This window comes from Lathyrus oleraceus, chromosome 7 (genome assembly GCF_024323335.1).
Source record: "Lathyrus oleraceus cultivar Zhongwan6 chromosome 7, CAAS_Psat_ZW6_1.0, whole genome shotgun sequence".
Classification (NCBI taxonomy): domain Eukaryota; kingdom Viridiplantae; phylum Streptophyta; class Magnoliopsida; order Fabales; family Fabaceae; genus Lathyrus; species Lathyrus oleraceus.
The window spans coordinates 419,347,880-419,419,968 of record NC_066585.1 but is presented as its reverse complement, the minus strand read 5'-3'; the positions used below and the strand labels follow the sequence as shown (position 1 = coordinate 419,419,968).

The window sequence follows — 72,089 nt, the reverse complement described above, 5'->3', positions numbered from 1 at the left end:
TTTCGTCGTGTCTTGAGATGTTTCCAGCGCACTGGCACCGGTCACATTGGACAATATAAGTATGGATATCACGCCATAGTGTTGGACAATAAAGACCAACTTGAAGGATCTTAACTTATGTCTTGGATGTGCTTGAATGTCCACCATAGGGTGAAGAGTGACAATGCTCTATGATATTTCTAACTTCTTCTTCCGGGACGCAACGTCAAAAGATGTTATATGTTCCTCTTTTAAAAAGGAGGGGTTTGACCCAACAGAAATGTCTTACATCTTTAAAGAACTTCTTCTTTTGTTGATAATTGAGGTCAGGTGGTATGATATCAGCGGCTAGATAATTCACAAAATCAGCGTAATGGTACTCTGCTAATCTTTGAAACTGTTACAAAGTTGTCTCTATCAGGTTCAAGGGGAACGGTATCTAACTTAGCTATCAATCTGTCATAGGTGAAATCATCATTTATAGGTAAATGGTCTGGATTCAAATGCTCTAGTCTGGAAAGATGGTCAGCAACTATGTTTTCTGTTCCTTTTTTCTCTCGGATATCTAAGTCGAACTCTTGTAGCAAAAAGATCCATCTGAGTAACCTAGGTTTCACATCCTTTTTGCTTAGAAGGTAATAGATAGCTACATGGTCTGTATAGACTGTAATCTTAGATCCGACAAGATAAGACCTAAATTTATCAATTGCAAAAACTACAACTAGGAGTTCCTTCTCTTTTGTCATATAATTGAATTGAGCGGCATCTAGGGTTCTACTAGCGTACTATATCACATGTAATTTCTTATTTTTTCTTTGTCCTAAAACAGCTCCTACAGGAAAATCGCTAGCATCACACATTATTTCAAAAGGTTGAGTCCAATACGAAGTTTGTAAAATGGGTGCTGAAATTAGCGCTTCTTTTAAATGATTAAAGGCTTCAAAAGGTTGAGTCCAATACGAAGGTCGGTAAATATTTGATAAAGCGTCGGTAAAAACCGGCGTGTCCAAGAAAACTTCAGACTTCTCTAACAGTCTTAGGAGGGTTAAGGTTTTCTATCACTTATATCTTTGCTTTATCGACCTCATTGCCTCTTTCAGATATTATATGTCCTAACACTATGCCTTCTTTAACCATAAAATGGCACTTCTCCCAGTTTAATACAAGGTTAACTTCTATGCATCTTTCTAGGATTTTCTAAAGATTAATGAGGCAATTCTCAAAATCAAACCCACATACCAAGAAATCATTCATGAACACTTCCATAATTCCGTCGAGATAATCTGCGAAGATTGACATCATATAACTTTGGAAAGTAGTTGGCGCATTGCAGAGTCCAAACGGCATTCGTCTGTAAGCAAATGTTCCATAAGGACAGGTGAAGGTTGTTTTCTCTTGATCCTCGGGGTGTATGGGTATTTGGAAAAATCCAGAATATCCATCCAGATAACAAAAGTAAGAGTGTCTGGCAAGACGCTCAAGCATTTGATCTATGAAAGGAAGGGGGAAATGGTCTTTCCTAGTTGCCTTATTGAGTTTCCTATAGTCTATGCACATACGCCATCCGCCTTATATATGTTTAGCCACATGCTTGCCCTTCACGTTCTGCACGATTGTGATGCCTCCTTTCATGGGTACCACATGTACAAGACTTACCCATTTACTATCGGAGATCTGATAGATTATACCAGCTTCTAGCAGTTTAAGGACTTCCTTCTTTACCACCTCACTCATTACAGGGTTGATTCTTCTCTGATGTTCTCTGGAAGGTTTTTAATCCTCCTCTAGCGAGATCCTGTGCATACACACGGATGGGCTTATACCTTTTAAATCAGAGATGTTGTATCCTAAGGCAGAGGGGTATCTTCGTAAAACATTCAAGAGTTGGTTTGTCTCGTCTTGGTTTAAAGTGGCACTAACTATTACTGGGCGGTTCATTTCTTTATCCAAAAACTCCTATCTTAGGTTCTTGGGAAATTCCTTAAGTTCTTGAGCTGGTTTTTGAAAGTTTGGTGAAAGGTCTGGAGTAAGGGCCAAACATTCGTTAGTGTGAGGTTCCGTTTCCTTTAGCTCGTCATCCTTTTCATTCGGGTTTGAAAATGGTTCGATCATAGGTTCTTCTTGATCAAATTCCCTTATGCATTCATCTATGATACCAATCGCATAACATGCGTCTCCTATGATTGGTGCCATCAGGAACTTTGAAAGAATAAACTCTATCTTTTCATCTCCTACTTCAAAAGTTAATTTTCCTCTTTTAACATCTATTATAGCTCTGGCTATTGATAAAAATGGTTTACCTAAAAGGATGGGGATATCGTCGTCTTCCTTGATATCCATGACCACAAAGTCTGTCGAGATATAAAGTTGACCGATCCTAACGGGGATGTCTTCTAATATGCCTACAGGATACTTAACAGATCTATCGGCTAATTGGAGGGACATGTTAGTTGATTGTAATTCTCCTAAGTTTAACCTTTTACACACAAATAAGGGCATTAAACTCACACTAGTGCCTAAGTCTAGGAAAGCTTTGTCGATCTCATGACTCCCTAGAATGCAAGGTATAGAAAAACTCCCAAGGTCTTTCTCCTTCTTAGCAAGTTTATTCTCGGAAATAAAGTTGCATTCCAAGGGTTTGGGATCGTCAAGCCTATGCTTGTTGGTTAAGATGTCTTTGAGAAATTTGGCGTAAGATGGAATTTGGGTGATGGCTTCGGTGAAAGGAATCTCTACATGAAGCTTATCTATTACTTTTATAAACTTTTGGTATTGGTTATCGATTTTGGTTTGTTTAAGTCTTTGCGGATATGGGATTGGTGGTTTGTACAGGGGTGGTGGTTTGTAAGTTTTATCCTTGGCTTCTCCTTCTTGGTTGGTTTGTTTTTCGGGTTCCACTAATTCCCCTCCTTGGTTGGTAGGTATATTTTCTTTAAAATCTTATGACTCGCTCATTGCTGGGTTATAAGGCCCTTCGTAAGCGGTCCCACTTTATAATATGATAGCGTTAGCTTGCCCTTGAGGGTTGAGTTGAGGTTGTCCAGGGAATTGTCCTAAAGGTGTAGTTTGCGGGGCTTGGTTTTGTGCTACCTATGAGATATGGGTTTCAAGCATCTTATTGTCAGTAATTATCTGATCAACCTTAGTCCCTAATTACGTTATCAGTTTGTTTACGTGAATGTTCTGGTTTAGGAATTCTTTATTTTGCTGAGTCTGGCCTGATATAAAGTTCTCCATGATCTTCTCAAGGTTAGGCTTCTGGGGCACAACTTGCATAGGTTGATTTGGTTTTTGGGCTTGAAAACCTTGTGGTCTTTGAGGTGCAAAATTTTGGATAGGATTCTGGTTTTTATAGGAAAAATTCGGGTGATTCTTCCATCCAGGGTTGTAAGTGTTTGAAAATGGGTTACCTTGGGCGTAATTCACTTGGTCGATGTTCAGGTCGTTCAAAAGGTTACATTCCTCCAATTCATGTCCTTTAGATCCACAAAGTTCACACTCTATGTGGGCTACCGCTGTAGTGTTAGAGTTTGTAGAAATATGTTCGACCTTAAGGGCTAAAGCATCCATTTTCGCTTGCATCATGTCCATAGAACTTATCTCATGTATTCCACCTTGGGTCTCCTTTTTCTCTACTGATGCTCGTTCAGTTCCCCATTGGTAATGGTTTTGGGCCATATCCTCAATTAGGTCACAAGCTTTAGGGTAAGGTTTGTTCATCAGCGCGCCACCAGCGGCAGCATCGATGCTCATCTTTGTGTTATAATGGAGTTCATTGTAGAAGGTACGAACGATCAGCCATTGTTCTAGGCCATGGTGAGGACAGACTCTTAACAACTCCTTGTATCTCTCCCAAGCTTCAAAAAGTGGTTCTCCTTGGTTTTGAGTAAATCTAGTTATTTGGTTTCGAAGAACAGCAGTCTTACTAGGGGGAAAATATCTAGCAAGGAATACTCTCCTAGGGTCTTCCCAGGTAGTTATTGAGTTAGCTGGAAGTGAATATAACCACGAACATGCTCTACCTCTGCGGGAGAAAGGAAATAATCTTAAACGAATCGCATCAGGTGAAGCACCGTTGGATTTAAAGGTGTCGGCCAGTTGGATAAATACTTTTAGATGTTGATTTGGGTTCTCAGTAGCGAGATCCGCGAATTGGTTTTGTTGCACTAATTGTAGTAAAGATGGTTTTAGTTCGAAATTGTTGGCAGGAACGAAGGGGTTTACTATACTAGAACTAGGTTCCTCGTCAGAGGGTTGGGCAAATTCCTTAAGAGGTCTCCGGTCGCGATTCTCGGCCATAGCTTTCTTAATTCGGATGAGTAAGAGGCGTGTACGAGTGTAACATTCGGGTTCCGCTAAAGGATCTACTAAATTTCCGGTACTACGGGTTCTTCGTATTTACCGGCTAATAATTCCTTAGTCTAGATGGTGTAATTTCAGGGTACGAAATTCGACGAAGTTGGTCCCCAGCAACGGCGCCAAAAACTTGATCGCTATATTCGCAAGTGCACGAATCGCGTCAGAGTAATATAAAAGATTATCGATCCCACAGAGACCAAATCTTCAATCTATCGATTACTATTGTTACCATGTTTATCTAAGGCGGTAAAAATGAGATATTGATGTCGCAAAATAACAATAAATAAAGAAAATGATAAATACAGTGCAGATAAAGATAGGCTTGAATGTATTTCACGTCAGTTAAACGATGCTTCGATTGTCTAAATAGAACTACTTATGGGGCAATATTCTTTACTCTTGAAAAGAATCCATTTAACAGGAACTGTCGCTTTCGCGTATTCGGAACCGAGTTTACCCTTAAATTAAGGCCTTTTATTGTCACTTATAAAAGGTGCGCAGAACGCTATAGTAGTAAACCTATTTTTAAGAAATAAGACTCGTAAGCTTAGTTGAAAAGTGATTTTGATTCGGAAAGTTTACCCAAGCAGTTTCCTGATTTTAAATCTATCAACGCGTCCGAAAGCAGTTTCAAAAATCGTTTTTCTTTAAGGTGATAAAAATTCCTAGTTAACTAAGCCAGGGTGCTTTCGCACTCCTTGAGTAGTTAAAATTAACCAAGTTTGTTTCAGAAAACTCGAATTAAAAATCAAAACAGCCCCTAAAGCATTTCTACAGATGCAATATGTGAAACATCTCTTTAACCACGATTCTTACATTCTAACCTTTGAAAGATTTGACAGACATGGTAATACAAACAAATACAATGATATTGAACATGATGAAAAGAAGTTTAGAATGTAAGGCGTGAAGAACAAGTAAAGTGTGTAAAACAATTAAAACGAGTAATAAAGATAATGGCGAGAAAATTAAATAAAGTAAAGACAATGGCAGGAATTAAATAAAGTAAAGCATGACAAGGAATTAAATAAAGTAAGGCATGGCGAGTAAAATAAAAAGGCGATTAAATTAGAACGTGCTCCAAACAGAGGCTTTAAATCTGGTACAAGGAAGTAAATGAACCTTTGACTTTGAAAATAAAGATGACGGCAAAATCAAAGTGCTCCAACTCAATTACACTAAGGTGCGATAACCCCTCGATGTGACGGATTACCGCTTTTACAAATGATATTATAGTCTTAGTGTTATAAACTTAGTTGGATGATTTGGAAGTGAACTAGAACGACCTATTTATAGAGGAACTCAACAGCATGCAAAGACTAGGATGCCCTTCAACTGCTCTTTAGTGGGAATGTGGAATTCAAAGGTGGCGCCCGCCACCCCCCCATGGCATCCGCCATGTGAGTAAATGTGGAAGTTCATGGAATCGTGGCAGTTTCCTCCTGGTTGAGGGCTGGTGTGTCATGGCTTCTCCTATAGCGGCCGCTATGCAGAATGCCATGAGTACAATATTTGTCGAAAACCCTAATTTTTTGGTCTTTTTGCTTCGTTTCTTCTACAAAGGTCCTGAGAGAGCTAAATACCTGAAAACAACACAAAAGAAAGCATAACACAAGAAAAATGATAATAAAGACCTAATAAACATGTGCAATCTGAGTCAAATACGCGGTGTGATTCAGTGTTATCAATCTTTGCACTTATCCAAGCGATAGGTTAACATTCACCACCAAGTTTCCTTCTTGAAAGGATATGTATCTGTTGTCAATCAATTATTGTTCTTTGGCTTTGAAAGTGTTGCAGTCTTTAGTTGAATGCTCTTCTGATCTGGCATGATATCCACATTGCACATTTGGGTCATACCCAGGTGGGTAAGGTTGTGGAACCGGCTTAAGAGACTTGGGAACCACCAACGAGTTTTGAATTAGAGGCTATAGAAGTTGGGAATATGTCATGAGGATTGGATGACGAGGAACATTTCTTCTTTCCAAGTTATTTCGAGGCCTGGGTTGATTTTGATATCTCGGGCCTTGGGCTCGTTGATTTGGATGAGAACCGAACCAGGATGGTTGGTAATGAAGATCAAAAGGTAGTGGTTGTTCGTACGACACTTTTGGCATTGCTAACTGCTCATTTTCAGCCACTTGAAGGATGGGATCAACAAGCTTTTTAATATTGGCACGACGATCTTCAAATTCTTTTCCTTCAATCTCATCGTTGGATGCAACCCTCTTGGATCCACTACTCACTTCTCCTTTACTTCCGTTGGCATGGGTCGTGACATTGGAAATCCAAGGCGATATCTAAATGCTCTTACTGGGAAACAATGATATCCCATTAGCCACATCCATGACCTCTTTCTTGTGGTACAAATCCTTGAGGGGCTTCAGGGGTCCTTTTCCTTTCTCATTACCTGGCCCAGAAATCAAGATATATGTACCTGAGCCTTCCTCCTTGAGTGTTGGTGACCTTATGTCAATCAATCTTTGCAGCTTGAACTTAAAATTCTTGCATTCCTTGATGGAGTGCCCCATTGTTCCAGTATGGTATCCACACTTGACCTTCAGGTGATCTTCTTCAAAGATTATGCTCTTTTTGTTAATCAGTTATCGTACCAAGGCTTTCAGCGCTAAGCAAGAATCCAGGTCATGTCCTACTGCCCCTTTATGGAATTCATATGTTGCATTTAGATTGTACCATGGAAGGTATGGTGACGTAGGTGTGAGAGCTCGAGGGTTCATCAAAGCATTCTGGATCAGCTGGGAGTAGAGGTTGCTATATGGCACCGGAATCAGGTTATTGTGATCTTTATTCCCCTTGTTCTGATTCTTATTTTTGTTCTGAATCTGACTTCGGTGATTTTGAGGAGGAATAGCCAGAGGATGTTGATGATGACATCCTGAGGTAGGGTCATGTGTCGGTAGATGAGGAGTTTCCACATAGAATTTCCCTTGACTTGGGGTAACACCAAATGGATTTGGAGTAGTAGCTCCTCCCGTTTCAGCAATAGGTATGGGATGATCCTTTTTTCTCAATATAGCTTGCAGGGTTTCCAAGACCCATTCCATCTGGATTTTCAAAAGATTGAGTTCCTCTTTTAATTCTTGTTGACTTTTCCTTAGCTCGTCCATCATCTCCTGAGACATGGTTCTTTGTTCTAAACGTGTGTCGGGAATCACTTTGCTGATCATGGACAAAGGATGGATGAGTTTTTTTATATTTTGTCTAGAAAATGACATGCATTCTGATGAGATGCAGATGCATTAGAATGTGAATGAATGCAATGCAAGCCATGCATATTTGTTTTTTTTTCAATACACAGGTTCAAAAGTCTTAGGTACTGTTGAGTGTAGTTTTAAGTGTCGGGTTTTTGTTATCGTCTCCATAGGGATTGTGAGATATCACCGCCGTTCGACAGTTGTTTTAATTCTTAACTCAAAGTAACAAGGGGTTTTTGGTTTAGTAACGGTAGCTTGCATAAAAGTGTAAGAAAATACGGTAAAAGTTTTGGTTTTTCTATTTGAGAAAAATTGTCAAAGTTAGGGTTCGACGATCACTTTGCATGTATATGTTCGATCAACAAACTCATAAACTCCTTTAGATGATAAACTATTTCACAGAGTCCTCCCAATGTGTTTATCTCTAACACACATTGTGGGTTTTCCCATTTTGATCCATTGTTTATCTCTAACACAATCTATCAAAATGACAACTTTTTGGTTCAACTTTATGGTGAACAAAATCATTCATTACTATCTCTAGCTAACAAACAAGATTGGATGAAAACCTAGGTAAAGAGTTGGTAAACATCTCTCGATCATAAACCAACACAAAGAGTTATCGATAAAACAAAGTTTTCACCATATATTCATCATTAAAGAGTTTACAAATGAAGATCATCCCATTTACACACAAAGCTAATGATCATCTACATCTAACCTTGACAAAATGAAGAACTTAGCCACTCATTTTCATGGTGGCTTGCACAACAAGTCTCGGTTGAAGGTTGATCAACATCCACGTCGAAGAATCGAGATTGGATGGGAATCCACCTTCTTTTTGTAGAATAATGTTAAGAGATGAAGAAAAATGGGTTTCTAGGTTACAAAATATCTCTAGAGCAATGCTGGAAAATATCTAAAAAAAGTACAAAGTATGGAAGTGTAAAAGTATGGCTCCAAAAAGTAGCCCCTGCTACTTATAGTGCTGCTACTGAGCTGTCATGCTCGCTAGGCGAGCAGAATGGTTCGCCTAGCGAGCCCCTAAAATAGGCACCAGAGGCACCTGCGCCCAGAGAAATATCCTTTTCCAGATTTGCATGTTCGCTACGCGAACAAAACCTTCGCTAGGCGAAGCCTACACTTCAACCTTCGCTCCAGCGAGTTTAGGAGGTTTTTCTACTGGAATTGCTCGCTGAGAGCTCGCTAATGGCTCGCCTAGCGAGTGAGTGCTGGCTGCGCTTTTGACCAAGTCTGGACGTGTTCGCTACCACCTTCGTTGGCTGCTCGCCTAGCGAGTTTGTTGATGTTTGCTACTGTAAAATACTGGAGATGTTCGCTGGAAGCTCGCTGGTTGCTCGCCTAGCGAGCACTTCGCCACAACACTCGCCTAGCGAGCAAGCTGATGAATGCATTCTTTTTCTTGGTCCCTTGCCGTTTTCTTGTGCCTTCATTTTTTATTATTTCATGCCTAATTCCTGCACAATAATGCACAAATCAAAGGTACCAAGATCGTTTAACATTGTATTGCAATTCATCTAAAACAAAGGCGGTTTCGAACACTTTAGCAACAAAAAGGAGTGAAAGATGCCCACATTTGATAGCTCAAATAAGCACTTTTGGGCATCTAACAACTCTCCCCAACTAGATTCTTGCTTGTCCTCAAGCAAAGTATGCCTCTTGAAGGACAAGAGGATTTGCTTTAAGAAAAAGGTTTCTCCGAAGACGGATAAAACGGCTCAAACACAAGCGAATCAACCAAATACAAGTTTCCCAATGGTTAGAATAACATAATGCACAAGAACTAAAACTTAATAGCAATGTAAAACATGTAACAATCTACAACAATATTATCTTGAATGAATCACCCTATCTCTCCTCTTCGAATAAGGATTGAAGAAATTACGCGTTTGCAACCGCGGGGACAATCTCTCTCTCCAACAAACAATGAAGAAATCAATTCAATTCATACAATGTCTAACAATTATAAATGGTAATGCGGAAGCACGAATGTCACTAAGGACTTTTCGGTTGTAGCTTGGTTAGGTTAACAAACAAGGGTCATTTCTAAGGCCATTGAAAACGAAATTGCTGATGCAAAAGAGACATTCACTGTACACTATTCACACATCTCAACTTTGTTCCATTTGTTTCTCATTTGAAACCTTCACAACTCTTATTTCACAACTCAATTTTTGTTTTTCACTATTTTTCTTCCAAGCAAGCATTCATTTTCATTTTCTCTATTTTTTTTATTTTCTTTCACATCATATTTAAAAAAACAAATGTTTCTCTTTTCTATTTTTTATTTTATTTTCAATGCTTGCTCGGTTTTTCAAGAGTTGTGGCACTTACCGATTCTCTTTTTCGTTCTCCCCAACTTATTTCTTACTCACCCTAAGTGAATGCTCTTGACTTTTTACGGCAAAAGAACAATTATCAAAATTTTCCGGGTTTCAAGAAAAAAGATTTTTGACATCTCGCTTTATTTCAAGCTGAGATTCAACTGTTTAAGCTCAAAGGGGTTAACGAATACTCTCTCTGCTCACGGGTAAGTTGTATTTAGAACTGGCTGTGCTCAATAGAAAACAAGTGCCTTGATCATTTCTAATTGCTTCCACAAATTCACAATAATAAAAGACCAAGCATGAATCAAATGAATCAACAAAGTTTATTAGAATCCAGCATTTAAGTGTACAATGGAGGTTTCCTCACAATTTGTGGTCCTAAGTCCTAGATGAAACATTCATTCAATTATGTTGCAAAAAGAACAATATTCAATTACAAAAAGAGTAAAGTTCTTAATGCATTCTAAAACTCTAACCGAAGGTAACCATGTACCTTAGCATTATTCACTTGTTTATTTTTATCATTGCCATCCAAGCTCGGATGCACCTTCATTGGATACTTCTTTTGAGGAGCAACCAACCTAGAAGGTTTGACACTCAATCAACCAAAAATTTATTAAAACAAAAGAAATTTAAACCAAACACATAAATTAAAAACATAAACAATACTATTACTTAAAAATTTTAAAAATGTGCATGGGGGACAAAACACCCCAAAAGTACATAACCAATACCCAAATACAATAAATCTGAAAATACAATAAAATTAAAACATAACATAAAAAATAAAACAAACTTAGCCCTCAAAGGACTCAGAACCCTCATCACTACCGGCTTCAGAACCGGTAGCATCATCATCATCATCGTCATCGTCATCACCATCATCCTCAGCAGCACCACCAGAAGCACCAGCACCAGATGCACCGGCACCCGTCCCCTCTCCAAAAATAGGCCTGTCCACAGGCCAGCTAGCGTGCTGCAGAAACTGCTCACGCGTCATCATCGAGTGTTCACCGGAGGGGTCACGCACCTGCAACTGTAATAGCTACATAGAATCATGCATATCTACCATGGCGCGCTGAGTTGCCGCCATCCAATCCCAATTATAGTTGCAGACAGCCGGCTGGAAAGGATCGGATCCAAGAGCAAAAGTACCAGGACCATTAGAAGTCCCGGTAGCATCAGCAGCTGAACTGGCTCTGAAATTCTTCGGTTTGCAATACTTGGCCACGTATCTGTCATCAATAGCTGGCGGGATCCTTACTTGACTCCGGGAGGGTAGCTTTACCCTCGCATGTTGGCACAAAGCCATGATTAGACACGGGAAAGCAAGGGGACAGTTAACTCGTGCCCCCGACTTTAGCCCGCTCTCGATCAAGGACTTCAACTCTAGAGCAATTATCCTCGCCACATCAATCTGGATGTTCGTCAGAATGCAGTGAACCAAGTGTGCCACTGGGATCAGCACGGTAGAAGTGTGAGACTTGGGTTTTATGTTTGTCAGAACCAACAAAAGGATCAGTTGAGCTAAGGGAATCATGTCTTCCCTATGGTATCTCATCGGAACCCCAGATGGGTTCAGCTCAACTGATTTCCCTTCCAAAAGCAGGGCAGCAGAAATTGAATCGGTATCCCGGTGAAGCCTTAAATCCCGGTGGTATGCGTCTCTATCATTGGCTCCCAGATGGAGCGGTTCTCCCAGCACCCGGTTGATTGTATCCCGATCGAACCCAACTGTACGGCCGGACACTCTAGTCGTCCATGTGAACGGCTCGTCGTCGTTTGGTAGTGCGTTCGCGTAGAACTCACGCACTGTTTCGATGTCATAATGCTCCAGGGGAGATATCAATCGGTCCCACCTTTTACTGTGAATCAACCCGGGAAATGTACGGTAGGTGCCTTCTGGGTTGATTATAAACCTTTTTTCAGGCAGAATCTTTCTCTTTTCCAAAGCCACATATCTCGCCGCTTGTTTTGGCCCGAAAAATTTGTCGGTGTCGAACTATATAGGCACGGGACGGGAAGTGCTCCTGCCCTTTCTCTTTTTAGAAGCGCCGGAACTGGATCCCATCTGCAAAGACATAGAGAAGAAACAACACAAACACAAAACGGATTAGAAAGCAAAACAGAAAATCCAACTACTGTCATGGTCGTTGCTGCTTCGCCTAGCGAGGACCTAGCGAAGCTTCGCTACAGGTTCGCCTAGCGAAGTGGCAGCGAATGCTCGCCACTGATTCGCCTAGCGAGATGCTAGCGAATCTCACGGGTTTTTGGGTTCTTCCTAGTTAACACTGAAATTTCATAAAAACCCAAGGTGTCATGGTATCTATTTCAGAACAAAATGATTTATCATGCAAAGGATAGTTCTAAGGTACATGCAAATCTACACCCACATGCAAAACCTAATATTCCCCCAAATTCACCCTAAATGTCTCATATTCAGAAATTTCAAGCAATTGGAAACAGAAAGTAATGAGAAAGGGCAAACCTGATTTGAGATCTGTTGAATTTGAAATGCATAGGTGGTTAGGGATGCAATGCAATGCTAGGGTTTAGAGTGAGAATGAATGTGAGAGCGTGTGTGTGAGTTCTGGAGTTCAGAGTACAATACTAAAAAGAAAAATGGTATTTGGGCCCAAATGAGTGGCCCTGTGAAACAGAAATAAAGTGCTGCCACGCAGCGCTCGCTGCTGCTTCGCCTAGCGAGCAGATAGCGAATCAGCTCGCTACTGCCTTCGCCTAGCGAGCAGCTAGCGAGCATGACAGCAATTTGATTTTCATAACAGCAGGAAAAGCACATTCAGCAAGGTTTTTCAAAATGAACACCAACACCACTCAACAGAAAGCTTTTAAATACTTACAATGTTGGGGTGCCTCCCAACAAGCACTTGTTTAACGTCGGATAAGCTCGACGGTTCGATGCTCACAGAGGAGCATCCAAGGAAATAGCACAGCTCTCGCGATCCACATGACCGCCGAGATAAACCTTCAAACGTTGGCCATTCACCGTCCAACTCTCTTTCTTTTCCATGTCCTCAATGACAATGGCTTCATATTCCTTAACTTCTTTGACCCGAAATGGCCCAGACCATTTTGATTTCAACTTTTCGGGGAATAGCTTCAACCTAGAATTGAACAGTAGGACCAACTGTTCGGGCACAAATTCCTTCTTGCGAAGCTTTTTGTCATGATATTTTTTTACCTTTTCTTTGTACAACCAACTCGAGTGATATGCGGCATTGCGCATCTCTTCCAACTCGAGCAGTTGCACCTTCCTTTTCTCACCGGCCAAATCCTTATCAAAATTTAATAATTTCAGGGCCCACAATGCTTTGTGCTCCAATTCAACCGGCAAATGGCAAGTTTTACCAAACACCAATTGAAAAGGAGTTAGCCCAATTGGAGCTTTGAAAGCGGTACGGTATGCCCATAACGCTTCATCCAATTTTTGTGACCACTCTTTTTTCGAATTTGACACAGTTTTCTCAAGAATTCTCTTAATCTCACGATTAGAGACTTCGGCTTGACCATTAGCTTGCGGGTGATACGGAGTCGTCACTCTATGTGATACACCGTAATGTTTTAAAACGTTTTCTAACGGTGCTTTACAAAAGTGTGACCCTCCGTCACTAATCAACACTCGGGGGGTTCCGAAACGGGAAAATATGTTTTTCTTCAAAAAATTTATTACTGTTTTCGCATCCGCCCGAGGTGAGGCAATCGCCTCAACCCACTTAGAAACGTAATCAACAACCACAAGCATATACTCGTTACCATAAGAGGGTGGGAATGGTCCTACAAAATCGATACCCCAACAATCAAAGACTTCAACCTCTTGGATGTTTTGGAGAGGCATCTCGTCTCTCTTACCAATCCCACTGCTTCTTTGGCAACTATCACAACCTTGTGCATGGGCATGTGCGTCTTTGAAAATAGTGGGCCAATAAAATCCCGACTGAAGGACTTTAGTGGCCGTTCTTACCCCATTATAGTGTCCGCCGTAAGGCGAGTTGTGACAATGCCAAAGGATGCTCTGCGCCTCATCGTCGGTAATACACCTTCTCAAAAGGTTGTCACAACCCAACTTAAACAAATATGGGTCATCCCATACGTAGTACTTGGCATCCGAGAGAAATTTCCTCTTTTGGTTCGAAGTTAGGTCGGGAGGCACCAAACCACTAGCCTTGTGGTTCGCAAAGTCTGCAAACCACGGCCTAACTTGAATTTTGAAAAGTTTTTCATCAGGAAACTCTTCCCGGATTTCCTTCTCTGAAGCGGTAACCTCCACTTTAACTAAGCGAGATAAATGATTCGCCACCAAATTTTCCGATCCTTTCTTGTCTTTGATTTCAACATCAAATTCTTGCAACAAGAGGATCCAACGGATGAGCCTTTGCTTCGAGTCCGGTTTGGTGAGCAAATATTTAATCGCCGAGTGGTCGGTATACACTACGACTTTGGACCCTATAAGATAAGACCTAAACTTTTCAAGCGCATACGCTATCGCAAGTAATTCTTTTTCAGTGGTGGCATAGTTAATTTGAGCCTCATTAAGAACTTTACTTGCGTAATGTATCGCATGAAAATTTTTCTCTTTTCTTTGGCCTAATACCGCTCCGATTACATAGTCGCTCGCATCACACATGAGCTCGAAATTTAGATTCCAATTTGGAGCGACTATAATTGGAGCGGTAACCAATTTTTCCTTTAAAATCTCAAAAGCTTGTAAACACTCATCAGTTAAAAGAAATACTTGGTCCTTAGCTAGCAAATTACTCAAAGGCTTAGCTACCTTTGAGAAGTCTTTGATAAAGCGCCGATAGAAACCGGCATGCCCCAAAAAGCTTCGGATTCCCTTCACATTCACCGGAGGAGGTAACTTTTCAATCACTTCAATTTTAGCACGATCAACTTCAAGCCCTCTTGAAGAGACTTTATGCCCAAGCACGATCCCCTCGGTCACCATGAAGTGGCACTTCTCCCAATTAAGCACAAGGTTGGTCTTCACACATCTTTCAAGAACCGTTTCCATGTTTGCCAAGCATAGACTAAAGGAACCACCAAATATTGAGAAGTCATCCATAAAGACTTCCATTGTCTTCTCGATAAGGTCGGCAAAAATAGCTTGCACACATCTTTGGAAAGTCGGCGGTGCATTGCACAACCCAAAGGGCATTTTACGGTATGCGAAAATTCCAAAGGGACATGTGAAAGCCGTCTTTTCATGATCGGCCGGGTCAACTGCGATTTGGTTATACCCGGAATAGCCATCTAAGAAACAATAGTATTGTTGCCCCGAGAGTCTTTCTAGCATTGATCCATGAACGGGAGTGGAAAGTGGTCTTTTCGAGTTGCGGTATTCAACCGCCTATAATCAATGCACATACGCCACCCCGTTGCAACTTTGGTCGGGATCAATTCATCCTTTTCATTTCGAATCATGGTAAAGCCACCTTTCTTCGGAACCACATGCGCAGGACTAACCCATGGGCTATCCAAAATCGGGTAGAGAATTCCTGCATCCAACAACTTAACAACTTCCTTCCTAACAACTTCCTTCATAGTAAGATTTAAGCGGCGTTGTGGTTGAGCTATCGGCTTAAAGTCCTCTTCCATTAAGATCTTGTGCATGCAATAGGAAGGACTAATTCCTTTGAGATCGGAAAGAGTCCAACCCATGGCTTCTTGATTCTTTTTCAACACATTGATCAAACGGGCTTCTGCATCTTTTGACAAAAGGTTGCTTATGATGACCGGCTTTGCTTCGGTCTCGTCGAGGAATGCATACTTCAAAGTAGAAGTTAACATTTTCAATTCAATAGGCAATTTTTCCTCATTAACCTCCTTCTTCAAGTCTTCCTCCTCAACTTCCCACGGTTGTAGTTCGTTTAAACTATCAAGTTCCCTTAAGCATTCATCAAGAGCTTGCTCTTCTTCAACTGTGAAAACTTCGTAGGAGTCATCAAGAGCTAACTCCATAGGAGATATCTCATGAATATGCTTAGAAACTTCAAAGGTTGCCTCTTCAATCGCATCAATGCGAAAACTATCACGTCTATCATTTGAATGCTTCATTGCTTCGAATAGGTCAAATGTAACTTCTTCATTTTGGACCCTTACCTTCATCAAACCGTCGTCAACGTCTATCATCATGCGCGCGGTTTTCATGAACGGTCGGCCAAGAATGAGCGGAGCATCATCATCCTCTTCCATATCAATTACAATGAAATCGACCGGGAAAAAGAATTTGTCGACTTTAACCAAAACATCTTGGGCTACGCCATGAGGATGGGTAGTCGACTTATCGGCCAATTGAACGTTATTCGGATGGACTTAATTTCAATGTTGCCAAACCTCTTCACAATAGACAATGGTATAAGATTAATGCTTGACCCCAAATCAATTAGTCCCTTTCCGACATAGACATCACCAATTTTAACCGGCAAAGTAACTCGTCCCGGATCAACCTCTTTTTTCGGAAGTGTCCGTTGGATGATCGCACTACAACTAGCATCGAGGACAATCGTCTCCGGTTCCGTATACCTCCGCTTTTTTGTAAGTATGTCTTTCATGAATTTGGCATACTTGGGCATTTGCTCCAGTGCTTCGGCAAACGGAATGTTGACTTGCAGTTGTATGAAAATATCCATGAACCGGGTGTAATGTCGTTCATTCTCCCTTTTAGATGGAGCATGTGGATAAGGAAGGTTTTGGATTGGAGTAGCGCTCACTACCTCCTTTCCTTTAGCAACTCTAGAACTTATCGCTCTTTTCTTTTTCACTTCCTCCACTATTACTTCATCACTCTTATTTTTCTCAATTTCCATACTTTCTTTCTTTTCAACTTCACCATTCTTTTCGTTCTTTTAAACTTCTTCCTCACTCCACTCCCCCACTTCACCATCAATACTATCCTCTAATATTTCCTCCTCATCTTTTTTTTCTTCCTCTCTTTGTTCACTCTCATCTCTTTTTTTATTCTCACTAATCAACTCCCTTCCACTTCTCGTCATTATCGCTTTACAATGTTCTTTAGGATTCGTTTGCGTGTTCGCCGAAAAAGATGGACCGGGTTGTTGTTCCGCTAGTTTCTTAGCAAGTTGTCTGACTTGAGTCTCGAGATTCTTGATTTCCGCATCGTTACTCTTTTGATTAGCCATCGACATTTGCATAAATTGTGTCAATGTCTCTTCTAACTTTGATGTAACGACCGGCGGTTGTTGAGGTTGATAAGGATTCTGGGGAGGGTTTTGACGGCTAGAAGAACCACCCCCATAACCTTGGTTATGGTAATAGTTACTCCTTGGTTGGAACCCTTGATTCCCTTGGAAGTGTTGTTGTTGATTTTGAGGATGTGGTTGATAAGGTTGTTGTTGTTGTTGTTGCCTCGGTTGGTAGTCTCGTTGATTCGCCATGTAGTTCACTTCTTCAAACCCGGGAGGTGGACAAAATCCGGTGTCATGCTCACCTTTGCAAAGCTCACAACAAGCTATTTGTTTAGCTTTTGAAGGTTCTCTCAACTCTTTTATTTGTTGAGTTAAGAGTTCCACTTGTTGTGAAATGAGTTTGTTTTGGGCAAGAATAGCATCGTTCGTCCCAAGTACAAGCACTCCCGGCTTCTTCAAAGAGTTGCCTCTACTTTGACTTTGGAGGTCATTTAGAGCCATTCGGTTAATAATATCTGTAGCTTCTTCGGCGCTTTTAGACAACAAGGAACCACCCGTGCTAGCATCCAACAAAGTTTTGCAATTTGGTTGAAGGCCATTTTTGAAAATGTGGATTTGAGTCAACTCGTCAAAACCATGCCCTTTACACTTCCGAAGCATGGATTTGAATCTTTCCCACGCCTCATTCAATGATTCGTTGGTCCCTTGTGAAAACACAAAGATTGCTGTTTTGGATTCCATGAAACGGTTGTGGGAGAAAAATCTTCAATGAACTTCTCTTCCAACACGTTCCAATCCGTCATGACTGCAGGTGTTTGATCCAAGTACCAATCTTTTGCTTTGCCGAGCAAAGCGTGGGGAAATAATCTTTTGAACAACGGTAGCTCTTGAGCTTGATCAACTCCGGCCGCCAATGCTATCTCATAAAATTTGGTGAGAAAAGCAAAGGGGTCTTCATGGTTCATTCCGGTGAATGGACTTCCATATAGTAGGTTAAGAGTTCCCGTTTTCATCCCGGCTTGCCTTCCCGTGTGGTTGGCAAACTGAGCAGTATTCCTTGGACTGTTGACACAAGGTGTGGACATGGGCGGTGGTTGTGGTGGTTGATCCATGATAGGTATGAAAGGTGGTGGATGTGTTGTAGAAGAACTTTCTTCTTGTTCTTGTCGTTGTCTAGCTTGTTGCCTCCTTCGTCTCGTTCTGCTATTCAGTCTCCTGGCGGTTCTTTCGATCTCAGGATCAAAAAGAAGTTCGTCCTCAGGAACCTGCCCTCGCATAAAATGAAAGCTGCACACTAAGCCAAACAAATTACAAGCACAAGTCAAAAATTCAAAAGTTAAAAATTAAGCAACTATTGCGATGCTCGCAATATCGATTCACAATCCCCGGCAACGGCGCCATTTTGTTGAGTGTAGTTTTAAGTGTCGGGTTTTTGTTATCATCTCCACAGGGATTGTGAGATATCACCATCGTTCGACAGTTGTTTTAATTCTTAACTCAAAGTAACAAGGGGTTTTTGGTTTAGTAACTGTAGCTTGCATAAAAGTGTAAGAAAATACGGTAAAAGTTTTGGTTTTTCTATTTGAGAAAGATTGTCAAAGTTAGGGTTCGACGATCACTTTGCATGTATATGTTCGATCAACAAACTCATAAACTCCTTTAGATGATAAACTATTTCACAGAGTCCTCCCAATGTGTTTATCTCTAACACACATTGTGGGTTTTCCCATTTTGATCCATTGTTTATCTCTAACACAATCTATCAAATTGACAACTTTTTGGTTCAACTTTATGGTGAACAAAATCATTCATTACTATCTCTAGCTAACAAACAAGATTGGATGAAAACCTAGGTAAAGAGTTGGTAAACATCTCTCGATCATAAACCAACACAAAGAGTTATCGATAAAACAAAGTTTTCACCATATATTCATCATTAAAGAGTTTACAAATGAAGATCATCCCATTTACACACAAAGCTAATGATCATCTACATCTAACCTTGACAAAATGAAGAACTTAGCCACTCATTTTCATGGTGGCTTGCACAACAAGTCTCGGTTGAAGGTTGATCAACATCCACGTCGAAGAATCGAGATTGGATGGGAATCCACCTTCTTTTTGTAGAATAATGTTAAGAGATGAAGAAAAATGGGTTTCTAGGTTACAAAATATCTCTAGAGCAATGTTGGATAATATCTAAAAAAAGTACAAAGTATGGAAGTGTAAAATTATGGCTCCAAAAAGTAGCCCCTGCTACTTATAGTGCTGCTATTGAGCTGTCATACTCGCTAGGCGAGCAGAATGGTTCGCCTAGCGAGCCCCTAAAATAGGCACCAGAGGCACCTGCGCCCAGAGAAATATCCTTTGCCAGATTTGCATGTTCGCTAGGCGAACAAAACCTTCGCTAGGCGAAGCCTACGCTTCCACCTTCGCTCCAGCGAGTTTAGGAGGTTTTGCTACTGGAATTGCTCGCTGGAAGCTCGCTAATGGCTCGCCTAGCGAGTGAGTGCTGGCTGCGCTTTTGACCAAGTCTGAACGTGTTCGCTACCACCTTCGCTGGCTGCTCGCCTAGCGAGTTTGTTGATGTTTGCTACTGTAAAATACTGGAGATGTCCGCTGGAAGCTCGCTGGGTGCTCGCCTAGCGAGCACTTCGCCACAGCACTCGCCTAGCGAGCAAGCTGATGAATGCATTATTTTTCTTGGTCCCTTGCCATTTTCTTGTGGCTTCATTTTCTATTATTTCATGCCTAATTCTTGCACAATAACGCACAAATCAAAGGTACCAAGATTGTTTAACATTGTATTGCAATTCATCTAAAACAAAGGTGGTTTCGAACACTTTAGCAACAAAAAGGAGGGAAAGATGCCCACATTTGATAGCTCAAATAAGCACTTTTGGGCATCTAACAGGTACTGATGAATCTGATTGCTTTCCAAGAATAGGTTCTCACCGGGTATGATCTAGGGTTTCAAAAAAAGTTCCTAGAGTCATGGATCCAATAGACTGTTTGTTGCTTATGGAATGTTACTTGCTGGGCATCAACTCCATCAAAAGAATCGACCCAACGAGAAATTCATCTCGCAGACCCACGCTATGCAACCATCTTTCCTAATTGGCCACATTATTAAGGTTCTACAAATGGTCCTTAGAGTCATGAATCCTAATGAAAATATCGACAACTTACTTGTCGGGAAACAACATCCTCCCAAGGATCTACTCTTAAGTAAGGTTCTCGCACTGATCCAACGAGAAATTCATCTCACGGACCCGCACTACTCAACCTCATCCTATCTTATGTTTTTACTCGAGACTCGGATAAAAAGTATTTCCCACAAGGTTTGCAATCAAAGTATCCAAGTACCAAAGCATAATGGAACCAATACAACAAATTATATCAATATGATAATAAAGATAGCAAAAGCAATAAAGAAAAGCCATATAAGTAAACAAACAAAGGCACACAAACAACTTAACTAGGCTTAACTCACTTAGGGATTATACCCAGTAGAATGGCCATCTATCGCACCTCGAAAAATGAGACCACGACTTAAGCGAAACGCAATCGCACGCTCGCATGATGGACTAAACAGAGTCGCCACCGAACTTTACTTATTCCTAAAATGGAAAGGGGAAATATTGATAAAACCCAAGAAAGAATGACAATAATTATGGTCGTTGCAACCAAATCAGGGTTCAGGAGTCGGTTATGCAAGGGGAAGGTATTGGCACCCCTCACATCCGTTGTACTCAACGGGAACCATTAGGTTAATTCTGTGCAATAGTGTTAGCTTGAAATGTTAGGCTTCTCAAGTTATTATAAGGGAAAGAAGAATATGACCAAAAGAAAGGAGGAGATGTGTTTGGATTTTTTGCAACGAAGGGGACTAAACCTAAGTTTTTTATTAATGGGTCTGACAAGATTTACAAATCTTTCTCCTACGTATCTCCAGGTGCAATAGAGAATTCAAGGCTTACGTAGTTTTGGGTAGAAAAATATTTGTTTGTTGATCGATTTTAGTGAAAGTTATATTGTATTAATCGATGAAAACATTGTTTTACCCAAAATAGATGAAGAGCAGATGTATACCACACATCTAATGGATTTACAAATCAGCATTCGGAAAAATGTCACTTATCTCAACTCAACAATTATGGCCGAAGCATTGTTTTACATCACCTTAAGACACTCAAACGGATCAAATGTGCCCGAAAAATAAACCGAGCACACCAGGTTAAACTACATGAAACATAAATTAATAAAACTGAAGTCTGCAAGCTTAATTTGGAAATTTTTCGTCCGCTGATTTGACGCATATTTGAAAACTGATTCAACCGATCTGCCTGTAGATCTGAAAATTTATTTCGACTGACATTTTAGGCATTATACGGTATGGAATGCATGATATGATATGCAGAGATGTGACAACTATGATGAATGTACGGAATCGGTGATTCAGGGTCAAAATAGGGTGTGACAATGAGATCTGAAGGAGCATTGAATTCTAAAAAGAAAAGGAGTTATGAAGGATCATCGGAACAAAATAAATGAGATCCGGAAGAGTATCAGACCTTAAAAAAAAGAAACAGGTTATGGAGGAGTATCGAAACAAAATAAATGAGACCTAGAGGATAATTATACTCTAAAAAAGAAAAGATTTCAGGAGGAGTATCAAAACAAAATAAATGAGATCCGGAGGAGCATCAGACACTAAAAAGAAAAGGGTTCTGGAATAGCACTAGAGCAACATAAATGAGATTCAGAGGATCATCAGACTCTAAAAATAAAAGGGTTCTAGAGGAGCATCGGAACAAAATAAATGAGATCCAGAGGAGCATCGGACTTTAAAAGAAAATAAAGGGTTATGGAGGAGCATCAGAACAAAATAAATACGATTCGGAGGAGCATCGGACTCTAAAAAGAAAAGGGTTTTGCAAAAACATCGGAACAAAGTAAATGAGACCCGGAGGAGCATCAAATTCAAAAAATAAAAGAAAGGGATCTGGAGGAGTATAAAAACAAAATAAATGAGATTTGGATGAGCATCAGACTCTAAATAGAAAAGGGTTCTAGAGGAGCATCGAAACAAAATAAATGAGATTTGTAGGAGCATCAGACTCTAAAAAGAAAAGGGTTCTTGAGGAGCATCAAAGAAAATTGAATGATATCTGAGGAGCATCGAATTCTAAAAATAAAAGAAAGGGTTCCCGAGGAGCATCAGAACAAAATAAATGAGTTTCATAGGAGCATCAGACTCTAAAACTAAAAGGGTTTGAATTTCTCCAGACGAGTATTGGTCTTTATGGGTACCAAGCAATATTTGGCTTTGAGGTGCCAAATGATGTTGGGATTTGTGGTGCCAAGCGATGTTGGCTTTGAGGCACCAATTTCATTGGGAATTGAGGTGTCGAACGAGGCTGGTCTTTGAGGTGCCAATGTCACTGGGCATTGAGGTGCCAAATGAGGTTGGTCTTTAAGATGCCAATACCTCTGGGCATTGAGGTTCTCAACGAGGTTGGACTTGATATACTATAGTTCCGATGACGTTCGGTCTTTGGGAGTAAGGGTGAGAACCACACATGACTCGTGTTATGCATGATAATTGAATGAGATTTGTTTTTATGCATGAACTATGATGATTGCTTATGTGATATCGGTTTGAGAAATGCATGAAGTGTGATGAGTGATCGAAGTATGTAATGTGTTAATTTTGAGGCGTGCCACGGGAGATTGGGCTTCAAGGGGTTTTCCAAGCAAGGTTGGGCTTTGGTTGGCAATACAAGCAAGGTTGAACTTTGGTTATTTAATTTTTTTGCTTGTATTACAAGGCTTTCAGGTCTTTGATATATGTGTGATAACAATTGTGGTCGAGATATGCATGGTTTGATGCTAGAGCAATGAAAACATGGTTGATAAAAGAGCGATGCAAACATGGTTAATCCATGATTGATGCAGACATGGTTGACACAAATATGATGCAAACATGATTGATGCATGATTATGGTTTGGATTTTTTTTAGTATATATATGAAATGATTTAAAAACTTCAAGAAGTACACATGAGTCTTTGTTATAGGATTGGTCTTTTTTTGTTCAAATTGAGATGATGTAGTGACCTTTTTGGTGAAAAAGATGTTTTTAGTGCAAGAAAATAGTTAATTGACTTGATAACTTAATTGGGAAACATCAATTTTTTGACCCACATTTTGATTAGAGGACAAGCAAACTCGAGATTTGTATGTGCTCAATTGTCGTGGTTTAGTTTATTTTGATGATTTGATATACCATAATGATTGGGTGAGTGATTTTTTATTGAGAGGGATTATGACCATATGTGATCTTTAGATATGATTTACAGTCCATTATCACTTTCTTAGTCTTTCCATTTGACAAGTATATTTTCAAAAAAACATTTTTTTTGGTAAAAAAATGTTATTCCTGAATTGTCATGAAGATGCTTTGATAAAGTTTTTGAACTCATATTTTCTACACCTAAAAACATCACTTAAATGATATGCATGTCATTAAAAATGAAGTTAACTGGATAAAGTTACATTTCATGATGAGGTAATTGTTTGGGAAATCTCCCTACTCCTTCTTTGAAGAAGTGTAAGAATGAAAGATGAAAGGATTTCTCCAATTTATGATTGGAGGAATAAATAATAAATGGATGAAGTGGGAGGCGAGGAGTTACCTCAATCTTGGAAAAACTGAGATGTAATAGAAGATGGAGAAATCCTCTAAATTATGTTTGGAGAAACAAACCATGCTTGAATGAAAAGGAAAGATAGGAAAAGTTTTCATAGTTTATGATCTAGGGAACAAACCAAACTTGAGTGAGATATGAAGGAAAATAGTTTCCCCTGGTTTATGATTGGAGGAACAAATGAAGGGTAGGAGAGTGACCTTAGTTTATGAAATTTTGTGTGAAACATATGCTTGTATGCAATATGAGAGAATTGCCCCCAACTTATGATTTGAGGAACAAATGATGATTTAGTAGAAATGAAGGGTATGAGATTTGCCCTAATTTTTTATTTTGAGGAAAACTGCGTATGATGTGTTTCTAAAATGAATGATGCAAGAGTTTCCCCAAGTTAGGGTCTTAGGGATGCACAATATCTGAATGGACAAATGTAGGAATTGCCCCCAATTTTAATATGTCATTTGAAAGATTCCAAAAGCTCATCGACATAATAATCATAAAGATTAATTTATGATCATGAGAGCTTTTCTCAATATTTTTTCAAAAAAATCTCGACGTGCAAGCCTTAAGAGTTTTTTATTTTCATTTTTATTTATTTTCTTTTTGTTCAAAAATTAAAATTTTAGAAAATAAGCAATCAATAATTGATCTGAATGCACTTTTTGTTGTGTGATTAATGGTTGTGAGAGGTAATGAAGGAGATTCCAACAGTTATCAAGACAATTGCTCTTTTATTTTTCAAATGCTTAATCTATGACATGGAAATTTATATTATATTTTGTTCCACCTTATTTTGTAAGGATTTTATTTAAACCCTTTTTATTTGAAATATCCCTAATTTTTCCTAGACCGCTTTTCTGAGTCTTCGATCCATCAGGACATTCTAATTTTGCCTAAGTTGCTTTTTGAGGTTTTCAACTTAGTGGACTCTTTTTTTTAGATCATGAGTAATGCATGAGTGAAATAAATATTGTTCCTACTTGTTATGCAATATTTATCATTGTCTTATGTGACGGTATTGTTTTTTCTTTCACACAGATTAACTCCCTTTTTTTTAAGGATGGAAAAAGTCAGATCAACTTATGATTACCATTTCATAAAAACTTAATTTATGGACAAATTCACTCAAGTAAGTTTGTCCTAACTTTTTCTTAGACCTCCTTGAAAGGTTTTCAATCTAACAGATTTTTTTGCGCTCTAACTTTTGTTTAAGCCGCCCTTGCGGGTTTTCAACCTAATGACCTCTTTTTTATTTTTGCATTCTAACTTTTGCTTAGGTTTCCTTTTTAGTTTTTCAACCTAACAAACATTTTTTATATTCTCAGACGGACTTGCACACATTTTTTAAATATGTTGGTGATCATATAAAGTCAACGAAAATGCTCTGGTTTGAAACTTCGAGAGATTGAACAAGTTAATCTTTTATGTTTAATTCAAAAAACATAACATCTTAAGGTAACTGAGGCAAGATGTAGGAGGATGAACGGAAGAATGAATGGATGAAGAGACAGACTCGTATAAAAGCGAAGATATGTCATGAAAGTTCATTAAATGAATGCTTCAGAAAGAGATATCATTAGTTCTTTCAACTTGACCAAAAAATTACATCACGTCATTCACATAGTTTACAAATTTGACCATCAGAGTTATCATTTTTAAGGATAGACTTAAAGGTGTTTCTTTACTAAAACTTAACACTGGTTGAAAGGATATTTATCATTGTGAACTCGGAGAGTTGGAAATGTTTTTACCATTTGAAGAAGGAGTGATAAATTCAAACTTCCTTGCACAATAGTATCTTTTCAAACACAAGACACTATAAAAATTTACAAAAATTCACCACCTCTTTTTTTTAGACTCATATATGCTCTTGATTAAAAGTGAAAATATATGGATGCATTATGATGCATGAGGTTATTATGTTTTTAGAATACAATGTGCTAAGTATGAATGGAATATGCCATTTTTTTGTTTTATATTTATGAATGCGATATACTAGAATATATTTCCATTAAAAATGGATGAAATGCAATGTCATGTATGAGCTTAAAAATGAGTGGATTTGGGATGGTATGAGAAATTTTATGACAGAACAACCTATATAGGAAGACTCCTTTTAACATGATGGTTCTAATTATTTTCTATCCCAACAACTCACAAGGGTTAGCTCTAGGATTTTGATAAAGGTTTCTATAGTCAGAGACCTTAGCCGGAACTTTGCCATAGTAACATGCTAGCCATTTTATGACAAGATTCACGAAAAATATCTACTTTAGACAGAATCTTCATGTCAACCATACGAGGTGTACACCTCCGGGGAAAACACTACGTAACATCCAAACTCAAAACGGTTATAAAATCTTACTAGAGTCGCGGAACCTAGTTGGAATTTTGCCATAGTAACGGGTTAGCCATTAGATGACAACATTCACGAAAAAGATCAACTCTAGGTGAAGTCTTCATGCTACCATACAAGGTGTGCATCTTGACGGCTAATAGTATTCAATCTCCGAACTTAAACTTAAGTTTTTCTCTAAGCTCGGGAATAGAGCTCCAGTTGAGTAACAATCCCAAACTTACAGATGAATATATACATAAATAAATAAAGCATAAAAATAATGCAAGAAAATAATAAGAAAAAAACAAAAGAATAAATATAAACAAAGCTAAAATTTAAAACCTAAAACTAACTAAACTAGGATTCACCCTTTATAGTCCCTAGTGAAGTCGCCAGCTGTCACAGAGCGAAAAGTACCTGAGCGAATGAATGTTCGAATGACAATGAAGTCACCACCAAAGTTTTATTTTTAAAAGGGAAACATCGATAAAATCCTTGAGGAACAAAAATAAGGTCATCACAACCAAATTTAGGTTCGGGGGTCGATTTTGCGTGACGAAGGTATTAGAACCCCGCGGCATCCGTTGTAACCAACAAGAACCATTTAATTAGTTTTGAAAGAAATTTTGGCATGAAGTGTTAAGTTTCTTCTAATTATTAAAATATTTACAAGAAATAAAAAAAGACTAAAAAAAGTTTTTATTAAGGTGTTTGACGAGACGTGGAATCTCACTCCTACGTATCCTCAGGTGCGATGGGGAACTCAAAGCAATGTTGTTCTTGGTAGCAAAAGTTTGTTTGTTGGTTGATTTTTATTATGAAAATTAGTTTAATCACGCTTGGCGGAGTAACACTCATTTGTTGAAAATAAAAGATTTGCGCTTGTCAATAATTGTTTGTTTGAGAATTATTTTGGTAGTGCACATGTGAAAAATGAGTTTGATTGGTTTTTGATTATTTTTAGATGGAAGACAAGTATTCAAATTAGAATGAGGTGTACGCCTCACATTCGTTTACTCAAGAATACAAGGGTGTGCACCCAATTATTCCATTTTTAATTTAATTATGAAAAAAATATTTAAAGATCGTTATTAGTATATAGAAGACGAATGCTCGGCTAGAATGAGGCGCACACCTCATGTCCGATTATTCAGTGAATAAAACAGGTGTGCACCCGATTATCCCTTTTTTGACCGACTCTAACTACAAATTTAAAAGCTATTATTATTATTATGTCTTTTTATATGGAAGACGAACTCTCTAGTTAAAATGAGGCATATGCCTCGCACTCGATTATTTGGAGAATAAAAGGGTGTACACACGACTAATCCTTTTTCAACCATGAAAGTCAAAAATAATTTTAAAACAAAGTAAAAAAGATTAGAAAGTGAAAAAATAAAATAAACTAAAATAATAATATTAATTAATTAATTAATTAAAAGAAATTAAAACGGGGGTGCAGTTTCTAAAATAGGGGTGTAGTTTGGTATTTTTTTAAGAGTTAACGGGCTTTTGAGCCCAATTGTCCAAAAACAGAAAACAAACAAAAAACACAAGGCGTATGTTTGCTTAAAGAGGGTGCATTTGTTTTTGAAACAATGGACTTTTGAGTTCAATAACTCAAAATATAAAATAAAATAAAAAAGAGGCGTAAGTATAAACCTAGAGGGTGCATTAGCAAAAACAGTAGTGTATTTTTCACACATTTTCTTCCTCTCTCAACACCAATATATCTTCTCTTTTCTTTCTCTCACTCATTCAACGACAACACAACAACATAAATTCATATCTTAAACCAATAACATGCTAACATAATACTTCATACATAAAAGACAAACTACTAAACTACACAACAACATACATGAACACACATGTTTTTAAAAAAAAAACTTAAAGTATCATAATAACATACATGAATATTTTTGAACAATGACTTACTTACAACAACAACATAAAGCTATCACAATATTATGACTACACAACATCACTAAATATTACATCAACTTTACAACAACAATATCATGAAATATTACAATAAAACTAACAACACACATATGTATTTTACTGATTAATAAAGACTTACATATTTTCTTTTATAAAAAATAGAAGATAAGTGTGAGTTTGAAAATGAAAGTGGTGGAGGTTTTTGTATAGTGAAATTGGTTGTTTGAGTTTTTTATTTTTGTGAAAAGTGGTGGTCAGTGCGAGGTTGGAGAAGATGATGAATAGTGAAAATGGTGGTGTTGTTCGAAGTCTCTCCAAGTGATCTCTTTCCACTCTCCAACGTTCTCCTCAAAAGACCATAAGTTAGCTTATATAATGGCAACTAAAGGTTCAAAGTGAGAAAATGACTTCTTATTATGTATCAAAAGAGTGTAGTAAGATTTTGTTTGGTGAATAATGTTTCATTCATGTAAATGGTAGTGATAAAAATTGACAAAGGTAAAAAAGTCTTGCTTCAATGGAGACAGAGTGGGAAAGTGGAAGAATTTTGACTTTTGTTTTACTCTTCTTGAATTTCATAAAATAAAAATAAAAATAATATTAATAAGATAAAAAAATAAAATTAGTAATTTTTTTTTGTATTTTTTCTTTAATTTCTAAAAGGGTAAAACTATTAAAAATAATTGATAAAAAATGCTAAAAATGAAATAAAAAAATGCTAAAAAATGTTAAAATGTGAATAAAACTCTCAATTTATTATTATTAATTTTTTATTTTTTATCTACAAAGATAACACATTAAAAATTAAGTCCTAAAGAAAAAAATTAGACCTGGACAAAATTGGGGTGTTACACGTACCTTATAGGATTAGAGAGACTACTGATTGAGGATAGTGAGCATGAGAGGATTACTACCCTCATTGCAGATTAGGTTTTTTTTAGAGTATGTTAATGATCTAATGGGATAACGCTTAAATAACTAAACGGCTAAGTACAATGACCTCTCATTGAACTTAACTGAATGGTCAAACCCATCACGGTCCCTTTAGGCACAAAACCCAACCAAATAATTCATCAATTATTTGTGCTTAATATCAATTGACCATAATATAATTTATTAGTAATTAATTATGTCAATCCACATTTGATAATTAAATAATTAATCTAAAAATCTCACACTTGGATGACAATAATTAATTATTAAAATATTAGTTTTAATATTAGAATATCAATAATGGTCAAAACACTAACAAATCAAAAGATAAGTGAGGTTGACCGTTGCAAAAGTTGTATCTGATAGGGAAAACAAATAATACATGTTAAAGAGTTACATTTTATATAAAGAATGATGAATTTAGAGTAACATATTTAAGTTAATAGGAATATGTTATAAAAAATGACTCAAGCATATGAATATGTTAATGATAAACTTCCACTAACCAAAAATATCAAAGACTTACTCATGTGTATAGGTCTATGGTTAGTGAATATACTATTGAGTTTTAAATTATAGGTCATAAATATTCATGTTATGACAAACACCACACCATGGACGAATAAAACTAGAGAAATATTGAGTTTTTTGAACAAACACAAGACACCCTTTTAGTTTTAGGAAAAAGAGAGAAGAGAGAAGAACAAGAACAAGAATTGGTTAAAACCAATTTTCTTTTCACGTTTCCAATTAGGACAAAAGTTCAAAAGTGAATAACAACAACCAACACTTAACTCCCTCTTAACAACCTAAGAGAGCATCCTAGTTATAGATTACAAGCTAAATTAAACACTAAGCTAACTTAAGCAACAAAGTAAGTTATACAACTACATGTTTGACCAGACTTTGACTATAACAAGCATATTTTCGACTCATACATGCTTGAACAGACTTCGACTACAACATTCATATCTTCGACTTCTGTCGAAACATGAAGCTCTCTGTTAAGACTAGATTTTGATCCAAAATACCACAAATCTCCACCTTGGAACAAATTCTAAAATATCAAAGGAACAAACTAGCTTTCATCATGCAACTTTATCAACTGCATATAGTGGAAGAACTTTCTACTTAGCAATAACTTGGTGATCTGTCAAAACCTTCATCACTTTAACTTCTTAACTTAAAATTTTCTCCCTGACGAATGTAGCACATCAATGTGTTTTGTTCTCTCATGATAGGCATAATTCTTTGAGAGGTATGACACTTTGACTATCACATTTAATAGTGATAACTAGACCTTGGAATTTTAGTTCCTTAACAACCCCTTCAAGCCATAATTCTTCTTTCACACCTTTAAGGAGGGCAATATATTGAGCTTCAGTGGTTGAAAAGGCAACGACCTTATGAAGAGAAGCTTTACAACTGATTGTTGTACCAAACATAATGAAAACATATCCAAAAAGAGATTTTCTGGTATCCATATATCCTACATAATCAGAGTCGACAAATCCTTCGTCTTCGGCTTCACCATCACTCATGGCTCCACCATAAACCAGGACCCTACTCAGGGATCCTTTTATGTATCTCAGAATCAACATTGGAGCTTGCCAATATACCTTCCCAGAATTGGTCATATACATGCTTACAAGGCTCACTCAACATGTTATGTCTTGCCTCATACAGACCATAACATACATCAAAGAACCTATTATACTAGCATTGGAATATTATTCATATAGACTCTTTCGACTTCAATACTAGGACTTTGAGTAGTACTTAGCTTGAATTAAGGATTTATCGGTGTTATAACAGGATAAGAATTTGACATACCAAATTTGTCGAGAATCTCCTTCAGGTATGTCTCTTGAGATAAGCATAATCTCGATTGCTTTCTATCTCTCTGGATGTCAATCCCAAGAATCATGGTGGCAGCTCTCAGATCCTTCGTGTTGAACTCCTTATCGAATTCAGCCTTAACCTTCATAACATCCTTGACATTGTTTCATGCTATGAGGATGTCATCCATATAAAGCAATAAAATAACAAGTGAACTTCTAGGTAAAACCTATGTGTGTCATGAACTTGTCGAATCTCCTATTCCATTGTCGAGGAGATTATTTCAGGCCATATCATGACCTATTCAACATGCACACATAATCTTCCTTTCCACTTTCTGCATATCCTTCATGTTTACTCCTCGGGATTGTCTCATCTAGATCACCATACAAGAAGATTGTCTTCACATTCATCTATTGAAATTCCAGGTTGAACTTTGCCATCAGGGAAAACAACATTCTAAGGATATGTTTGTAGTGGTAAATTCATGACCATTAAGCTATGGATAAGCTTAACATCAATAAAACCAGAGTCTCCACCGCGCTTTTATTGTTTCCAAAGAAAAAGGGAAAAGTACGAACAAAACCCAAAGATAAGAAGTTTTCAAATCAAAACTAATAAAATTCCAGAGATTACAGGTAAGGGGGTTGGTTACACAGAGAGAAGGTGTTAGCACCCAAAGTTTCCTAGGTACTCATAGGGAGCCCTATTTTATGTGTGCATGTATTTTTGGATAAAATCATGTTTGCAATAAATAGAGTGTGGGGATGAGAAAAGAATTCATTAATTATATTTTTGTGTTTGACAAGACCTTCGGATTTGTGCCTACGTACCAACATAAAAATGAGGGATCAAAACCTCATAGTTCGTGGTATCAATTTCAAAATGAGTGGATTGCTTTTAACAAAATTTAAATTTAAAAAGAGGAACAAAGGGCCTAAAAGTGTTTGAATTAGTGTTAGTTCTTTTTGTCTTTTGAAGTTTTAAGTCAATATGGTTAGATTTATTCACAAGTTTGATTTAAGAAAAGATTTTTAAAATGCAATGGCATAAGACCAAAGTTTCTATTTTGCAATAAGGTCTAAGTTTAGAAATCACAAGCAAAGAAGATTTTGAAAGGGGGGAGGGATTTGAAATTTAAGAGATGAGAGGAGATGAAGAGACTAATCCTAAGCATAAAATTTAAAAGTTAAGAGTTGAAAAGATCTGACCAATGGGATGCAATCCAATAGACAAGAATGCCATATAGAAACCCATTTTTCCTTTGGACTTTAAATCAAGCAATATCAATAAGCAAGTAGCAAAATGAAGAGCAATGCATCAAATAAAGATAGTCACATCCAAGCTAGCAACTTTAGAGTCTTCTTCTTAATCTTCCCATGTATCAGATGACATACTCCTTGAATGGTGATGCGTGCTTTTCGCAAGTGTATGAACGCGTCAGAGTAATATAAAAGATTATCGAATCCACAGAGACCAAGTGTCAATCTATCATTATCTATTGTTATGGTGTTTATCAAAGGCAATCAAAATAGGTGTTTTTGTAGTGTGCAATGAAAAGTAAAGTGTTGAATAAAGATTAATTAATAAAGACAGGGTCGAATGTAATTCACGTAATTAATTGATAATCCAAGTACTTGCTAATAGAACTACTTATGGGCAATGTTTCCTACTTTAAAAAGAACTAATTTAACAGGAACTGTCGCTTTCGCGTATTCAGAACCGAGTTGTACTCCCTAATCAAACCCTCTTATTGTCACTTATAAAAAGGCGCGCATTGCGTTAGAGTAGCAAACCTATTTTTAAGAAATATAGTATCTTGACTAAGTTGAAAAGTATTATAACCTGGACTTCTTAACCAAAAGAGGTTCTTACGAACCAGACTCTAAACTTATAAACGCGTCCGAAAATAGTTTTAAAATATCTTTTCTTCTTAATGTTAAAAACTCCTAATGAACTAAACAAAGCGCTTTCGCTGTTTTTGAAATAGTTAAAAACAATTAAGTTTATAAAGACGTTGGACGACTTTCGATCTTACCCAACGGAATTGAAGTGCGGGAAAACTTAAGTTGAAGGTTAAAATAGCCCTTAAGTGTTTCTACGGACAATTGTACGGATTATCGGTTCAATTACGATCCTTACATTCTAACCTTTTAGATTTAGTTATACATGGTAAAATAAAAGTGCATTAATTTAAATAAAATTAGTGCGAGTGCGGAAAGTAAATAAAAGTAGTGCGAGTGCGGAAAGTAAATAATTTAAAGCGAGTGCGAGGAAATAAATAAAGTAAAAGCGAGTGCGAGGAAATAAATAAAGTAAAAGCGAGTGCAGGAAATAAATAAAGTAAAAGCGAGTGCGGGAAATAAATAAAGTAAAAGCGAGTGCGAGGAAATAAATAAAGTAAAAGCGAGTGCAGGAAATAAACAAAGTAAAAGCGAGTGCGAGAAATAAATAAAGTAAAGACAAGAAATAAAAACCTGCTCCAATCGGAGGGCTGAGTAAATTGCAATGCGGAAAAGAAAATGGCGGCAGGATTAACTTCCTTCCAAAGTGCTCCAAACTCGGTTACAGACTCTATCACAGACTTGATTACACAATTGTGGTAACACTCCAATGCGAAGCGATTACCACTATAAAATACTGAATATATGCCTAAGTGAAACAAATTTGCTTCTGAGTTTGCCTCTGTTCTAAGTTTGGATGATTGTAAAAGTGAATTCGCATTTCTATTTATAAGCAAGTAAAAAGATGGAAATGACTTGGATGCCCTTCAACTTGAAAATAGGAGGGAACCGTTTTTCCTCTTGTGGCGCCCGCCACAAGGCCATGGCGCCCGCCACAAGGCCAAAGTGAGGCTCCTTAGTGGATGTAGTGGGGAAACGTGGGAGTTGAGGGAAGTTGAATTTGACACGTCATGGCTTGGTCTGTGGCGCCCGCCACTGGGTAGGCCATAAGCACAAAATGCTGAATTTTAGGGTTTTTAGCCCTTTTTCACTCCTTTTCTCGATCGGGGCTCCGATTAAAGTAAAAACCTGAAAACAAAGGAAAACACAGTAATAACACAACAAAATGACAATAAAACAACTAGAATGCATATGAAACCGGAGTCAAAAATACGTAAATTTTAGTGTTATCAAACTCTCCCACACTTAACCTTTGCTTGTCCTCAAGCAAAACATTATAAAGCTCATGAAAGAAAAACCGGTGTAAACAAGTGCTTCAGGTAGAAATTCTAAGTTCAAGTCGGGATGCAGCGATAGGTACTAACTGAGTGAACTAAGGGTATCATGATGACACTAATCCGCAAATACGGACATAAACTTAATTCCTATATTAACCGGCCCATATTATCCCACAATACCTAGGCCTACCTCTTCATCTCTTTTTGTATCCTTTTCATTCAGGCGCAATCACATTAAGCCCGTTATCCGTACATGTTTCATAGTAGAGTGGCCTGTTAGTGATTATGATCTGAGCTTGGGTTTTCCGGCACATAAACATGTGTAAACCCTTTTATTGGACCCAACTGGAGTTGTGGGGGATCAGATTGTAATCCGCCCTACCGAGTTCAGTGCCAGATACCTCTGAACCAACCAACAGTGGGTGGGTTTCTTTCTTTTTCTTTTTCTTTTTCTTTTTCTAGCAATTTTTTTACAATCCTTTGGTTTAAATGACTTTGTGAGGGTCACCTATACAGGAGTTGCCTTTTTGCTTTCTTTTATTTTTTTTTTGTTTTTCTGGATCATTCACTTATTTGCATCGGTCCCCTACGTAGAGGATGTGTAGGCCGGAGCTGACTGCTAGGATAAACTACTGAGGACTTATACGGAAATGATGATTAAGGCCATGGTATATGGGGTTTCGGGAATGATTCCTATATTTACGAAGTCTATGGTGCTAAAATAATACTGATGTTTTGCAAAGTTCTCCCAAGTCACCGCATCCTTACTCAAAACATGTCTTTAAAACCTGAAAACTTTCGGAATAACACTGTTTTCTTTTGCAAAAAAATTTTTGGTGGGGCTAAAAGGTATGGGGAGATTAGATTGTACTAAAGATATACTATATTCGGTGACTCGTCAGACTCATGCATTATACTAAAAAGAAAAATAAACAACTAAAAGGGAAATTAAACAACTAAAAGGAAATAAACAGTCTAAAAACAGCAAATAAAACTGGAAATAAAAGGAAAACAATAAATGCTCCTCCCACACTTAAATCGAACATTGTCCCCAATGTTTCGAAATAAGATAAGGGAAGAGTTACCTGGCAACCTATTGCTGACCACTAGTGCCCTCGCCATCCTGAGGTGGACGACGGGATCGGGTACGACGACGGTCTCTCTGATCCATCCTCGCCTGCAGGGCATCCTGAGCGGTCCTCACCTCTCGAAGGTTACCAAGAACGGAACCTTGAGTAGCTTCGATGAGTGCCATGTGTCGCTGGTTGTATTGTTGTTGGCGGGCTTGTGTATTTGTTATCGCAAGCATAGACTGTAGAACGGTCTCGTAGGACCTGTCTGTCCTCCGCTGCGACTCTTGCATAAAGCTCATGTTGTCCGCCATTTGCTGTTGGATGGTAGAGAGTAGGTCATCTCGCCTCTGCTCTCTAGCCATGTGGTCTCGCCACATCTCCTCTGTAATATAGAAGCCAGGAGTGGTACCTGCAGAAGAAGAAGATGGTGCGGTGTGTGATGGTGAAGGATGATGGGGGGACACATGGGGTACGGGAGATCTCTCTCTCCTGTCATATTCATCATCAGTGTCTGGTCCCGCCTCATCAGGAATGTTAGGAGGAAGAGGACCCAAAACAGGTGGAGCATCTAAATCGTAGGTCCAATTCCTCTCATCATGTATATCGGTACGTCTAGTGCAAGGTAGAATAACAGATGGGATGGCTACACCATGAATCATAAGTGTATAACCTCCTTCTCTCCTTGAACGGCACAATTTCATGTCTCTCAGAAATTTTAAGTTAATTGTGCGAGGAGGTAAGGTTCTAGGGTAGCCATCTCATTATTCAGGTTAAGTGCCCGAGCAATAGACGTAATCAATCCACCAAAAGAAATCGGTCCCGCCTTATTCAGAGTTAAAATCATATGGGCGAGCATAAACGGAACCGAATTAATTCGCCTATTTGTGAGGCTTCCTTGCAAATATAGAAGCTCTCTAGCATTAACCTTATTTGGATTCTCCCGGCCAAAAATAGTGCATGCTAATAGATATCTAAAAACTCTGATGGTCGGGTTATGGATAGTTGAGGCAAGAACTCCTTCAAAAGAGTTTATGGAAGTGTTTGATAAACGCTCCCAAAAGGAAAATACCTCAACAGACCATTCGGAATCCAAAGGGGCCTCACAAATAGCACCTTCCCCATGAGGGATCCCTAACAAGCTGGCTAGTTCGTCGGCACTGAATTGGTATTCAACAGCAAACATTCTAAATTTGACAGTACCAACTGTGCTAGCAGTGTTAGGGTTGACAATATAAATTAAGGAACTTAAAAATTCGATTGTTAACCGCTCATAGGTGGGTTCTTTGTTCATAAAGAAATTATGCAAACCTAAGTTGTCTATTAAATGGGAAATGCTATGGTAGATACCTAAAGTGTAGAGACAGTTTTCGTCAACATACCTTGTCGGGAGGATTTCCCGATTTTGCAACCGTTCAATGATTTTTCTTTGTCTCTCCCCCGGTTTCCCTCCTCGAAGAATGAATCCGTTGAACTCCATTTGAATGCTCTTGAAAAGTGGATGAAGAAGATGAAGTGGTTGGTGAAAAGGTTGGATTTTTACAAAATCCGGCGGATGAAATCGAAAATGGAAAGTGGATTAATGATTTGTGTGGTATGATGGTTAGGAAAGTATGAGCTTTTTGTGGGTTCAAGGACTTTTTTCCAAGGTGAAAAAATGGGTTTTGGAGGTTGTAAGTTGCAAAAATGGTGAAGAAAAGGGGTCTGCCCTGACCATTTACAGACGTTGTGGCGGGCACCACAAGTCCTATGGCGGGCGCCACAAGGCAAAATCTGGCTGGGCCAAATTTTGGTCCTTTGGTTTGGACTTCTCTTGTCTTTTGGCTTCGAGGGGTCTGGATAGCATTTGTCTTGTGATTCTCCTAGTTTCTTCGACTTGCATAATTTTTATAAAAGTGAAAAAAAACGAAAAATAAAAAGTGAAACTGAAACAAAAACAAAAACAGAAATTAAATATAAATAAATAAATAACTGAAAAATTAAAATGCAAATAAAATAAATATAAAACATATATAGATAAAAATAGAAATACTAATGTATAGTAGTGGTTTATATAATATTCTAAATGCGATAATATAAAATAGATAATGCAAATACGATAAATATATAAAAGAGAAATAACATGAAATAGTGAGATCAAGTATTAGGGGTGTCGTCTGCCTGAGTGGATCCACAGAGCACGGCTATCTCCTGCCTGAGCTTTGCGATCTCCTGATATAGACAATCGGCTTCAGTAGCATGGGTGAGATCAGACACTCCTATCTGTAAAGTTAGGTCCGCCACTTCCTGTCTAAGCTCTGCAATCTCTCTACGACACTCAGCAATCTGGGTGCGTATGTCGGGTGTCTGCAATGAATGATTATTAGAGAAAACAGTGATTCTAGGAGATGGTGGTGTAGGCGTGTATTCAGCAGCTGGTGGTGATCTCGGTGCCTCGACGGTCTCTCCCTGGCCCTCTAGAGCATAACTCCAATTCGCTGGATCATGCATACTGGTCATCATAGGGTCTGGCAATGTGAAATAATGGATAGCCTCACTGTCGACTAGCAATCGGAACTGACATGGGTGGAAAGAGGCTCTCCTCATCAATCCTCTGGTCAAACAGAAATCGATGTCCATGGTAGTGTGTCCACAGTAGATCCGAATATGTGACAGCTTGCGAGACAGACCTAAAGCGACAGCAATCTGTGTGATGATTCCACCAACATGGATGACTCCTTCGGTTGATCTAGAGATACCGCTGAGATTATTCAATAAAAAGTTCCCACATGCTACTGGGCGAGACTAGGATGTGCAAAATAATAGGAAGATCTCCTCTTCACTCAGTAGTGTCTCTGCATCTTGTCTTCCCAAGAAGGAATGTGCTAATATCATCTAAAAATATCTGAAGGTTGGGTTATGTATGACATAAGATAACTGCATAGATGGATACTGGCTTCCGCCACCTGATATATCACTCCAAAACTTCTCCACCTCCTTACCCAGAAAATATCCCATAGGTGTCTCCGGGATAGCATCAAGAGTGGTCTGGAAGCCCAATAAGTCGCCGAACTCTTTCTGGCTGAAGGAGTATTCAACTCCAAAAAGTCTGAAAGCAGCATACCCATCTGGTCCAGAATATGGGTCATAGTCGAATGATCTCAGGAACTCCAAAGTCAGGTTCCTGTATGTGTTATTCAAGTCATCAGCAAATTTGTCCCAGTGAAGTTGGTGGCTAAGGAATCTGATACTCGGCTCGATACCCAGTGCCTCCATACAGTGCTGATCAGGGTAACGTGTGGGTGCCATAGGGCGCTGATACAAAGCAATGTAGCGCTCCCTCTGAGCATTATCTCTATAGGCAACATGCATGTCATCAAAACCCTGCATCCTGTAAAAGTTAAGAAAGTGATCCTTAAAATGCAAGTCATTCAAATTTTTAGTCTCTATGCAAAATAAGATAAAATAAAATGAAAATAAAAATAAATGTAAGTAAATGCGAAAAAAAAGTAAAATGAAAAGAAATGGGTTGCCTCCCACGCATCGCTTGTTTAACGTCATTAGCTTGACGATCAGAATTTATACACTTGTAGTAGTAGGAATCGGTGGATCAATCAGGGTGTGGCTTGAGTAGTATGCTGGAATGTCTCCTCCTTCGTAGAGCTTCAGTCTTTGTCCATTTACAATGAATGGAATACATGTTTGGTTCTTGATTTCTACGGCTCCTGATCTTAGAATCTTGGATACTTCGAAAGGACCAGTCCATCTTGAACGTAGCTTTCCAGGGAAGAGTCGTAACCTAGTGTTGAAAAGGAGAACAGAATCGCCTACATTGAAGTTTTTCTTTACTATTCTTTTGTCATGATAGGCTTTTGTCCTCGTTTATATATTTTTGCATTTTCGTAGGTCGATTGCCTAAGCTCTTCTAATTTATGAATGTCTAGGGTACGCTTTTCTCCAACGGCTAGGTAGTCTAAATTCAAAGTTTTAATGACCCAATAGGCCTTATGCTCTAATTCGAATGGTAAGTGACAAGATTTTCCATAGACTAGTTGGTAAGGAGTAGTTCCTATAGGGGTTTTGAAAGCGGTTCTATAGGCCCATAATGCTTCTTGAAGCTTCTGAGACCAGTCTCTCCTAAAAATAGAAACAGTCTTCTCTAGGATTTGTTTTATCTCCCTATTAGATACTTCTACTTGGCCACTAGTCTGTGGGTGGTATGGTGTTGCTAGTCTATGCCTAACTCCATATTTTCTTAAAAGTTTGTCAAATATTCTTGATATAAAGTGTGATCCTCCATCACTTATGACTAAACGTGGTGTTCCAAATCTAGGGAATATATAGTTTTTAAATAGTTTGATACTACCTTAGTGTCGTTTGTGGGTGCACCTATAACTTCAATCCACTTAGACACATAGTCTATAGCTACTAAGATATACCTGTTTCCTAAGGATGGTGGAAAGGGTCCCATGAAATCTATACCCCATACGTCAAAGAGTTCTACTTCCTGAATGTTTCTTAGAGGCATTTCATCACGTCTTGAAATGTTTCCAGTGCGTTGGCATCTATCACACTTGACAATGCAAGCATAGACATCGCGCCACATGGTAGGCTAGAATAGGCCAGCTTGAAGAATCTTGGTGTATGTCTTAGAGGTGATCGCATGTCCACCATAAGGTGCAGAATGACAATGCTCGATAATACTATTTACCTCTTCTTCTGGAACGCAATGGCGAAAGATTCCATCTTTACCCCTTTTGAAAAGGAGCGGTTCGTCCCAATAGAAGTTTCTCACATCGTGGAAGAATTTATTCTTGCGGTGGTAGTCAAGATCAGGGGGTACTATATCAGCAGCTAGGTAATTAACGAAATCTGCATACCAGGGTACGTTACTTATTGCTAAGGAATTTTGGGGGTGCTCATAAAGATCTAGGTTATTATCTTCAATGGTTTCTACTTTAGCTATCAGTCTATCATAGGCGAAATCATCATTTATGGGTATTAGTTCAGGTTTTAGATGTTCTAGCCTAGAAAGGTGATCGGCTACTACATTCTCAGTGCCTTTTTTTATCTCTTATATCTAAATCAAACTCTTGTAGTAATAGAATCCATCGGAGTAACCTGGGCTTGGCATCTTTTTTACTTAATAGGTAACGAATGGCAGCATGATCGGTGTAAACAATAATTTTTGCTCCTACAAGATAAGATCTAAATTTGTCTATAGCGAAAACTACAGCGAGTAATTCTTTTTCGGTTGTTGCGTAGTTAAGTTGGGCAGCATCTAGGGTTCTACTGGCATAATAAATGGCATGTAATTTTTTATCTTTTCTCTGTCCTAGAACGGCTCCAACTGCATAATCACTAGCATCGCACATTATCTCAAAAGGTTCCGACCAATCGGGCGGTTTCATAATGGGTGCAGAGATTAATGCTTGCTTTAAAAGATTAAATGCGTCATTACATTTTTCATCAAAAATGAATTCAGCATCTTTCATTAAAAGTCCAGTTAACGGTTTTGTTATTTTGGAGAAGTCCTTAATAAAACGCCGGTAGAATCCAGCGTGTCCAAGAAAGCTTCGGACTTCTCTGATGGTTTTTGGGGGTTTTAGGTTTTCTATAACTTCTATTTTAGCTTTATCTACCTCTATACCTTTTTTCGGAAACTATATGTCCTAAAACTATTCCTTCGGTCACCATGAAATGACATTTTTCCCAATTTAGCACGAGGTTCACCTCCACGCATCTCTCCAGGATTTTCTCAAGGTTAGCAAGACAATTGTGGAAATCAAATCCGCAAACCGAGAAATCGTCCATAAACACTTCCATGATACCATCTAGGTAATCTGCGAAGATTGACATCATGCAGCGTTGGAAAGTAGCTGGGGCATTACAGAGGCCGAAAGGCATTCGTCTGTAGGCAAAAGTTCCATAAGGGCATGTAAAGGTAGTTTTTTCTTGGTCTTCGGGGTGAATAGGTATTTGGAAGAATCCAGAGTATCCATCTAGATAACAGAAGTAGGAGTGTCTGGCTAGACGCTCCAACATTTGGTCTATAAATGGTAAAGGGAAATGGTCCTTCCTAGTTGCTTTATTTAATTTTCTATAATCTATACACATCCGCCATCCTCCTTCTAAACGTTTTGCTACATGTTCGCCTTTATCGTTTTGCACGACCGTGATGCCTCCCTTTTTAGGTACTACATGCACAGGGCTCACCCACTTACTATCCGAGATCTGGTAGATTATACCTGCCTCAAGTAACTTAAGAACTTCCTTTTTAACAACATCACTCATTATAGGGTTTATTCTTCTCTGATGTTCCCTAGAGGGTTTTGAATCTTCTTCGAGCGAAATCCGATGCATGCATACGGATGGGCTTATACCTTTCAAGTCAGAGATATTATATCCTAAGGCTGAGGGATGTCTTCGTAAAACGTCTAAAAGTTGGTTCGTTTCCTCATGGCTCAAGGTAGCACTAACTATAACTGGACGGTTCATCTTTTCATCGAGGAACTCATATCTCAGGTTCTTAGGCAGTTCCTTAAGTTCTAAGGTTGGTTTATCAGGGCATGGCATAAGATCTGGAGTAAGGGATAAACATTCGTAAAGGTTATCATCGATGTAGGGTTCTTTAAAGTTATCATCTTCCTTTACGGGGGTTGATGGTAACTTAATTGTTTTTATAATTTCTTTTTGTTCTAATTCTCTAACACATTCATCAATGATATCTAAGGCATAACACGAGTCTCCCATCACAAGTGCCATAAGAAATTTCGAAAGTATAAATTCTATTTTCTCGTCACCTACCTCAAATGTCAACTTTCCTTTCTTGACATCTATTATGGCTCCTGCAGTTGATAAGAATGGTCTACCTAGAAGGATTGGTATATCATTGTCCTCTTTGATGTCCATGACGATAAAATAAGTAGGGATAAATAGTTGACCTATCCTAACAGGAACATCTTCTAAAACGCCTATCGGATATTTAACAGATCTATCGGTTAACTGAAGTGACATCTTAGTGGGTTGTAACTCTCCTAAGTTTAACCTCTCACAAACTGCTAGAGGCATTAGGCTCACACTAGCTCCTAAGTCTAGAAAAGCTTTATCGATGACATGATTACCTAAAAGGCAAGGAATGGAGAAATATCCAGGATCTTTATCTTTCTTTGCTAATTTGTCCTCGGAAATAGCATTACATTCCAAAGGCTTCGGATCGTCAAGTCTACGTTTGTTGGTAAGGATGTCTTTCAGAAACTTTGCATAAGAAGGTATTTGGGTGATAACTTCTGTGAAAGGGATTTCTACATGAAGTTTTTCTATAAGTTTAATAAATTTTTGGTATTGTTTATTGATTTGGGTTTGTTTGAGTCTTTGCGGATATTGTATAGGTGGTTTATATGGCGGGGGTGGTACGTAAATTTTATCTTTAGGTTCTTCTCCTTTCTCTCGACCTTCCTGGTTTTCAGATTCCTCTGGTTCCTTTACTTTGTCCGGGGGTTTGGTACATTCCTTAGAAGTTTCAAGTTCACTCAATCTTAGGTTTGGTGGCTCATCATAAGCATTCCCACTTCGTAGGGTAATGACATTGGCTTGTCCTCTCGGATTTTATTGAGGTTGTCCAGGGAATTGTCCTCCAGGTGTAGTCTGAGGGGCTTGGTTTAAAGCTACTTGAGAGATCTGGGTTTCAAGCATCTTGGTATGAGTAACTATTTGGTCAACCTTGGTTCCTAACTGAGTAATCAATTCGTTAACATGAATGTTTTGGTTCATGAACTCCTTGTTTTGTTGGGTTTGAGCGGTGATAAAATTTTCCATAATTTTCTCAAGGCTCGGCTTTGGTGGTACAGGTTGCATAGGTTGATTTGATCTTGGGGCTTGATAACTAGGTCTCGGAGGTGCATTATTTTGGATAGGGTTATTGTTTTTATAGGAGAAGTTAGGGTGATTCCTCCATCCAGGGTTATAGGTATTCGATTATGGGTTCCCTTGGGTGTAGTTCACTTGCTCGGAGTGGGTTTCGTTCAATAGACTGCATTCTGCAGATTGGTGTCCTTGGGTTCCACATATCTCACAATCCGACGAAACTGCGGCTACAGTATTCGGGTTCGTGTACATATGCTCGACTTTGAGGGCCAATGCGTCCATTTTAGCTTGCATCATGTCTATAGAGCTCCGTTCATGCACTCCTCCTAGGGCTTCCTTCTTCTCAACTGTCGCTCGTTCGACTCCCCATGATTGATGGTTTTGAGCCATGTCTTCGATGAGGGCACTAGCTTCAGGGTAAGGTTTGTTCATCAGAGCACCGCATGCGGCAGCGTCGATGGTCATCTTTGTGTTATAATGAAGTCCATTATAGAAGGTTTGAATGATTAACCAGTTTTCTAAACCATGATGTGGGCATGCTCGTAACAACTCTTTATATCTCTCCCAAGCTTCGAACAACGATTCTCCTTGGTTTTGGGTAAATCTAGTTATATGGTTTCGAAGAACGACGGTCTTACTCGGGGGAAAATATCTAGCAAGAAAAACTCTTCTAAGGTTATCCCAAGTCGTAATGGAATTGGGTGGAAGGGAATCTAACCATGATAGGGCTTTATCTCTGAGGGAAAAAGGGAATAATCTTAAACGTATTGCCTCAGGAGAAGCTCCATTGGTTTTAAAAGTATCTGCTAATTGAAGAAATATTTTTAGATGTTGGTTAGGGTTCTCGGTAGCGAGACCCGCGAATTGTCTCTGTTGCACTAGTTGCAATAGGGACGGTTTAAGTTCAAAATTATTGGCTGGGATAGGTGGGTTTACTATACTAGAACTAGGTTCTTCATTAGATGGTTGAGCGAAGTCCTTAAGAGGTCTTTGGTTTTGATCTTCGACCATAGCTCTCTTAATTATATGAAAAAATAAACGTGCGCGAGCGTAACGTTCAGGTTCCGCCAGAGGGTTTACTAAGCTTAAACTTCCGGTACTGCGAGTTCTTCGCATTGACCGGCGGGAAATAACCTAAGTCTAAACATTATAACAATAGGAAAATGAAATTTGACGAAATTGGTCCCCGACAACGGCGCCAAAAACTTGATCGTGCTTTTCACAAGTGTACGAACGCGTCAGAGTAATATAAAAGATTGTCGAATCCACAGAGACCAAGTGTCAATCTATCGTTATCTATTGTTATGGTGTTTATCAAAGGCAATCAAAATAGGTGTTTTTGTAGTGTGCAATGAAAAGTAAAGTGTTGAATAAAGATTAATTAATAAAGACAGGGTCGAGTGTAATTCACGTAATTAATTGATAATCCAAGTACTTGCTAAGAGAACTACTTATGGGCAATGTTTCCTACTTTGAAAAGAACTAATTTAACAGGAACTGTCGCTTTCGCGTATTCAGAACCGAGTTGTACTCCCTAATTAAACCCTCTTATTCTCACTTATAAAAAGGCGCGCATTGCGTTAGAGTAGTAAACCTATTTTTAAGAAATATAGTATCTTGACTAAGTTGAAAAGTATTATAACTTGGACTTCTTAACCAAAAGAGGTTCTTACGAACCAGACTCTAAACTTATAAACGCGTCCAAAACTAGTTTTAAAATCTCTTTTCTTCTTAATGTTAAAAACTCCTAATGAACTAAACAAAGCGCTTTCGCTGTTTTTGAAATAGTTAAAAATAATTAAGTTTATAAAGACGTTAGACGGCTTTCGATCTTACCCAACGGAATTGAAGTGCGGGAAAACTTAAGTTGAAGGTTAAAATAACCCTTAAGTGTTTCTACGGACAATTGTACGGATTATCGGTTCAATTACGACCCTTACATTCTAACCTTTTAGATTTAGTTAGACATGGTAAAATAAAAGTGAATTAATTTAAATAAAAGTAGTGCGAGTGCAGAAAGTAAATAAAAGTAGTGCGAGTGCGGAAAGTAAATAATTTAAAGCGAGTGCGAGGAAATAAATAAAGTAAAAGCGAGTGCGAGGAAATAAATAAAGTAAAAGCGAGTGCGGGAAATAAATAAAGTAAAAGCGAGTGTGGGAAATAAATAAAGTAAAAGCGAGTGCGAGGAAATAAATAAAGTAAAAGCGAGTGTAGGAAATAAACAAAGTAAAAGCGAGTGTGAGAAATAAATAAAGTAAAGACAAGAAATAAAAACCTGCTCCAATCGGAGGGCTGAGTAAATTGCAATGCGGAAAAGAAAATGGCGGCAGGATTAACTTCCTTCCAAAGTGCTCCAAACTCGATTACAGACTCTATCACAGACTTGATTACACAATTGTGGTAACACTCCAATGCGAAGCGATTACCACTATAAAATACTGAATATATGCCTAAGTGAAACAAATTTGCTTCTGAGTTTGCCTCTGTTCTAAGTTTGGATGATTGTAAAAGTGAATTCGCGTTTCTATTTATCAGCAAGTAAAAAGATGGAAATGACTTGGATGCCCTTCAACTTGAAAATAGGAGGGAACTGTTTTTCCTCTTGTGGCGCCCGCCACAAGGCCATGGCGCCCGCCACAAGGCCAAAGTGAGGCGCCTTAGTGGATATAGTGGGGAAACGTGGGAGTTGAGGGAAGTTGAATTTGACACGTCATGGTTTGGTCTGTGGCGCCCGCCATTGGGTAGGCCATAAGCACAAAATGCTAATTTTTAGGGTTTTTAACCATTTTTCACTCCTTTTCTCGATCGGGGCTCTGATTAAAGTAAAAACCTGAAAACAAAGGAAAACACAGTAATAACACAACAAAATGACAATAAAACAACTAGAATGCATGTGAAATCGGAGTCGAAAATACGTAAATTTTAGTGTTATCAAATGGCTCAAAATAAGGCATTAGATACAGGTTCAAAGTAACATTTGCATCAAGACCATATTGCAGATGAACTCAAGTGGATCTGAATACTTGCATCAGATGAAAGATCAAATCATAATATCTTGGTCTCATAAATGTTGGCATTGGCCAAGTCCTTTTGCATAGGGAATGTTACCTAATTCTTAGTCCAAAGCTCAGATCAAATCCAACAATCCACACAAACATTTTTTAGGGTTTTTGTTGTTTATTAGGTATCTTAAGGTCCTAAGACCACAAACACAAACATGATACACAAACAAATATATACACTCACAATATATGGCTCAAGTGAGCAAAGTAAAAATAGCATAAACATAAACAAGTTAAATGATATGTAAATCACAAATGAAATGGTAAATGACTTGAATTTAAATGGCATAAGGTAAATGACTTGAAATTAAAAGCAATAATAATAGAAGTTAGTCAAATGTTAGTTGATTAGAAGTTAGTGGAGTTTTTACTTTTCAATTGATTAAGTCATTCTTTGGAGAATACCAACCCTCTATTCACAAGCATGGATCCTTGAACCAAGATATCTTCCAAAGTAAGGAAAAAAGTCCAAGTTTCCACACAATACCATGAAAGGGGGGAGACTTACAATCTCACTTACTAGAATGCTATGCCTTTTGGGTCAAAATTTAGCGCTATGTTAAGCAATTGTAATTGGACTTATGTAGAAGTCACAACTATTTGAGGTCGGGCAATAGAAATTTTGGTGTTAATGCATGTTAGAGATATGGTATAATGAACCATACTCCTAAAACATACCACACACAAAAAGAAAATGATCAAAGGATGGACCTAATCTCATCCATACTTGTATTGGTTCATCTAACATGGGGTTATTGATGAACCAATTAGCCTTAGGATATTGATATTTCATTGGTCAATGGAAAGGGATGAGATAGAATGGGATTGAAGATGAAGAGGGAGTGGAAATGATACAAACACAAATTGGTCATGGGAGGGCTTTTACCAAATTAAAATCATTCATTCATTTTGGGAGATGAAATGTACATTTCATCAATCCCCTAAATCCAATGATTTTAATCCAACAAAAGTCAAATCAACCTTGACCAAGACCCAAACTCATAGTCAAACTTCATAAGTCAATAAAAATGGCTCAACATAATTTCTACACGATTATTCAATTAAAAATCAAATTAAAATACATTTAAATTAAATTATGTTTGATCAAAAACTTAAAACCTCTTCAAAACACCAAATAAATGGCCAAGAGATTTATCATAGGTCAAATAAGGTCAAAGGACCTTGGACACAAAATTGCATAATTTTTGAAAGGTCAAAAGTATTTTTAAACAATTAAAAATATGCATAAAAACAATTGATTCATGAAAAATATCAAAATTTAATCCAAAAATAATTTTAATTCATAAAATGAAAGAGGAAAATATTTGATTTTTTTTTATGAAAGCCCCATATTTTTTGGATTAAAAATGAAACTAATATGAATTAATTAAAAATAAGCAATTAAATGAAATATTCAGAAATTAAAAAAAAAGGAGAGCCATCTGATCTCCCTCATTAATTGAGGTGGCAGATCAGATGGATGGAAACGCGCATTCCACATGCGTTTCAGTAAATTATCCCCCACACGTGGTAATCATAAGCAACGCACGGGATTAGAACAAATCAGATGGATCATATGGCTGAGATGCATGACAACACATCACCGGAGCTAGGGCTCTGGTCTTCTTCTCCAGTGGACCTCACCGGACTGGTCCACCATCAACCATCACCAAAATTAAAAAGCAAGACATGGATTTAAAGAAAAAATGCTCAGGAGCCCGAATCTGGCCTTAATTTTTCCCAATCCCAAGTATATAAAAAGATACATGGATTTGAATTTTGAGGATCATGAACTTAGTTGCTTCGATTTAACCTCAAAGCAACTCAATCTTCTTGCCTACATTGATAAGACTTCAGAAAACCAAAAATCAACAAGAATGGTGGAGAATTTAGGGAGAATCGAAGAGATGAAAATTCTGAAGAATCACCTTCAATGGAGCTTCAGATTGGCACGATCTTGCTTTCAATTATGCTTGGCCTTGCTTCAGATGCTTGATGGAAGTGAAATGGATCAAGGAGAGGGATGGACTCTTTGAGTTTCAATCTCAAAACAGATGGAGAATTGAAACTCAATTTTAGAAAATCCTCAAGTTTATCCTTCAATGGTGAGGGTTTATGGTTGCAGGTTCAAACCTTGGGCACGAGGTCCTTAATTCTGAGCAATGAGGGTCTTATTTATAGGTCATGAGATTGATTTTCACACATTTCCAATTTTGGCAAAATTTGAAATTCTCCCTTTGCATGGATGTATAAGCATGCACTAGGCCCATGAGATGATATGATCTGATCCAAAATTCAATGTGCATCATGCTGAAATCATGTTAGAAGTCCATTCAAATGTGTATGAAAAATGGAAGTTGAAATTATCCAAATGGTCCTTTAATTTACACCCATGCGTAAGTCCCTCATACTTTGGCCTAATGAGATAATTTTGGACTTTTTGGAAAGATGGGATCAAGGGGAACAACTTTCTTGTTCAACACTTTTTCATTTGAAGCTTGTATCATGATGAATTTTGAGGTAGAAGTTTGGGAAATCAAACATATTTGAAAATTTTCTAAGTCCCAAGTCAAATGTTCACTTCTTCCACCTTGAATAACTTTTTTTATGGACTTCAAATGAGAAAAGTTCCTTCATAAAAGTTGTATCTCTTTAAAACCTCTTCAACTTGGTCATAAATTTGACCTCATTTGGGTTTTTCATGAGGATTTATGTATTTTAGAAGTTGAGGAAAATCACTTGTTCAATGGTATGACCCAAAATGACCTATAATGTTTCCTCTTGGCACATGAACTTGCAAGTTGAATTTGCACTTCCTCTAAACATAAAAGTTGAATTATACATATTGAGTTTGATCTTGGAATTTGAATGGATTTCATCTCATAAAATTGAGCAAGTTATGGTCTTGGGAAGTTGACCTCCAAACACTACAACAAACAAGACCTTAGACAGCGCTTTTTTTAGCCTTAGACAACGCTTTAAAGCGCTGTCTAAACCTCCGCTGCTAAAGGTTTAGACAGCGCTTTTTTAAATCTTAAAAGCGCTGTCTAAGCCCCCCCCCTTAGACAGCGCTTTGGCCAAAAGCGCTTTATAAGACCCTCTTATTTTAAATTTTTTAGGTATACCTTAGACAGCGCTTTTGAAAAGCGCTGTCTAAGCCCCACCCCCTTAGACAGCGCTTTGGCCAAAAGCGCTTTCTAAGACCCTCCTATTTTAATTTTTTTAGGTATACCTTAGACAGCGCTTTTCAAAAAGCGCTGTCTAAGCCCCCCCCTTAGACAGCGCTTTTGCCTAAAGCGCTTTCTAATCCCCCCCTTAGACAGCGCTTTTTACAAAAGCGCTGTCTAAGGTATACGAAAATTTTTGAAGCTTTTGTTTTAAACCACATTTTTTCCAGGTTTATAAACCAGAATTTCTACCTGTTTTCAACCAGATTTTGACAGACAATTATCACATTTTATATATGCCATTTTGGTCTTTTTTCTACCAATTTTTGGCTAACAAATATATATATATATACCAATTCAAACCAATTTTGCCTTAAATGTATCAAAATATATACAAATTTATGTACACATTTACAAGTCATAACATATACTACAAATGTACACATTAATTACACAAATTTATGAACAAACATTGAGCTTTATCATGAATTGACACCACTCCTCTTTGATTTCGTCCGCTTGATCCTTTGTATAAAATAGTTAGATCAAATTAAGAATGTAACAACTTCCATGAATATATGTCATATAATTGTATATTACCTCTTTTCTTGAAACCGTGGACTCGGTATGCCGTGGAATCGCATTATCTTTTGATTTGGATTTTGTGGGAGTCTATTTAACATAACCAAGGAAAATATGTAAGTAAAATTTTAAGCATAAATTTTAAACTTTGAATATACACATTAAAGTTAACATAAGTTTTAAGCATACCTCATATCCTACGCATATGAGGTTTGTCGGCCATGCAACAAACGAACCTACTGCTTCATGCACCGTTGTTGCATCCGAATCATCGCTGGTAATGCTGCATTCGGCTCAACTGCAATATCAACTGATACCTTCAAACATCCAGCAGGGAGCTCTCTAGTGTGGAGTAATACTCCGCTAACGTTATGCACTTTTCCCTTGCCAACCATCCGATAGTATGGTGACGACAAATACAGCTGACAATGGGAAATGCCCTAAAACCAATAATAACAAGAAATCGTTAATGTGTATATATGTCAAATACATAATTTAAGCAAATAGTTCAATTTAAGACAATTATATGTAATTACCTCTGGAATGTTCGGCTGAAAGGTACAGTTGATACTGTCTTTGTCCGAAGCATCTCTGTATACTGTTGAGGCGCTAGCCACTCTTTCTCTCCTCAATGCATCAAGCTCAACTTGCATGGCTTCCAATCTTGCATGAAGCTCCCGATTACTAGGAGCCCATTAGGTTCTATAAGCTGTCCCTGGTTGCTCCAATAGACATCTAGTATGATGCCTCGAGATCTTCCTTGGACCACCCTTCTCATTACTGTGATGCCTCTTCGAATTTCTTCTTCCGCGGATACTTTTTTACTAACTTCCTCATGTTGGTCATCAGCCATGTCTAACCTGTAATAAACCAAGGAAACCATCAAATATCAAATATAACTTATAATCAAAGCAATTGAAAACAAAAAAATAAAGAAATCATGCATTATCAGATATAACTTATAATCAAAGCAATTGAAAACAAAACTATAACAAAATCATGCATTATCAGATATAACTTATAATCAAAGCAATTGAAAACAAAAAAATAAAGAAATCATGCATTATTAGATATAACTTATAATCAAAGCAACCATGTGCGTCTACAATCTCTTCAACTCGATCACAATCGTATGTTTCCGTGTACTTCTTACTGAGTAACATCCTCCATTGTAGACACTTGATTCTCTGTAAGATTCTCAACATACACACATGATTTGACATCTTCTCTAATCTGAATAAAGGATAACAAATCAGTTCCGGTATAAAGCAGTGAAACATGATAAACAATAAATAAAACCTTTAATGCTTAGGTTCTACCTGAAGGTTCCTTTGACTCGGATCCAACAGATCTGTGACCTGTTCATTATATATCTGGCAAAAACATTGTGTTATTATGCAGACTAAAATGACAAAGTTAAGATCAGGAACATTGAAAGAAATAGATAAACAACCAACCTCAAGAAAAGAGCAGTTGCACTGATAATTGAGCTGTTGATCAGAATGCTTTGTTTGCTCCTGTGCAGTAAATAAAACTGTAAACAACCCAAAACACTTCAAGAGGTCTTCAAATAATTTAATTAGGAATAGAACTGAACTCTTACTTCCTTTATGCGCGCAAACAGTCTCTCAAAAACACGGGGTGTAAGTCCTTGTTGCTCTTTTGCTACATTTTCTTCAGCCAAAGAATTGGCAGGACCCCACATAGTATACGTTTTCCCACTCCCCGTCTAACAATTTCAAATAGAATACATAAAACATCAAATCTAACAGGAACACATTATGAGAAATGCAGCAAAATAAGCAACTAAATATTAATATCTAACAGAAACAGCACTATGAGAAATGCAGCAAAATAAGCAACTAAATGTTAATATCTAGCAGGAACAACACTATGAGAAATGCAGCAAAATAAGCAACCAAAATACCAAATGTTAATACCTAACAAGAACAACACTATGAGAAATGAAGCAAATTAAGCAAGTAAATGTTAATAGTGAGAAAAAGGAAACCTGTCCATAAGCAAAGACAGAACTATTGAAACCAGCCAAACAATTCTCCACCAAAGGAACCCCAACATGCTCAAAAATGTCAAGCTGAAAAACAGGATCAGAAAATTCAACCACAGTAGAAATGAAGTAACTCAAAAACAGTTTGAGCAGAAACAAAAATAGAAACCATACCTGAGTAGCTTCAACATCAGCAACAGAATCAAAGGTGAAAGTACGGCCATTAATTGATAACGAATCACCAGAAATCTTCTGAACTATAGGATCTCCTTCGTCCTTATCCTTCCGCAACGGCCTCATCCTCACAATAACCTACACAACACATACAGATACAAAATAAGAAACCGGATAATAAATTAACAAGATCTAAAAACCCTAAATGGATGAGAAAAACCTTAACGCCGGAATCGGTAGTTGCCGGGAGTGAATTTTCGGCGGCGATGGTGTCGAGAGCAAGTTTGCGTTTGAGAGGGTTGGAAGAAGGAGGTCTTGGTGGTAACGGACTCTTGGATTTGACATGGGAGGGGGAGTAAGGGACGATGATGTTGTGATCTGAAGGAGGATCGTTTTCTTTGGAGGGTTTGTGTTTGCGAGAAGAGGGTCTGGTTTTGGCGGAGCTGCTAGGGCTTGATGAAGATGGAAGCTCTGCTGTGTCCCTCGCTATTGGGTTTCTTGGAAGCATGAAGTGCTTTCCAAAAGCGCTTTCTAAACCCCCACCTTAGACAGCGCTTTTGGTTTTAATTTTTTTTTAATTGAAAGACTTTAAACAGCGCTTTCTCAAAAGCGCTGACTAAGGTCTATATTTAAAAGCGCTTTCTAAAAGCGCTGTCTAAGGGGGGGTCTTAGACAGCGCTTTCTAAAAGCGCTGTCTAAGACCCCCCCTTAGACAGCGCTTTCATTATTTTTTTAGAACATTTTCCGTGTTTTATTTTTATTTTAACCTTAGACAGCGCTTTCTTTTAAAAGCGCTGTCTAAGATGCGCTGTTAAAAAACCTTTTTGGCGTAGTGAAACTAGGGTTCAGACAAAATGACCTATAATCTTTCACCATAAAAAATGACTTTACAAGCAAAACTAGCTCTAGAATTCAACATGAAAGTTGTTTGGAATTTCATTTAGAGTAACGTTTCTCTTGGAATCATTTTCATATGACACAAATTGTAGGAGATAGGGTCTAGGGAAACCCAATTTTGACCAGTTGACTTTCTCTGATCAACCACCATGAACCAACTTGCTAGCTTGACATTATATTGACTTTTGGGACTCATGGAGGATAATAGATGTGTAGGATGATGTAATGTGAAGTATACCTTAAAATACTTGATCAAATGTTGAAGAAACTTGTTGAAGAAGTCACACAAGATACCCAGATGAATTGGGTTTCCAAGGCAAACAAACTCCAAACTCTTGATGATTTCTTGATCAAAATGACATGTGAATAACATGGGGATCCATATATGATACTTAGGGCCAATGTGAACCATTTATTGATTGAGCTCATTGCATTGAGGGTCTAAAACCCTAGATAAGCTTGATAGAGCATAGGTGAGCACACACACCACCTGCAAAAGCAACAAACTATACGTTGACATATCTTTGGTATTTTGGTTAGTAAATAACGAAAAACAAAGTATGATACAATCAAAAGTTCTTGGTGATCTCTCCCATTGCAAACCCAATGAATGAGGGGTAAGGAGGATGCCAAGGTGTGATCCCAATGCTAGTGCATATGATGAGATAGCATGAGGGATCTTAGGGTCAAAATTGGGGTCTTACAGTGTTCTTTACAACAAGTGAAAATAAATAATTGAATCTGACTCCTTCTTTCTGAGTGAACCCCTCTAGAAACCAACCTTACCTTAAATATCTTCTACACCACTCTTTTGATTCCTTTCTTAACCTTAAAAATGCACTTATAATTGACTAACCTGACTCCAGCAGATTTCTCGATCATCTCCCAAGTGAGGTTATAACAAAGAGATTTCATCTCATCATTCATGGCTTTCATCCATTTAGTCTTATTTCGACTCCTCACAACTTCCTTTTAATCTTTAGGTTCTTCATCAAGAACCTTACTTGTAGACATTAAGGCAAAAGTTATGAGATTTGCATAACCAAGTCTCTGAGGTGGCTTGATAACTCTTCTCAACCTGTCTCTTTCCAGCAGGTAGTCATCAATAGTTTTCTCAATTTCTTCAGCATCTTGTGCTTCTTCCTTGACTTCATTTGGGTTATGCAATTCAACATCAATATGCTCCAACTCAATAGGAAAATCCTCATGTTCTAGCTCTTCTATAGAGATCTTCGTATTTCAACCATCATCATCATTTTTCTTGAATGCCATTTCTGCCTCATTGAAAACTACATCTCGACTTGTGATACACCTTCTATGATCCGGCTCTAGGAACCGCAACCTATAAGCTTTGACTCCTTCAAGGTATCTAAGAAATATACATCTTAGAGCTCTGGGTTCGACCTTGTCTTGCCTCATGAGAGGGACATCTTCTGGTGTCTTCATTCCTAAGGTAGTCGAGGGACATGTATTTATTAGGTATGCTCTAGTCACAACAACCTCGGACTAAAACATATTTTTCAATCTAACACTAACAAACATGCATCTAACCCTTTCCAGGATTATTTGGTTGAATCTCTCAGCTATGTCACTTTTATGAGGAGTACCCGCAGTAGTCTCGTGCCTTGCAATACCATACATACTACAGTAAATGTCGAAAGCTTCATTTCAGAACTCAAGGCCACTATCGGTTCTTAACCTCTTGACCTTCCTACCATTCTAATTTTTTACTAGAGTCTTACGACTTTTGAAATTTTCAAAAGTTGCATCCTTAGTCTTTTGGATGAATATCCATAACATTATGGAATAATCATCAACTATGGATAGAATTTTTTTGCACCTGAGTGTGAAGGATTCCTTGCAGGCCCCCAAATATCGGCATGGATGTAATTAAGGGATCCATTTGTTCTTTGTTTTCCTTTGTTAAACTTCACTTAGTAGGATTTACCAAACACACAAGGTTCACATAATTCCATATTTTCGAATTTGTCACCATCTAACAGATTCCGTTTCTCTAGTTGAACAAGACCTCTTTCACTGACATGACCCAATCTCATGTCCCACAGTTCTGTCTTTGACACAACTTTCATGGAGGCAAATTTTGTTGATCCACCTACAACCTTAGCCTCAAGGGTATACAAGCCTTGTTTATTCACGCCTATAAGTACTTCCTTCGACCCCTTCATGGCTCTTAGGATACTTTGCTCTCATTCGAAAATATATCCCTTCTTTTGGAATTCACCAAGAGAAATCAAATTTCTCTTTAGATCAGATACATACCTGACACCAGTCAACATCTTTATTGACTCATCATGGAGCTTGAGTCTCACATATTCAATTCCTACAATTTTGCGTGATTTGTTGTTTCCTAGCAGCACTAGTCCACCATGTTGATCACATAATTCCTCAAACACATACTTGTTTGGAGTCATGTGTCAAGTTCAACCTGAATCCATGATCCATTCCTTGCAAGAATTGTTGCTCAAAACTACCAGGACATCAGACGATTCAAAATCATCTTGAACAATGGTTGCATTCCCATTGTCCTTAACACCATGATCATTCAGGCGTTCAAGGCATACCTTTCTTATATGACCCTCCTTCTTATAGTGGTAATACCTAATTCCATGAACATCACCACCATAATACTTATGTTGAACTTCACCCTTCTTCTTCTCAAACCTGCCATCTTCTTCAGTAATTTCCCTTTAATAGAAAAACCTTCATTAATAGATGATGGCTTGTGCTTCTTTTTTTCTTTCAAATCCTTACACCTGATCAAGAATCAACTAGTTGAATGTATCCAACTTCTTCATTAAGACTCTATCTTTACTCATCTTGAATGAATACAGATCATGCTTAGGTATAGACGATTGGCCAGAGATTTGATCACATGCAACCCTTCGAGTTTGCTCCATACACTTGATGTCATCTTCTCCTTCGAGACCTGTCGGAGAACCTTATCACCAAGGCTCAATATAATTATATTATGGGTTTTCCTGATCATCATCGTCTTCACCTTCTCTGTCAGGGAAACATCCATATTCTTTGATACTTGCAATTTTTCTAACAAACCCTGTTGAACTAGTAAGGCTTGCATCTTCAAGCTCCACAAACCGAAATCATTCACACCAGTAAATTTCTCAATCTCATACTTCGTTGATGGCATCTTGATCCACCCTAACCGCACTAGTTTGTTGTGACAAACGCCGCACCAGAAATGAATAATACTATGAGAAAAATTGAGTTGTTGAACAAACACAAGAAATCCTTTTAGTTTTACGAAAGAGAGAGAAGAGGGAAGAAGAAGAACAAGAATTGGTTAAAACCAATTTTCTTTTCACTTTTTCAATTAGGGAAAAAGGTTACAAGTGAATAACAACGACCAACGTTTAACTCCCTCTCAACAACTTAAGAGAGCAGCCTATTTATAGACTATAAGCTAACTTAAACGCTAAGCTAATTTGATTAACAAGCTAACTTATAAAACGACATGCTTGAACAAACTTCGACTTCAGTATGCACATCTTCGACTCCTGCATGCTTGAACAGACCTCAACTACAGCATGAACATCTTCGACTCCTGTCGAAACATGAAGCTCTCTATTGAGACTAGAGTTCGATCCAAAATACCACAATCCACAAAGGTCTAAGAATAGTAATTACATATAGGGTACCATATTAAGAGTGTAATTACATTTATTCATAAGTAGTTTCATAACACAATATAATACTCGATAGAATTATTGATATTATACTTGTACTTTCTTATTTATGACCTCAAGAGTATGGATGTTGAAGATAGAATAACACAATATTATTGTATGCTAAAGAATTATTGTGTCTTTTCGATATCGACCTAAAAATCAAATTATGATGTTTCCTTCGATTAAGAGAATAATATATCTCTCCTTATAACAAAATAAGACTTCTTAGAGTTATTGTATATTTTGAAGTCTTCTTAGAATATGTCATATTTATAATATACGCAAGAATATATGATAATATGAGAATATATCTAATTTTTTTTAGATTCTAATTGTGTACACATGCATTCCCAGTAATCTAACATGAATAAATATGACAAAGATTTAGCATAGACCACTAATATTAAATACGCTGATTACACAATAAGATACTAATTTTATTTTTAGTGCAAAACTATACTGATAAGTGTTGTATAATATATCATCATTAGAGTTTTACAAAATCAACCACATATTCTATATGTATTTAGATAATTTCACATGAAAGAGTATGATAGTCATATCAAATATTTACCATAATTTGAGTGAGATCAAATCTATATAATTTTAAATATAATATATGATTATATACAATGTTTTAATAACTCACTCAAAACTCAAATTCTACAAATATAATTACAGACATTTGAGAAATCATATCTACCATTTGCAATTAAGCATACAAAATATTAAAAATAAATTATTAAATTTCATAAAGTATTACATGTCTTTAAAATATAATTTCTTATTTATTGTTATATCAAATGATAGTTTCAATAATATCAAATAAGAAATATAACAATGTATAAAAATCATGTCACAAAAAATTCTAATATTGATAGGGTACTAGAACCATAATTTACAAAATTTTAAATTACAAATACATTAAACAAAAATTATATTAATAATAACACACCGATATAATATAACTATTATTAATATAATTTTTATTATAATTAAAAACAACTTAATTATTTAATCAAATAAAATGTGTACAACTGAACTCACGATAAGTGAGTTAAAATCATAAAAATTAAGAATGGTTATATTTTATAAAAAAAAAATTGTATAATTGTATTCATGATATGTGAGTTTACAATTATACAAATTAAGAGTGATTACTTAATTATCAAAAATAATAAGATATCAAATATACTCATAATAATATATTTTTATTTATATATTCATTTGAGCATATAACAAGAAATCAATTTAAGAAAATAAATAAATAAATATTTTTAGGATATTCTAAAAAATAACAACATTTAATTTATGTATAATTGCACAATTTTAATTTTAAAAAGAGGAAGAGAATAATATTTTTAAGAAAATCCTCTTTATATACAATTATATAACAATCACAATAAATTCAAAAAAATAATCAAATTACGACCAACCTAAAAAAAAAAGTTGAGATTTATCCTTATATGTATAGTCATTGACCTCTGATGACTTATAGGATTTGAGAGACGACTATAAGAAGAGTGAATATGAGATGATTATTAGTTTCATTGTTGTCTAGGTTTTTTATTCTAGAGTATATTAATCGTCTAATGGAATAACACTTAAATAGCTAAATGGCTAAGCATATGGATCTTTCATCGAGTTTAAATGAATGATCCAATGCATTACTATCCATTCGGACAGAAAATTCAACCAAATAATTCATATATAATTAATGTTTAATATCAATTGATGATAATATAATTTATTAATAATTAATTGTATTATTCCATATTTAATTAATTAAATAATTAATCTAACACTAATATTATATGATAGGAACATAATAAACAATATCATATGTTTGGTTGGCACATGATATAAGAAACATGATATTATTATTTTTCATATACTTGAGACAAACTTAATAGTGACATTATAAGATAAACATTAAATTTAAATTTTAAAATTACTATTTTAAATAATTAAATATATAATTTTGAAATTATTTTTAAATAATTTTAAATTTAATCAACAAATAAATAATATTAAAAAATAAAAAATAAAATAACAAGACATGTTTTATAAAAATATCATTGACACTACTTTATAACCAATTTCAATAATTTTTGAAAAAAAATCATGCATAAAAAATTAATTATATTATATTAGTTAAATATATCTTAAAAATAAATAATATATATTATATGTAAATGACAAAACTACCATTGCAAGAAAATAATATTTAATTAAAAAATTTCAAATTAATACTAACATTTTTGACATTTTAATTATAAATAATCTTTAATATTTTAATTAATAATTTTTTTAATGTTTAATTATGTCATATTTAATTTTTATTTTATATTTTTGAAATTATATTTATAAAGATAAGCCAATAAAAATTCAAGATAAAAAAATTAAGAGGTCTTATTCTTTGTCCATGTCTATCTTGAGAATAGGGAAGAACCACTCAAATATATGTAACATAAATTTTCTTATTCACACCAAATACAAATAATAATCTCCACTCTATTATGAATACTTGATAGGGAGGCGTCAATATTGCATCTGCATCACTCTATGTTAGGCTTCAACCATTGAGTTATGTTTTGGCCTTATGTCTAAGTCGTAAAGGGGTTATTTTCTTTTGCGTGTTTCTCTAGCAAGTCAACACATATGTAGGTAGTTTGCAAGATCACACATCATTGACGACCATTCTTCAATATTATTCTAGATGTAATTGTTCAAACACTTTAATAGACTTCATATTATTCTAGATGTAATTGTTCAAACACTTTAATAGACTTCATATTTAACATGCGAACAAAACATGTTGGTTTGGATTAGGTTTTTATAGAATTGAGAACATAATTTATGTTGTTGAGATTATTTCAAGAACAAGGCTATGAATATCTTCTCAATAACCATCTTTACCCAACAAAAATCGCCTTCCAAAAATTAAAAAAATAAAATAAGTGGGTGATATCTTCAAATTCTACATCACATGTGGCACAAGTAATTGGAAAACTTACCATTTTATTAGCAAAATAAATTATTGAAGGCGCATAGTGTCTGCTTAGTCTTCGCATATATAATTGGTAACTTCTTCTAAGTTAATACTAGACATTCTTATCAATCACATGTTTTACTTTGTATTCCTAGAGAGATCTAATGAGGGGGTGTAAAATATTTTCAAAGTTATTTATACCAACAAAAAATTGTTAGTTCATTGTTCCACATCGTGCCATCCTTCCTCGTCAAGTTAGCTACATTTAAATCATATATTATCATGCCTCTGGACTATGGATTAGATAAATAAGTTTGAAAAAAGATTCACATATAATTCCAAACTAAAATATTTTATTTCAAACCAATAATTCCAAACTAAATTCCCGATTGTACCCTCATCAAAAGAAGTTCATCATCTTCTCAATATAATTCACGAGGGAAATTGGTAGGAAAAATATACTCATCTTATAATTTTAGATTGATTGTATCACATACTTGATAAGAACTAGTCTTTCTATCTATGATAAACACATGTTTCTCCATGAGTATAAAACTTTTTGAAAAATTTGATTTTGAATTTTTTTTTTAATCGAATTCAGAGTTTAAAACCATTTTAAAAGATTTTAGAAATTAGCATCGGAAAAGTAAATTGCGAAACTTAAAAAATTAAAGGATAGAGAGATAACACCAGAAATATATAGGTTCGATAAAAAAGAAAAATATATTTCTTTCCCCAAGATTTGTTCTTGAGATTATCCAATAAATTTAAGAGATTTTAGTTGGTTGAACTCTTGAACCCTTTTATACAAGAAAAATGAAGTTTGTGGTTAACTTCTAACTAAACAACAAACACAAAGAGAAGCGGTGAGTCATCATTCCAAACGATGAATCAAAGAGGTTAATTTTGTGAGGGCAAATATGCCTAGTCCTTATTTGAATGATGTCAAACCTCTCTATTCGTCCACATCGTGTCCTTGAATAATATCATCATAGCATAGAAATCATTCATCCTTTAACATGTTCAAAATATAGGTTCCGTGTGTTCAAGCATATAGGAGCATATCTTATAAGTGAATCATGAAATTAATCATAGTAAACATCCTAGGTTCATAAGAGATAGGCTCATTTGGTCATAATATATTGAAAAACTCATTTTTGGAAGTTAAACCTCTGTGAGTCGACTCATGATTCGAAGCAAAATCTTCGGGTCCGAATAGGTCGACTCATTTCTGGAAAATCTGAATGAGTCGACTCATGAACTGTTTAGGTCGAATCATTTCCCAATCGTATTGCCACGGGTCCTAACAGGTCGACTCTTAGGTCGACTCAACCAGATAATAAACTCTGTTTGAGTCGACTCATCCCCTGTTTGAGTCGACTGGTAGCTTGTTTCTCTTAATTTTCTGTTGTGTAACTTTGTGAAATGTTTATGTTATGTTAGTTATTTTATCCATACATCATATAAATATTCAATTGTCTCTTCTTCAGCATAGGAATAAGAAAAGTGAAATATATGCACCAAAGTGCTCATTATCTTCATTCTTCATTGCATTTCTCAATAATCACACATAATAATCTTTGTTGAGCATTGTGCATTACAACTGTGATAACGTCCAAATAAGATTGGATTTTCTTAGTTTGGGTTGAGACTTTGTGTGAGTTTTTCTTGAATAAAACCCTTGAGGCTTTGTCCTCCAAGAATTGGGGGTTTTTGCACTAACCTTTGCTTCACAGATTCAGCCGAGTGAAAAGTTTGAAGAACGGGAGGTTCGGTGAAACAAGTAGCGGTAAATGGAGGATTGTGAAGAAAACTTAGGGTTCAAGCAACTTGCATTCGAAATCAGTTGAGCTGAAGTTTTGAAGAACAAGGCGTTCGTCCAATAAGGTAGCGGTAAACAAAGGTTTGTTCGAAGTGCTTGAAAAACTTGGTTCAACTCGAATCAATGGGAGAGAGAATAGAATAGGATCTGCAATAACTATAGAAGTGATCGCTAGTGAGAATTTGTTCTCTTGTATTGACTTTGCAACGTATTAATAAAAACATCTCAATTCTAGATTTAGAATTGAGGGAAGACGTACCCTAAGCGAGGACGATAGGGGAACTGCCTCAACAAATCCGGTCTTGTTCTCTCTATCCCTTGACTCTTTAAATTCTGCATTAATTACTTTGTGTGTGAAATTGATCGTAAAATCAATATCGCTTGATTGGTGTGCATATCAATTATTCGATAAATTGTTTGAGTAAAATTCTACACATTCAACTTAAGTGAAAATGATACTTGGTGTGAAGTGCACACCAAGTGTTTGACAAAATTAATTTCACACAAACTTAGTAATATTTTCCTTGATCTCTTATTGTGTTGAGCATCATTAGAGGTAGAGATATCAAGGATCATAGTAGTTAATTGATTGTGTCAGATAGGGGTTAATTTTCTCTATCTTAAGTAATTCCATTTGGTTCACGTATATCCGATCTGATCATTTAGACAATTTCAATCTAGGGTGCTTTCGCAACCGTTGAAAATATTTTTTTTAAAAAGCGCTTAATTTCAAAACTGATCTATTCAACCTCCCCTTCTAGATTGGTACTATCGTCTAACTAGTGGTATCATGAGCGCCGGTTCATCTAGTGCTTCGCATATAAGTTTTTAGAAAATGAGTAATGATCCTAAAGGGGTGTACAATAGGGCGCCTATTTTTACCAGTGAAAACTATAGTTATTGGAAAGATTGTATGTGTATCCATATCAACTCTATTGATAGGAAAGTATGGAAAGTCATCCAAGATGGTCCTATGGAAATAACCATGACCAATGCGAATGACTTTGTTGTACCTAAACCGGAAGCACAATGGAAAGAAGAAGATGATAAAAAGTACAACTACGATCGGAAAGCTAGAAATATGCTCATTGCCACTTTAGGTGTTGATGAGTACTATAGGGTTTCCCATTGTAGTAGTACTAAAGCTATGTGGGACTCATTGCAAATTACCCATGAGGGAACCAATGATGTCAAACTAGCTAGAATCAACACCCTAACTCAAGAATTTGACCTTTTTCATATGGAAGATGGTGAAACCATTGCCGATATGCAAAAGATATTTTTTCATCTAATCAATTAGTTAAATGCTCTTGGTAGAAATACCCCTAATGATGTTGCTACTAATAAAATCTTAAGATGTCTTAACAGGGATTGGCTACCAAAAGTCACCGCGATCAAGGAAGCCAATGATCTAAGAACATTGGACATGACGACATTGTTCGGCAAGCTTCAAGAGCATGAGCAAGAGCTCATGAATCTTGAGAAACATGAGAAGAATCAAAAGAAAGAGAAGAAGGAGAAAGACAAGAACACTGAAAGGAAGTCTATTGCGTTAAAGACTTCAAGATACAAGTCATCCACCAATGATGTGTGCAAAAGTGAGTCAAGTGATGATGACAAAGAATCGAATGAAGACATGGGGTTGTTCGTTAGGAGGTACAATCGATACCTTAGAAAAAATGAAATCCAACATTCGGACAAAAATCTTGTCAATTACAGAAGGCAATCAAAAATTCCGAACCGAGAGGAAAGCAAGACAAACAAGTCAAAAGGATCATGTTTCAATTGCGAATGACCAGTCACTATAAGTCGGAGTGTCCCTTATTGAAGAAAGACAAAGGAAAAGACAAATGCCATAACAAACCAAGCAAACCTAGAAGAGCATACATCGCATGGGAGAGCGATAACGAGCCCTCAAGCGATGACAACTCAAGTGATGAAGAAGAAATTGTCAATCTTTGTCTCGCAGTTCATCAAAGGAACAAAAAGAATGTAAGTCATTCCAAATATGATCATACTGATAAAATGTCTTATTCTTATTTGCAAAATGCCTTTAGTACTTTACACAATGAGGCCAAGGAAGCTTTTAAACGCTTGGCCTCTAATAAGAAATTTTTTAACCACTTAGAAAATAAGATTTCTGATTCCAAAAAGGAATTAGAAACCCTCAAGAAATCTATGATAGAGGCTACTAAAGGCAACACGGAAGATGATAAGGAATTTTGGTTTAGATGGGGTGGATGTGAAACCTGTTATATTTAGCAAAGACAGGTTAGAACTTTCCAAGCTAAATTAGACAAGGCTTTACAACCCAAAGTTACCTTTGTTATTGATCAATCACACTTTAGAAGCAATATGAATAACCCTTATAAAAATACACTTATGTGGTTAAGGATCAAGCCAGCAAAAACAACTTTCATCCGAACTTGAATTGTCTATATTGTTGCAAAAAGGGACATACTATTGCTAAATGTCGATTTAGGAGATTTCTAGTTCCTAAAGGCATTTTTCAATGGTTTCCCAAATGCAACCAAAGTTTCACTCACACACTAGGATCCAATGAAAATTGGGTACCTCCTTCCCTTGTTTAAATTTGTAGGTGGAATGTCTTGAGGATACGGAGAGAACATGGGTTCTCGACAGTGGATGCTCAAGGCTTATGACGAGTGACTCTTCCTTATTTTTTGACTTTGTGGCTAAGAAGAAAGGGTTTATGACCTACGGTGACAATAACAAGGGAGCTATACTCGGAAAAGGTAGTGTAGGTAATCCCTCCTCTACTGCTATCTCAGACGTCATATTAGTTGAAGGCCTTAAGCACAATCTCATTAGCATTATCCAATTATGCGACAAAGGATATAATGTCTCGTTTTCAAAATATTGTTGCATGATTGAACATAATGAAAATAAGAACGACGTGCTTAAGGGCTAGAGGGAAAACAATGTATACATGCTAAATTTGAATGAAGTATCCTCGACAGGCGCTAAATGTCTCGTCTCCATGAGTGAAGACTCATGGCTTTGGCATAGGCGATTAACGCATGTAAACTTTGACTTGCTTAACAAGGTTGTCTCAAAAGATCTAGTAATTGGTCTTCCCAAAATCAAAATTTCAAAAGATCACCTATGTGATGCGTGCCAAATGGGAAAGCAAACAAGGATCTCGTTTAAATCTAAAAATGTTGTTTCCACAACGAGACCTCTTGAACTTCTCCATATGGACCTCTTTGGGTCATCTAGAATTAAAAGTCTAGGTGGAAACTACTATGGTTTTGTCATAGTGGACGACTACTCTAGATTTTGTTGGACTATCTTCCTAGCAAGTAAAAGCAACATTTTTTCTGTATTTGAAAAATTTGCCAAGATGTCTCAAAACAAATTGAACACTAGCATAGTTACCATTCGAAGTGATCACATAGGTGAATTTGAAAACCACCTCTTTGAGCAATTTTGTGAAACAAACAACATTGATCATAATTTTTTTGCTCCAAGAACTCCACAACAAAATGGTGTTGTGGAACATAAAACCGAATTTTAGAAGAACTTGGAAGAACTACGATCAATGAAAACAACCTTCCTAAATATTTTTGGGCCGATGCGATAAAAACGACATGCTATGTACTGAATATGATACTCATTCGTCCTATTCTAAACAAAACCCCTTATGAATTTCTAAAGGGAAGGAAGCCAAATGTTTCACATCTTCATATCTTTGGATATAAGTGTTTTGTGTTAAACAATGGTAAAGAAAACCTTGGTAAATTTGACTCAAAAGCTTATGAAGGTATCTTTATAGGATACTCTTAATCTAGTAAAGCATATAGAGTATACAACAAAAGGTTACTTATTGTTGAAGAATCCGTGCATCTTTCCTTTGATGATTTTTATCCGAAAACTGTCGGAGAAGGTAGTTTTGTTAATGGTGCAGGTGTTCCTTCAGAATCATAAATGATCAAGAGGAAAATCGTGTTGTCACCCATCCGGAAAAATCCGCGGAGGAGTCGGATCTTGATTCCGAAAAGAAAGAGGAGGATCATTCTATCAATAACAATGACCTTCCTTTGGGATGGAAATCTTCCAAGGATCAGGCCATTGATAATATTCTAGGAGATATCTCAAAGGGAGTTACAACACTGTCTAAGATAAGTACCTTTTGTTATCACTTTGCTTTCGTCTCTCAAAATGAGCCTAAAAACTCCAAAGACGCATTACTCGATGAAAATTGGTTTCTAGCTATGCAAGAGGAACTTAATCAATTTAAAAGAAATAAGGTTTGGGATCTTGTTCCCCCTCAGTGAGACCATCGAGTAATCAACACTAAATGGGTGTTTAGGAACAAGTTAGACGAAAACAACTTGTTGCTCAAGGGTATAACCAAGAGGAATGCATAAACTATGAGGAAACTTATGCTCCAGTTACCTGACTCGAGGCTATACGCCTTCTCCTTGCCTATGATTGCTCTCAAAATTTCAAGTTATTTCAAATGGATGTCAAGAGCGCTTTCCTTAACGATCACATAAATGAAGAGGTCTATGTATCTCAACCTCCCAGATTTGAAAACCATGAGCATCTAAACTATGTTTATAAGCTCAAGCAGGCTTTGTACGGCCTCAAACAAGCCCATAGGGCATGGTATGAGCGTCTCAGCAAATTCCTACTAGAGCAAGGATTCTCAAGAGGGAAGGTTGATACTACCATTTTTATTAGACGTCAAGGGAAACGCTCCATATTAGTTCAATTCTATGTAGATGACATTATCTTTGGATCTACTAACATTAATTTGGTCAAGGAGTTCTCTAAGTTGATGTAGGGAGAATTTGAAATGAGCATGATGGGGGAGCTAAATTACTTCTTCAGACTTCAAATCAAGCAACTTGAAGAAGGAACCTTCGTGAGCCAAACCAATTATTGTAATGAGCTACTTAAACGCTTCGATATGGCAAATTCCAAAGTGATCGACACTCCAAGGCCTACCGCTGTCAACATGGATCGAGATGAAAATGGTAAGGCCGTTGATATCAAAAGCTATAGAGGTATGATCGAATCTCTCATCTATCTTACCGCATCCCGACCAGACATTATGTTTAGTGTATGTATGTGTGCTAGGTATCAATCATGTCCCAAAGAATCACATTTAAAAGTCGTCAAGCGCATACTTAGATACCTATGTGGTATTTCAAAGTATGGGATTTGGTTCTCTAAGGGAAGTGATTGCTCTTTGGTTGGTTACTCTGATTCAGATTTTTCCGGTTGCAAATCGGATAGGAAAAGCACCAGTGGCACTTGTCGTTTTTATTCAAATTCCTTGGTAAGTTGGCACCGCAAAAAGCAAGTTTCAGTTGCTTTGTCAACCACCGAGGCGGAATACGTTGATGCGGGTAATTGTTGCGCTCAAATTTTGTGGCTCAAACAATAATTACTCGACTTCGATGTTCAACTTGAACGTATTCCCATCTTTTGTGACAACACAAGCGCCATAAATCTAACCAAAAACCCTATACTACATTCGCGCACTAAACATATTGAAATTCGGCATCACTTCCTTAGGGATCATGTTGAGAAAGGTGATGTTGTCTTCGAGCATGTTGATAGCAAAAATCCACTTGCGACAGAGCCTTTCTTACACATCCATAAAGAACTTGGTGTTCTCGATATCTCAGATCGCGCTTATATATATATATATATATATATATATATATATATATATATATATATATATATATATATATATATATATATATATATATATATATATATATATATATATATATATATATATATATATATATATATATATATATATATATATATATATATATATATATATATATATATATATATATATATATATATATATATGTATCATGTCTATCCATTCCATGATTCACATGTGAGGGCTACATGAAGGCACTTGTCATCTATCATCATTGAAGGTAATATCATTCATATTCATTTGACCCATATTAATCAAATCTGTATGTATACATACTTGCTAAACTTTGACATTCATGATTGATTGATTTGAACTAAGTATGAATCATGTCTATACTTGAATTATGATTAAACTTGCTTAGGTATGTTATTTATCATGCATTCTGCGTTAAGAAAATGGGTTTGAGCCTCATATCTTCAAACTAGTAACATAGGTCCCAACAGGTCGACTGAATGTGTCGACTCATCAACTTCTGCGTTTCCTTAGATCCCAACAGGTCAAACTGTGAGTCGACTCATAAATCTAAGAGTTCTCCTCGGGTCCCAACAGGTCAACCAGTGTGTCGACTCCTAAATCTCTAGGTCCCAGCAGGTCGACCTATGCGTCAACTCATCGTTACCCATATCTACTTTTTGGAATTTCAAATGTCAACGTGTCGACTCATCACACGTGTGAGTCGACTCTTCGCTGCTTGGATCAGCGTATATACTCTTTAAATCTGGTTGACTCAGTTCTCAAGAAAGCTCTTTTCCTGTATAATTGATTATATTGCTCACTTTATCTTCTACTTATCTCCATCACTCTCCTTCACACATTTCAAATTTTCACTATGTGTGCATGTTATTCCAGTTACTTATGTGTCTTATTGTATTCGTTGAACACCTATTATAATGTTATTTCTGTATTGGTTCTTTCACCGTATGTTAATCATGCTTATACTTCTGTTATTAACTACATAATATGTGCATTGTTGTTAATGACTATGTGTTGCAAAATCGCTGACTAAGTGATTTTGAATATTTTTACTACATGTTTGATTGTTTCCTTGCCTCTTTTTGATGTTGTTAAAGGGGGGGAAAGCAAATGGGAACAAACTTTAGCAGATGGATAATATAGTAGGAACTAGCAAATGGATAATATAGAAGGAACAAATATTAGTAGATGAATAATATAGCAGGACGTTCAAAGGAATGCATAAAATCAGGGGGAGGATATCCATCAAAATACGCGTTGTGCCACAGTTTGCCATCATAAAAAAGGGGGAGTATGTGAGGGCAAATATGCCTAGTCCTTATATTAATGATGTCAAACCTCTCTATTCTCCCACATCGTGTCCTTGAATAATATCATCATAGCATAGAAATCATTCATCCTTTAACATGTTCAAAATATAGGTTCCGTGCGTTCAAGCATATAGGAGCATATCTTATATGTGAATCATGCAATTAATCATAGTAAACATCCTAGGTTCATAAGATATAGGCTAAATTGGTCATAATATGTTAGAAACCTCATTTTTGAAAGTTAAACCTCTGTGAGTCCGCTCATGACTCGAAGCAAAACCTACGGGTCCGAGCAGGTCGACTCATTTTTGGAAAATCTGAATGAGTTGACTCATGAATTGTTTAGGTCGACTCATTTCCCAATCGTATTGCCACGGGTCCGAACAGGTTGACTCATAGGTCGACTCAACCAGGTAATAAAATCTGTTTGAGTCGACTCATCCCCTATTTGAGTCGACTCGTCGCTTGTTTCTCTTAATTTTCTGCTGTGTAACTTTGTGAAATTTTTCTGTTATGTTAGTTACTTTATCCATACATCATATAAATATTCAATTGTCTCTTCTTTAGCATAGGAACAAGAAAAGTGAAAGATATACACCAAAGTGCTCATCATCTTCATTCTTCATTGCATTTCTCAATAATCATAATAATCTTGTTGAGCATTATGCATTGCAGCTGTGATAACGTCCAAATAAGATTGGATTTTCTTAGTTTGGGTTGAGACTTTGTGTGGGTTTTTCTTGAATAAAACCCTTGAGGTTTTGTCCTCCAAGAATTGGGGGTTTTGCACTAACCTTTTGCTTCGTAGATTCAGCCGAGTGAAAAGTTTGAAGAACGGGAGGTTCGGTCAAACAAGTAGCAGTAAACGGAGGATTGTGAAGAAAGCTTAGGGTTCAAGCAACTTGTATTCGAAATCAGCTGAGCTGATGTTTTGGAGAACGAGGCGTTCGTCCAATAAAGTAGCGGTAAACGGAGGTTTGTTCGAAGTGCTTGAAGAACTTGGTTCAACTCGAATCAATGGGAGAGAGAGAATAGAATATGATTTGCAACAACTATAGAAGTTGATCGCCAGTGATCATTTGTTCTCTTGTATTGACTTTGCAACGTGTTAATAAAAACATCTCAATTCTAGATTTAGATATATGGGGCAGACGTACCCTAAGCGAGGACGATTGGGGAACGACCTCAACAAATCCGGTCTTGTCCTCTCTATCCCTTAACTCTTTAAATTCTGCATTAATTACTTTGTGTGTGAAATTGATCGTAAAATCAATATCGCTTGATTGGTGTGCATATCAATTGTTCGATAAATTGTTTGAGTAAAATTCTACACATTCAACTTAAGTGAAATTGATATTTGGTGTGAAGTGCACAACAAGTGTTTGACAAAATTAATTTCACACAAACTTAGTAATATTTTCCTTGATCTCTTATTGTGTTGAGCATCATTAGAGGTAGAGATATCAAGGATCATAGTTGTTAATTGATTTTGCCAAATATGGGTTGATTTTCTCTATCTTAAGTAATTCCATTCGGTTCATGTATATCCGATCTTTCCATTAACGGGATCGTTTAGACGATTTCAATCTAGGGTGCTTTCGCAACCGTTGAAAATATTTTTAAAAAAAGCGCTTAATTTCAAAACTGATCTATTCAACCCCCCCCCCCTTCTAGATCGGTACTATCGTCTAACAAATTTCCTTTCCACAAGAAACTTGGAGCAATTAGTCTTCAAGCTTCAAACCAATATTCTAGATCATGAACCTGGGAGAGCTTTTAGCACTAGGCCAAGCTCACCAACCGAACCTTGATTTTATACCGAGTTAACCAAGAACCTATGGGATTTTAACACCAAATTTATCTCTAACCGAACTGAGCTTTAACCTAACTTTGGTTTTATATCGGGCTAACTAAAAACCTTTGAGATTTTAATACCGAGTTGATCTCAAACTGAACCACTGACTTAGTAACAAAATCCCCAAAATCAAGCTTTTAATAGGTTTAACTTCAGACTTTAATAAATAATTCCAAAATGGATGAATTGTTCAATCATGGTAAAAATAAAACTTCCTTTGTGTAACACCTCAAAATTTGCCCTCCTCTCTTGGGACTAGCTTAGCATATTGTATTTCATTTTGTAGGACATTAGTCATTGCATATTGCATATCATGGAAAATACACAAGTCATCCTCCTAAGTCTTGCTCAGAAGATAGAGAGGTTAAAAGATTCTAGCTTCAGAGTCTCATGAATTGATCACTAGCCATCTGAGGGTTTGTGCTTCAATTAGGGTTTATGGCTTCTTTAAGGAGGTTGAGTGTTATCTTATTTGCCAGAGTATATCACCATCATCATGATTTTATCATCACCAAGAGGTTCATTATTTCTGATCAGATTCCTTGGGATTAGGGTTTTGACCTCTGGTCAACCCTAATCAGTTGCATTCTACTAGTCAGGGTTTTTCAAGGAGATGAGATCTTTATTGAGATAGAGATCATCATATGGTTTTATTGAGCTTGTATAAGCTAGGGTTTCATTTTTGGAGCCATTTCATCAAGTGGTTGAGGCTCAAAATCATTTGTGCATGACCAAGTCAACTGCAAGTCAACTGCAAAGTCAACTGTGGATTTGAAGGTGGGAAGAGGTTAAAGATGATTCATTCATGTTCAAACAAGTCTCATTTGACGTTTCAAACATCAACATTGAAGAATTTGAGGCCAGATCAAGATTTTCCAAAAATAGCAGGTGACCTGTAATTTGAATTTTCCAAAAATGGAAAGATTTTGGACCAACTTCAACTCAAGATTACATCATCAAGAAAGCTTCAAATGAAATTTTGTCCAACATGAAAGTTGAAGATCTTTCTCTCCCATTTCCAAAAAGTCCAAGATCATGGATTTCTCATGTGTGGTTGAGGAGTTATGGTCCAATCATGGCAAAGGGTGTTTCAAATTTCAAATGGACATAACTTTCAAACCAAAACTCCAAATTGAGTGGTTCTTTTTGCATTTTGATCCTTATAACATGTATTTTCCCAGCATATCATTACATGGCATGAAATCTCATTGCATGATCAATGGTTCATTCATGAAGATTTTTGGGAAAAATTGCATAAACTCATTTTGTTTAAGCATGGACATACCAAACCATTTCCAATATGTGCATGAACTCATTTTTAGTGGTTTTGGGCCAAGAATGTGCACTGTTCACGTGCATGGGGGTGAATGGAGTGAAAATTTCATTTTTGTACTTACACCACAAATTGGATTAACCTCATTTGCATTTGGCCTAAACAGTTCCTAAACATGATTAGCATGAGGTATAAGTACTTAATCATAACTGTTTTGATCAGAATCATCAATTTCAGATCTAGAATCAAAATTCTCCAAAAATTCTCTCTCAAACTTTTGCCAAATTTCTTCAAGCAAGAACACTTTCTATTGCACAATTCATCATCATGAAGTGCTGTTGAGTAGAATTGGACAAGAATTCAAGAGGAATCGTGGCATATCGAGCAAGGATAGAAGCCTGAAGCATCCATGGCAGTTGAAGATTGAACTGGTTCTGTGCATCATTGAGCTTCCATTTCATCATCATTCATCTCACAAGCATCATAGGAGAAGATTTGAAGCGTGGCAAGGCTTGGAAGCACGTGATTCCAATTCTGTTCATCAAGAGGTCAGTTTTTCGACCTCTTCGATTTTGAAATTCATTATGCTAGTTGTATAGATCATTGAATGGTGGTAATTCTGGTACAA

General features: G+C 36.9%; 1 protein-coding gene and 2 non-coding genes across 3 annotated transcripts; 2 read left to right on the top strand and 1 right to left on the bottom strand.

Annotated features, from left to right (window-relative positions):
* The first annotated feature begins 3,787 nt into the window (after positions 1 to 3,787).
* On the top strand, positions 3,788 to 3,894 carry LOC127109779 (small nucleolar RNA R71). Its single transcript, XR_007797031.1, has one exon. It is a non-coding gene; the product is annotated as a small nucleolar RNA R71 (small nucleolar RNA).
* Positions 3,895 to 43,446: 39,552 nt separating this feature from the next.
* LOC127110045 (small nucleolar RNA R71) lies at positions 43,447 to 43,553 on the top strand. The gene has a single exon (XR_007797283.1). It is a non-coding gene; the product is annotated as a small nucleolar RNA R71 (small nucleolar RNA).
* Positions 43,554 to 50,886: 7,333 nt separating this feature from the next.
* Positions 50,887 to 52,430, bottom strand: LOC127104143 (kinesin-like protein KIN-12B). The gene is made up of 7 exons (XM_051041346.1): positions 52,140 to 52,430; positions 51,920 to 52,057; positions 51,749 to 51,832; positions 51,341 to 51,466; positions 51,195 to 51,254; positions 51,057 to 51,110; positions 50,887 to 50,970 (listed from the first exon to the last, which is right to left on the bottom strand). Exons 1-7 carry the CDS (start codon positions 52,425 to 52,427, stop codon positions 50,887 to 50,889), a joined length of 834 nt encoding a protein of 277 aa, XP_050897303.1. The 5' UTR covers positions 52,428 to 52,430.
* Between the last annotated feature and the right edge of the window lie 19,659 nt (positions 52,431 to 72,089).

Excerpts from the sequence above, each read along its gene's own strand:
- LOC127104143 (XM_051041346.1), bottom strand. The coding sequence starts at position 52,427 with ATGCTTCCAAGAAACCCAATAGCGAGGGACACAGCAGAGCTTCCATCT. Across the intron at positions 51,467-51,748 it reads CTGTCTTTGCTTATGGACAG|ACGGGGAGTGGGAAAACGTA; the intron begins GTTTCCTTTTTC and ends TGAAATTGTTAG. Across the intron at positions 51,111-51,194 it reads GCAACTGCTCTTTTCTTGAG|ATATATAATGAACAGGTCAC; the intron begins GTTGGTTGTTTA and ends TGTTTTTGCCAG.